At 46.7% G+C, this 60,606-nt stretch overlaps 1 protein-coding gene across 1 annotated transcript; it reads right to left on the bottom strand.

Annotated features, from left to right (window-relative positions):
* Positions 1-4,451: 4,451 nt before the first annotated feature.
* On the bottom strand, positions 4,452-31,627 carry IDUA (alpha-L-iduronidase). The gene is made up of 12 exons (XM_065406778.1): positions 31,545-31,627; positions 30,809-30,916; positions 29,343-29,438; positions 27,918-28,120; positions 26,615-26,794; positions 22,357-22,573; positions 20,916-21,128; positions 20,123-20,244; positions 10,226-10,351; positions 9,034-9,110; positions 7,937-8,037; positions 4,452-4,552 (listed from the first exon to the last, which is right to left on the bottom strand). Exons 1-12 carry the CDS (start codon positions 31,576-31,578, stop codon positions 4,452-4,454), a joined length of 1,578 nt encoding a protein of 525 aa, XP_065262850.1. The 5' UTR covers positions 31,579-31,627.
* Between the last annotated feature and the right edge of the window lie 28,979 nt (positions 31,628-60,606).

Genomic DNA, 60,606 nt, shown 5'->3' with positions numbered 1-60,606 from the left:
TACCAATGGTATTAGAATAAGAGACCCAAGGGGCACTGGAGAAACAACTGCAATTTATCACAAGTCCCTTTATTAACAAATCTGCTAAGCGGATAAACAATCCCGCCAACACTGAACGACCTCAGCAGACAGGGAAAGAGTACGGAGTGTTTAGCCCTGTGCCTGGCATTACTGACATCTCCCAGCTCCATGACAGCAACTGCGCCCCAACACTCGGCTGCACCGGCGAGAACTGCCTATCCGCTGTGCCCTGCAGACCCCCTATGCCAGGGGCCAGGACTTGAGGGCACCAGAGGCCCACTGCAGCCAGAAGCAAGGGCTGTCAGTGTCCCAGCAAGGGACACCCACCCTTCACATCCAGCTAAGCCTGTGGGAGGGGGGGAGCCTGTGCATTATTGTTAGTGGGCATGTTTCAGAGTGCAATGGGATGGGTCAGTTATTTGACATCCTGGAGCCAATTCCCTTTCTAGTCTTTTAATTTATCCCCATCCTTTACAAGAATCAAACATTGTTTATCCTTCTCTATTGTCTTTGATATCCCCTCACGATAAACCGGGATGTCCTAGAAATCACAGCGGTTGTCTGTCACAGGTGAAGGCACCGTGCACAAAGAACCTTGGACCCACTGTTCTTATGGTGAGTCACTGAAGCCCCGAGGAGGGAGGAATAAGGGTGCCACCATCCTGGGGGCTTAGGGCTTCCCCAGCAGGGGCCTAGATAATGAAAAGCATTATAGGAAGAGTGGGTAGCAATGCCTGTGGTGAAGTTTGCTGGACACTGCCCATTATAATAGCCTGTTTTCAGTGCTTTTAGATTTTATCCACTTGGGCTGAAATTTTCCATGCAGCAAAAGCTACACCAGTATGTTTGAAGTAGGGTAACCCCAAGCCTGAGCTTTCAGAGCTGCTAAGCGCCTGCTACTCCCATTCAGGGCTATGGATGCTCAGTGCTCCTGGAATCCCCCATGTCTATAAGCCAGGAAGCACTGGGGGAGGGGAAATTCAGTATAGCTCATAGCGGTGTATAGGAGGGAGGAAATACTAGAGTAACAGTTCAGGATAGAATTTCAAGGAGCGGGAGCCTGTGATGGATCCTTACGGGAACATCATAATAGTTTCATTACTACAGAACTTATAAAGAAAAAACCATCCTATGGAATTCACTGGCTAAGCCAGCCTTCCTATAAACACTGAACCAGCCTATGGCATTATACGCCTGCAGTGACATTTAGCTAAGGATTTGAAAGACACTTGCCCATTGAAGTAGAGTAGTCTGAGGAATGTTAGCTGCTCCATCTGTGGATTAGAGCCAAGCTCCTAGAATTCTATTTCTTGGTCAGCAGAGGCTGAGAGAGACGAGAGTGAACTGCCCTCTTTCCAAGTGCTACCATTTCATCATCAGGGACTTGCCAACCTGCCACCTCTCCCCCACCTCCCTCCAGGCAGATGTTGCTTTGCTCATGCTGAGAACAATGAATGGCCATTTGGAAAGTGGGCCTTTCTTCATGACAAACTTTCAGTTATGGAAAATAATGGCAACTTATCATTAAATACCTTTTCAAAAGCTTCTCATTGCACCAAAGCTCCTCAAGTGGTTATACAGGCAGGAGCGGGGTATTCGGGTGTAAGTATGTATAGCTAGAGGTGCAGGAGGGAGAGGGATTTGGGTTGTTCGCACACACAGGTGTATGGCAAGAAGGAAGAGGCAGGAGTATTTTAAGGTATGGAAGTACATAGTTAGGACAACCACTCAACTTTAATTTTGCCCTCTTAGACTCTTCTAACGTCTCATGGAGTTAAGTCACTGAACTCTTGGGCGTGAGCTACACTTGAGTATTTTGAGTGTCAGCTCCCCCCTATTCTTAACTTAAATTCTCCTTCAGCAGAAACCATGGCAAATACCTACCTTGATTAAGGTAGTGTAGTGCTTGGGGCCCCTGATTGGATAATTTCTTTTGAAAGCTAAAAGTTTCCCCCTCCGCAAGGTCTCACTTCAGGATGCAGAATTAAGGGGCCTTAACTCTGCATTTCTATGCATTAACATTGTTGGATGTCTTTTAAGTTTAACGGTAACTGTCTTTTCTGGTTTTGATGATCTGTATGGGAACACGTACAACATCCCTATAGCGTATTTTCCTCTGAATTACTGAGCTCTACAGCGATGAAATGCTTACACGGTATTATAATATTCAGCCACTAGGTGGTCTCATGCGTAACATACCTTACCTGAGCTGGGAACAGCCAGACCTGGCAGTGCATTGTATAGTTAAGAGAACACATCTCTGGTATCTCTCTCCACGGTGAAAGTGCTATAGCCAGTCCATATCTTGTACAGGCCTCTGACCCGCTAGTAGCAGCCCTGCAACCTACTGTGTACAAGGAGTACATGACCGCTGCTCTCAACCATCTTAACTCCATCTTAGTGGTTGTTACCTAGGCCTATCAATGAGGTAGCAGTACAAAACACATATCGGTGGTGATGGTGGTGGTGGGGGGATTGCTGATGGCAGACACACAATCCTGACACTCAAATGTGGAGGTGGACCAATCGCCTTTGAATCCACAATGCCAAATGCTTCCTCCATCTTACTGTACAGCTGATTTCATATTGCAATTCAAGTATGCATGCTTTGTTATACTGGTGAGGTATTTTATATCATCACAGAGAATATGTTCATAACAGAGGCTTGTTCCTCCATTGTAAAATAGCCTAGCTCTTTTCACTGCAGTGATCTTTCCCTCTCGGAGTACTTAAAAAAAAAACACAATACAAAGTGCTCCAATTATGAGGTACCAGATTAAATCCACAAAGCGCTTTGAGTTATAAAATAGTCATTAGCATGTGCACAGAGGTCTCACCTAGAACTGTGCAAAGTAGCAGATTTTTCAGTTTGGGGGCCACAATCTTTCAGATCAAGGTCAAACTACACTTTGTTTTGTTGGAGTTTTTACCTTTTGAAATAAAACTGAAGCAAAATTCAGAACAAAATTGTTTTGAATCCAAATCAAAATGTTTTGTTTTGAAACATGTTCCATTTGTTTGGGGTTTTTTGTTTTCTTTTCCGACCAAAACAATCTGGCAAATTTGACACGAACTCATGCGATGTTTTGTTCGACCCAAATACCCATTTTTGGTGAAAAAATTTAATCTGACAAATATTGCCCATCTCTACTGAACTCAATATTCATTACTCCTTTGTTTTGTCTGAGGCTATAATCTGCTGTAAAATAGTGCAAAATACACCATTCCCAAGTGTAGATTTTCTAGTTAAAACGTGTCCATTACCAGCCATCTGTCACATACAAAAGCATGTAATGCCCAAATCCGATAAACTTATAAAAGCCTCCAATGGGATCCTCTCTAACAAACATTTTGCTGGCCATGAGGGTAGCCATGGCCCAGGATTTCTGTCACAAGGCCTCGGTTAGTTTAAAGACAAGGCACACTGGGGGTTGTAGTCAGCAGCAGGAGCATGTGACTGGGAGGAAGCAAGGCCTGCTGGGAAGAGGGAAGTAGGATTTAAAAGTGTAGTGTAAAGGAAGGTGAGGTGAGAACAGTCGCTGTCTGGGAATACTCTCCAGAGACCCAGCTCTGAGCTGGCGCTATGGGGCTCCCTGCTGCGAGGGGCCGAAACGGGGCCTGAGAAGACCAGTGGGGGTGAACATCCAGCGAGGGAAAGTGGCTTGAACCTTCTGAGCAGACGGGAGAATGAAAGAGGCCAGCGTCGGTGCTGGTGAGGCCCTGCCGGGCGGGGGGAAGGTATCCGCAGACCCCCTGAGGCGGAAGGACTTTGCTCACGCAGGCGGGGGCCCAAGAGTGAGCAAATGGCTGCCTGGAAGCTGCTGCACAAAGGGGTGAGGAACGTTGTACTCCCTGCTATAGCGGGACAACAGACTGCTCTAAAGTCCCAGCATCCTCCGGGGAAAGGGACTGTACTAATCCGGGGAGACGGGGAGAAGAACTCCAGCCGCAGGAGGGCAGAAGAGGCTGTTCTGTTCACTCGTTGGACCCAGCAGCAGCCAGTATCCCACATCCAACCAGGACTGTCCCAGCCTCCCCTCCCCTCAGAGGAGAACACTGTCCTCTAGGCCCAGGGGCATGAGTTGTTGGCTCTGACTCCATACATCGACACCAGGCTCCTGTTACCCCAGTATTCGGGCGGACCAGCTCTATTGCAACCACTTCAGTTCCACCAGCATATAAGAGGCCAGGCCAAGGCACAGTTATTTCTTCTTCACTTTTAAACACTGTTTGGGACGACACTTGTCTTCAAGCTCCAAAGGGTTCGCAGCGAGAACAGGAGTGCAGTGTTGTAGGCTAACCCGCTAATTCCCTTACTAGTGAGGCTGGGGTTTCATCAGAGGGTTGTCGTTTGCAGCAGCATAACCCCACTCTGCTACGCGCTGGAGACAGATGCAGATTTCTCTTCTGGCGGTTGGATGGTTTTGCACTCATGCGAGAGCTTCAATGTACTGCACAGGAATGGAGAAGAGGCCTGGCTTGCTCCAGTAGTCGACGGCACGCACTCTGTAAAAGCCCGAGACCGTGGTTCCTGCCAACAAAAAAGTTAAGGCGCGGTCACTGCAAAAGACCAACATCTGCTGTGTGGGACCATCCCTATTCCTGTGAGAGACGCATTGGTGGGATGGAGGGGGATGTGACTGGGGGCTGGCTTCTAACAGGAGTTCTACATACTTGGTAAGTATGGCCCATTTGTTCCCAGCCCATGTACCTGGCCAGCTCTACGGCCAGCTGTAACTGATAATCCTGAGGAAGTTAAGCGTAGTACTCTCCCGAGTGGCTCCAAATATCTCCCCTATCCTAAGGCAGGATCCGATTTTACCTGGGATGAAGTGAATAGCTGTGGATTGTCTTTAAAAAACACGAGAAAAGGTAAATGCAAAAAGCTGGCAGTGATAAGCCAGGTAAGGCATAAGCCAACATTCCAGCAACATAAAAGGTAGCTAGGCTGCTCAGAGGGGAATTATTTCTGTCAAAATGCAGAGTTTACTGGATTAAGCTACACATCCTGTGGGTAACATTATATGCAACAGTTCATACTGCCCTTGGGGTCTTCACTAAGGCACTACCTTTCTTTGTGCTTATCTGTGCAACTTGAACTTGCATGAACACAGCCTTTTGAATTTGAAAAAGCACCTGATTTTAGTGTGTCATACTCAGGGGCGTGCCGTGACATTTTCAGCAAGGCATGCAATTCTACACTGGCATGCAAAGTGTGACCACTTGCATGGGTGTTCCGGGGGCCAGAGAAAATCGTCCCACAAGCACAGCTAGTCCTGTGGCACGCAGTGCATGCGTAGCATACACGGATGGCATGCCACTGGTTGTACTAGATGACGTTGTGCTGTTTCCAGTTGATGGCTCTGTATCTCATTAGAGCACGTCACTCAGAAGCCAAGTTCTCCTCTATTCCATACAAACCTGATCAGTTTTTATTAATGTAACTAAAAACATGCATTTGAGTCAAGAAACTTGGTCTGGAGCGCTCTGTATTATAGATACTCATCCCGCATTGTTTTCAGCTTCTTTCTCTGAGCCAGTCGCTGTAGCACTTATCCCTTACTTTGGCCAAATACTTGCTGACTTCAACAGCCGTGTTCCCTGATTCGCAGGGAGCAGCCCTGATGTTGTTAGGGCTGTCTACGGTCTCACGTTTAGCCATGGGAAGGCTGAGGCTATGTTGTGTTCAGCCCTCTGCCAGTCACTGGCAGCACACGTAGAACTGAGCCCACACCCAGTTTTCCAGCGGGTTGTTCAGACCCCTGGGGAGGGAAAAGCCTCAGCTAGATGTTTGGTGGAAGTGCAGAATCACGGAAGTAAGACACTTTTGTGAAAAAAATCACGGTGGGATTGCACCACTGACTGTCCAGGGTCAGAATCTGTCGCCTGTGCTGCTCCGGTCATGCCACCTGTGTGGCACAAAGGGAGGATGTTTGGCTGGGAGGACACCCCCAGCGTAAGTGGGTTGATAGCAGGTATAGAGCTGGCGTGGCTGGCTCCCATGCCCAGGGAGGGGCAGTGTGCTCTGGCTATCCCTCCAGGAGCCTTTGCCAGCTGGTGCAAATAAACAGCAGCTCTCAAGATGTTCTAACTTCAACCACAGCAGAAAATCAGGGACCCTGCTCCTGCAAGACCTCTTCCCCTTGCCCACGCTGTGGTTCACCTTGTGACCCTAAGAATCCCTCTCAGTGCCAACTGGCAAAGGGTCCACTAGTCTGTAACAGCCACTCCTCTCAGGCCTGACAAACTCACTACACCTGACACACTGCTTTCATAGTACTTACCCCAAAAGGCTTGTGTGAGGTGTCTAATGGAAGCTTACGTCACACTGAGCCTCATAGGCATTGGGTGGTGTACATACGGGTGACATTTAAGAAGTTGTGTGTATGTACTGAAAATAGGTGGATTTAGACTGTCTCCCAGGCACGCTTGGTAAGTTGGTTTTGCCAGACAAAAGGAAGGTGAAGTCACCCGCCCTCCGTTCAAATGTTAATCAAGCATTGCAAAGCCAGCACAAAGGACGTCCCATTTACACCTGCGAGGCAACAGGAAAAACAGGTGGACGGGGGATGGGAAAGAAAGAGTAGCTGGCACCCCTGGAAGGAAACCACAGGGCAGTCACCCTGAGCCTGGGGGCAGAAACAATGGACTTTGGGGTGTAAGAGGAAAGCACAAGGACCCCTCTTTTATCCTGCACTTGGGGGGTGACCGGGCAGTGCAGTTACACCACAAAAACAGGATCTCAGCCAACCTTGGTTGAAACGCTGCAAGACAGGGCTGAGGTGAGAAATCACTTTAGACAAGGTTAGCCTCTTGTTAACGTTAAATCTGAGTCTAGTGCAAGCGGGTGATGTTTCTGTGTTATTTGTAACCTGTTGTTGTGGTTACCCGTGGTCACATCTCATTTCCCTTGGTTAAGAAACAGATTTGTTTTCTCTATCAATAGATTACGGTGCTGTGTTGTTATGCTGCAGCTCATACTCAGCTGAATCAAACAAGTGTTTACTATTCCCTTGGGTGTAACGAACCTGGTCATGGCTGTGAGTGTCCAGCAACACGGGCTGCATGTTACAGGGGATGCTTTCAGAGTGGCTTGGGGGCCTATTAAGGAGGGGCTGGCAGAGCCCTGAGGAGAGTGCTTGAGTGGCTGGAGGGGTCCCGGAGCTGACATCCAGCTTCCACAAGCAAAACTCCCTCACACAGGAGGCGGGGGAAGCAGGTGACTCACAGGCCTGGGCATCCCAAGAGAGTATCACACACCTACACCTTGAACTCAAGCACAGCAGCTGATCTGGCCCCTGATGTCATCTGTGGGGCCTGTCTAAAATGGGAGTCTGCCCTGCTTCTGATGAAGTCACTGGCAAAACTCCCATTGCCAATAGCAGAGTCAGGATCAGCCCTGTGCTGGGTAAGCGCCCAGGGCAGGGACCATACCCTCCGGTGCTGTAAAGAACCACATACACACACGGCATGTAGTGATAGGAATATTACTGTGAAAAACTGTATTACTGTGAAAAACTGAGCTTTCCTTCCCTGTCCGTCCTGCCCGTGTGCTGTGGCAATGAAACACAGGGGCCAAGGATGGAGGTGTTTCTAGCATTCAAGCCACTGTTGACTTCAGTGGGAGTTTGCTTCAGTGAAAACTGAGCAAGGACCTCAGGATCGTATGCTTAGGGACAGATGGTGCAACCACTGTCCATGGTGACCAGGACTTACTCACAATAAGGGCGCATCCTCTAGCCCTAAGGGTATGATCCCCAGGAGAGGAACCTGGTCTCTTTTTTGGCAATGAAGCGCTTTGAACACATCTAGCTCTGTATTCCTTAAACTTAATGACAAATATAACGTAGTACACTTTCAACCAAGTGAGAATGCTGAGGGGACAGATTAAGCTGAGTGTGAGTGCTGGCTTTACCTGGACTGTACACCCAGAGCGTGAAGATCGTGTCTCTGGCATTAATCCGTCTGTATGCTTTTCCGTCCGATGAAAACTCAACTTCGAATGTTTTCAGACATCTAGGAAAGAAACCAAACACCTCAACTGGCTGCTGGTGACCACGGGATGGCCACATCTCCCCATCCCTGTCTCGTCTGTGCAGGAGGGTGAGGAAGAGAAATGCTTGACGTTGCACACAACTGACCAGGAAAGTCCTGTGCTGCAGCAGACCCTCCCAACACAAGGAGCAGGGGTCATGACTCGAAAAGGCCACAAAAGAGCACCAGAGCCTTTGTCAAACTGGTGAGCCCCTTCAGCTTCCCCAGACACCAAGGGGAGAGACAAGGCTAAGCACCTCAGTGGAGATATTCAACATCTCACAGGCGTAGGCCCAATATGCAGGAAAGCCAGCACTTACTGAGGTGCACTAACCAACCCCAAAGGATGCACTGAGTTGGCTGTCCTGTGTCCCCAGTCTGCACATTAGTCTATATCGGTTGGTTTCTGGGGTAGCATGTCTACAGACAGACGGCTACGTCTTCTGACCTGGACACAATCCTCCCCCTTTATCTCCGCATTCCTCATTACTCACATCTGGGCAACTTGGACAGGATTGGATAAAGCAGCATCTTTTAGTACAGGGGCTTTTGTGGCGCCTCCTATCGCCTCCAGGGGAGCAAGACACCCTGAATTGCCATCAAAACCAACGAGGAGTCCTTGTGGCACCTTAGAGACTAACAAATTTATTTGGGCATAAGCTTTCGTGGGCTAAAACCCGCTTCACAGATGAATTGCCATCGTGTGTTAGTGAGGCTGAAAGCTCGGCTCACGCTGAACGGGCAGGGTAGCCAAGAACCTGCTCAAGATTTCCTCCCGGGGAGATCGCACGTGGGTTCGAACAGTCGTTCTGGTGATTAAAGCTACTGTGCTTTGGAAAAAATTGACAAAGTGCCAGGGATAATGCCTATCACTTCGCTGAGAGAGTAAACATTGCTTAGCTATTTAATACCTAGGCCTGATAAGATTACATCTATGTCCTGGTCTTACCTCTATCTCCGTCTTAAAAACACACTTACTTCGAATCCACGCAGTCATCGTCCCAAAGTACTGCAACCTGCCCCTTTGTCAGAGGGATCAAGTGAACGCCTGTCACCTGAGAGCAGAGAGAGGCCCACATTAATATAGAGGGAAGAGGTGCGTTGCTACGATAACACACCGATGGTGCAGCAGCATCGGATCATATTTAACCCCTTTAATACGTAGTCTTGGCTTAACTATTTTGAAGTAAATGGGTAGCTGAAACTTCAGTGCCTCAATATGGACTTCAAATGAAGTAGCCTGGTTTTCCCAAGTAGTGAGCACCAAGGAGCTCCCTTTGATTTCAGGGGGAACCTTGGGGAAAAAAAATCATTCCACGTATTTTGATGCCTCAATCTGGACTTAAACTGAGTTTTAGATCCTTTTGCTCCAACTTCTTGGCCCCACAGTTCTGTAGCCCAATGCTCTCAACTCCCCATATGTCCCCTGGCAGTTAAGGCTACTCGGCACCTCACAGGACATGCTTACCAGGCTAACAGGCATCACAGCTATGACTGCGTCTTATGTGTGGTTATAAAACATCTGAACAGGCCCTTAGCTGAAATGTTATTTTTAACGCTTGGCTTTTAAGCCTTAAAGCATCCGACCCATCTTCAAGACTAGGAAATGCTGTACTTCCCATCATTTCCTTAATGATTTTTTCCAGGAATGGGTAGGTTTGACTTTTAGCTCAGTTGGTTGCCCACACCACCTGCTGTGGGGATGTTTATCCTGGAACGTGAGTCGTGGAATCGCTTTGTCACAGGAAAATTTGGCTCCTGGCTTAAATAATTCTCCTATGCTACCTTTTAACAATGAGCAGACTCAGGCATTGCTGCCTTCATTAACTAAAGTCTGATAGCCCAATAGGGTATGTCTATACTGCAATCACAGGCCTGCGGCTGCCAGCTGACTTGGGCTCTGGGGCTGTTTAATTGCAGTGTAGCTGTTCGGGCTTGGGCCGCAGCCCAAGGTCTGGGACCTTCCCCCCACGCAGGGTCCTAGAGCCCAGGCTCCAGCCTGAGCCCGAACGTCTACACTGCAGTTAAACAGCCCCTTTGCCTGAGCCCATAAGCTCAAGTCAGCTGGCACAGGCCAGACCCTGCAGTGTAGACATGCCCGTAGGATTCAACCAGGCTGTACGGGAACAGTTACAAACTCAGTCCCCTGACACTGAATCATGGTACCTACTTGATTGGGAACAGAGTGAGGTCTTGCACAGACATGGATGAGGAAGACCGATGGAAGTGGGAGTTCCTGTTTCAAGATCAGGCGGCCGTCCCCAGGAAATCGGAATGGTCCGGTCACCACCGGGTCCTGCAAAACCGAAGCCGAATGGAGGCGGTGCGTAAAGAAATCAATATTCACCATTCTTTCTACACTCATTTTATAGCTGCTGATTCCACAGTGTAACGTTGCTGCACCTCTAAGTTAGCACTGCCACTTTTAATGGCATTTAAAAAGTTTACAGCCTGCTAGATCATAACTTGCAGCATTTCTCAGTGAAACAGGAGACTAATATCTATCCCTCTCCTTTATCTAACTGTTCAGTGATTGTAGGGCCTGTTTGCCTGGCTAATTAGTTAGGACCCAAATGCCCAAAATGTGGGTTGTGACCTCAGGAGGGGGGGGGGGGTCAAAGAAGGTCATACAAGATGCCCAGGTTTGCAAATTTGGTAATGTTGAAAACAGGAAAAAAAGGACACACAAGAGCCTTGTAATGTGTTCCATATGGCCAGCACATGGCTGGGACCTCCGTTCAGTGTAGATTAGCGCAGGATGTGAGTGGGCGCAGCAGACAGCTAAGAGTATTAGACCTCTTCCAGTGTGTGTGTGTGCGCCTGATACAGGACAAGTCCCACGAACAGCCCTTAGGCCGACATGAAGTGCAAGACGCCATGCACGAACCCCACTGCAGGACTGGAGCAGCAGAGCAGTTGGCCAAGCCTGAGAGCACGGCTGAGCCTCGCAAGGACTGGCCATTGTTTGGTCTTCGCTGGAGCTCAGTTCTGGTTGAGGGACGACTGGTGGAAAGGGCAGCATCAGGCTATTCCTATGCCAATGTGGAAATGGGATGGACACGTATGATGTGTGGTTTATTAGTTTTGTGAGTGCCGTGTGCAGTTTGTTCCAAAGGGCTGCATCGGAGTCCGAAGCCTGCAGAGTCACTGTGATCTTTAGAAGCCAAACATCCATCGCTGAAAGGAGTCTGAGGTTTTAAGGAGGGAGCCTGAAAACCAAGGCCACTTGCATGCCAGTTTGAGTAATGACACAGAAACGCCTTTCTGATTAGCTATCTTTGCAAAGCTCGCCACAGTGCAAGGTGCACATGGTGTGCAAAAGAGGCACCTTCCCCCCGCAGTGGAAAAGACTGAATTATAGGAACAGCTACTCGCTTGAAACCAGCGTCAGCCCCTTTCGTGACAGTGAGGGCGTTTACAAGCTGCCGACTGGGCAGGGGAGGAATAGGTTAAGTGTCTGGCCTGCAGACAGAGCCTGTAGTTAGCTCTGCCCCTCAACATCTGCCAGGTAATTCAAGCCTGGGGGTGTCCTCTGCAGCTGGAGGGAATAAGTGGGAGAAAGCAGGTTTCAGAGAGCTGGTAGAGCAAGGATTTCATGGATGCCTGAGCGATAAGTAAAGCAGTCTGGTGGGAGGAGGCGGGAGAGTGCTGGATACCCAAACCAGGGGAAGTTCCTATCTACTTCGGACTGAGAAGGGGGAGTTGCATTGCCCCACATCACCCTTAACTTAGCCCCTAGGCCTGAGAGTACAGAAGGAAGCCAGCAGGCTTTCCCTGAGGGGAAGGAAAGTGCGGGCTACAGACTGTTCATTCACACAGTCAGTGGGCAGATGGGACCAGCTGTCCCCCAGCCCTCTGAATTTAAGGCACCAGCTCTTTAAATGCCCAGTGAATAAGGGCAACTCCAGACCCCCCTAAGGAAGAAGGGAAGGCTGGGAGAGACCTACAGATATGTTGATTTTTGTCTCTCTGGATCTAACCCCAGCTGTTGACATCCAGCACAAGATGCTGGTTTTGTTATGGAAGGGTTCTCTCTACCTCTCCGCGAGGGGCTTTTCTGTCTAGTTCCTACTGTGGCCGGTCAGCTCTCTTCCACTAGCTCCTTGGACATACAGAGTGCTTATTTGAGACTTTCCATGAAGCAGCTGCAGATCTCTGCTTTCCGTGCGAGTGGCGTATTGCAATCTGTGGGGACAGAGCCCAACTGATGACAGTTAAAAGCAACCTGATCATATGGATCCTAAACATCCGAGCTAGTGCCTCACACTTTCATACGCTGTGTGTCTGCAAACCTGCACCGGTCCTTCGTCAAGCTCTGAACTAGTGACCTGCCCAGAAAGCTGTCCAGTGAATGGAGCTTTTGCATTGCCCTAGTTTCCCACCACCAGTAGCTCCTCTCACACTAGCGAGGTGGCTTTCATGAGGCAAAGTTCCCGTTCTCCTCTTGATTTTAAGGACAGAGGTGCAGGTTTTCCTGCGTGATCAGCATTCTCCCCTTGCTGACGCCTTCGCCAATTCATCCTGGGTTTAATTTACTGATGTACATGGGCACTTCATTGAGCTTCACTCTTCTCTCCCTCCGGGAATATCGATGTTCTGTCCAGGCGTAACAAGGCAGACACACTCATTGTAGAAAACACCCGGAAGCTGATAATCAAGTGGAGTCGTTTCCTCTTGTTTCAGACTCTACTGAAGAAACTGAGCTGCTGATAGCTCAGCATTTGGAGGGAATTTCAGACCCAGCTGTACTTCCTGATCTCCCACACACAAAGAGGAGGCTCACCAAACACTTTGTCTCCCTTTTAAGCTGTTGCAGCACTTGGCAGCAAGCTTCATGCCAGGCCCTCAGCCAGCTTTGGATAGCGCTGAAGGAGGAGGCTGACTAAGGTGTAAGATCTCAACCCACTTTTCTCCTTGTAGTTCAGCCAGTCAAATTTCTAAGATGGTGGCGATAAGTGTAGAATTGTGTAGACTGTCAATCACAGTTCCTTAAGTCTGTTTAGCCAATCCAGTCGGCACTGTCTTCCAGCAGCCAGACAGGTTTCTCCATTGTGCCGAGTACAATGTTTCTCTTTCATGAATTTTGTATAATTAGTTAGAGCATGGTAGTTACACGCCTTTGGCCTGGTCATAGTTAGGGATCAGAAGACTTGAGGGAGGGTTTGCAGATATTCTTTAATCTGTAAATTATTATCAGCTCCAGAAACTTGAGAAACTCTGTAATAGGGCATTAAAAAACCACAAAGGTGAAATCCAGCCCGTATTAAAGCCAATGAGAGTTTTGCCACTGGCTCCAATGGTGCCACGATTTCTCCCAAAATGTCACGTTCACTTTCTGGTTTGGATTTATCTTCAGAGGAATGAGAGAGGAGATTACTTGCTTTAAACATCTGTTACTGCTTGATCAAGGCAGGGCAGTCGCTTCTTAAACGGCCGGACAATCGGTAAGGCAGGTTGGTGATCTGCATTCAGTCCTATTGGCTGAATGTTTAGTAAAAGCTGCTACAATGCCAAATGTGTTTGAATTGCCCATCTCTGGTGGCTGACGGGCTGCACATGCTAACTGACTTCCAGCCACCTGTCTGAGACTTGTCCTACATTTTATTTTTCCCCTGGTCAGTACTACTATGGACTTAGATTTAAAATATAATGTAAAAAGCAAAGAGCAGACACAAACAAGAGGGTTCCCACTGATCTCTGCAGTCCCTGAGCAGTCTTAAAGCAGCTGCCTGTCTAGGCTTATCATGGTAATCAAGGAGGAAAGAGGTGATAACCACATGACTCAGTCAATGCTAAACTTAGGCCTGGTCTACACTACGAGTTTAGGTCGACTTTAGCCGGGTTAAATCGAATTAAGCCTGGACACGTTCACACGACGAAGCCCTTTCTTTCGACTTAAAGGGCCCTTTAAAGCGGTTTCTTTACTCCACCTCCGATGAGGGGATTAGCGATAAAATCGGCCTTAGGGGGTCGGAATTGGGTTAGTGTGGACGGAATTCGACGTTATTGGCCTCCGGGAGCTATCCTACAGTGCTTCATTGTGACCGCTCTGGACAGCACTCTCAACTCAGATGCACTGGCCAGGTAGACAGGAAAAGCCCCGCGAATGTTTGAATTTCATTTCCTGTTTGCTGAGCGTGGAGAGCACAGGTGACCACGCAGAACTCATCAGCACAGGTAACCGTGATGGAGTCCCAGGATCGCAAAAGAGCTCCAGCATGGACAGAACGGGAGGTACGGGATCTGCTCGCCATATGGGGAGATGAATCAGTGCTGGCCGAACTCCGAAGCAGTAAACGAAATGGCAAAATATTAGAAAAGGTCTCCAAGGCCATGAAGGACAGAGGCCATAACAGGGACGCACAGCAGTGCTGCGTGAAAATTAAGGAGCTAAGGCAAGCCTACCACAAAGCCAGAGAAGCAAACGGAAGGTCCGGGGCTGAGCCGCAAACATGCCGCTTCTACGCGGAGCTGCATGCCATTCTAGGGGGTGCAGCCACCACTACCCCAACCGTGTGCTATGACTCCTTCACTGGAGAATCACGCAACAGGGAAGCGGGTTCGGGGTACGCGGAAGATGAGGATGAAGACAATGAAGATAGCTCACAGCAAGGAAGCGGAGAAACCGGTTTCCCCAACAGCCAGGATATGTTTATCACCCTGGACCTGGAACCAGTAACCCCCGAACTCACCCAAGACCCTGTGGGCACACAGGGGACCTCTGGTGAGTGTACCTTTGTAAATATTACACATGGTTTAAAAGCAAGCGTGTTTAATGATTAATGATTAATTTGCCCTGGCAATCGCGGCCAGTACAGCTACTGGAAAAGTCTGTTAACGTGTATGGGGATGGAGCGGAAATCCTCCAGGGACATCTCCAGAAAGCTCTCCTTCATGTACTCCCAAAGCCTTTGCAAAAGGTTTCTGGGGAGGGCTGCCTTATCCCGTCCGCCATGGTAGGACACTTTACCACGCCAGGCCAGTAGCACGTAGTCTGGAATCATTGCATAACAAAGCATGGCAGCGTATGGTCCCAGTGTTTGCTGGCATGCAGACAACATCCATTCCTTATCGCTCTTTGTTATCCTCAGGAGAGTGATATCATTCACGGTCACCTGGTTGAAATGGGGCAATTTTATTAAGGGGACATTCAGAGGTGCCCCTTCCTGCTCTGCTGAACAGAAATGTTCCCCGCTGTTAGCCACGCGGTGGGGGGGAGGGGTGAAGTGATCATCCCAGAGAATTGGGTGTGTGGGGGAGGGGAATTAGTTGGGTTTGTGCTGCACGTTAACCCTGAAACCGCAGCCCCTCCTTTTACATTGCAAACCCATTTTAAATGGCCAACCCAACGGGTGCTTGGTATGGTTAATGAGAGCAGTACTGTTTGAAACCATCCCCACATGTTAACAAGGTTAAAAAAGCCAAAAGACTGTGTCTTACCATGGCTGCCTGCAAGCCGAAATCTGTGGCCTGGCACTGCGTGAGTGATCTCTCACACCAAACCGGCAGGCCCTCAATATAAGAGGAAAAATGCGACCTTGTAACGAAAGCACATGTGCTGTGTGATGTGAACAGCAAAATTTAACGTGAAAGAGTGTACCCATTGTTCTCTAAAATGTATCTTTTTTAACCACCTCTCCCTTCTCCTCCACCAGCTGCAAATCTTTCTCCTTCACAGAGGCTAGTGAATATTCGAAAGCGGAAGCGAAGGACGCGTGATGAAATGTTTACAGAACTACAGACTGCCTCCCATGCTGACAGAGCACAGCAGAATGCGTGGAGGCAGTCAATGACTGATTATAGAAAAGCCCAATATGAGCGAGAGGAGAGGTGGCGTGCTGAATCGCGGGCTGAAGAGGAGAGGTGGCGTGCTGAAGATGAGAGGTGGCGTCAGCTTGCACACAGAAGGCAAGAGTCGATGCTCCGGCTGCTGGAGCATCAAACTGATATGCTCCAGCGTATGGTTGAGCTGCAGGAAAGGCAGCAGGAGCACAGACCGCCGCTACAGCCCCTGTGTAACCAACAGCCCTCCTCCCCAAGTCCCATTGCCTCCTCACCCAGACGCCCAAGAACACGGTGGGGGGGCCTCCGGCCACCCAGTCACTCCACCCCAGATGATTTCCCGAGCAATAAGTGTTAAAGTTTTAAAGTTTTAAACTGCAGTGTGTCCTTTTCCTTCCCTCCTCCCCCACCCATCCCGGGCTACCTTTGCAATTATCCCCCTAGTTGTGTGATGAATTAATAAAGAATGCATGAATGTGAAGTAACAATGACTTTATTGCCTCTGCAAGTGGTGCTCGAAGGGGGGAGGGTAGGGGAGGGTGGGGTGGTTGGTTTACGGGGAAGTAGAGTTAACCGGGTGTGGGGGGAGGGGCGGAGGGTTCATCAAGGAGAAACAAACAGAAGTTTCACACCGTAGCCTGGCCAGTCACAAAACTCATTTTCAAAGCTTCTCTGATGCGCACCGCGCCCTGCTGTGCTCCACTAACCGCCCTGGTGTCTGGCTGCGCGTAATCAGCGGCCAGGCGATTTGCCTCAACCTCCCACCCCGCCATAAATGTCTCCCCCTTACTCTCACAGATATTGTGGAGCGCACAGCAAGCAGCAATAACAATGGGGATATTCTTTTCGCTAAGGTCTGAGCGAGTCAGTAAGCTGCGCCAGCGCGCTTTTAAATGCCCAAATGCACATTCCACCACCATTCAGCACTTGCTCAGCCTGTAGTTGAACAGGTCCTGACTCCTGTCCAGGCTGCCTGTGTACGGCTTCATGAGCCATGGCATTAAGGGGTAGGCTGGGTCCCCAAGGATCACGATAGGCATTTCAACATCCCCAATGGTTATTTTCTGGTCCGGGAAGAAAGTCCCTTCCTCCAGCTTTCGAAACAGAACAGAGTGCCTGAAGACGCGAGCATCATATACCCTTCCCGGCCAGCCCACGTTGATGTTGGTGAAACGTCCCTTGTGATCCACCAGGGCTTGCAGCAGCATTGAGAAGTACCCCTTGCGGTTTATGTACTCGGTGGCTTGGTGCTCCGGTGCCAAGATAGGGATATGGGTTCCGTCTATCGCCCCACCACAGTTTGGGAATCCCATTGCAGCAAAGCCATCCACTATGGCCTGCACGTTTCCCAGAGTCACTACCCTTGATATCACCAGGTCTCTCATTGCCCTGGCAACTTGGATCACAGCAGCCCCCACAGTAGATTTGCCCACTCCAAATTGATTCCCGACTGACCGGTAGCTGTCTGGCGTTGCAAGCTTCCACAGGGCTATCGCCACTCGCTTCTCAACTGTGAGGGCTGCTCTCATCCTGGTATTCTGGCGCTTCAGGGCAGGGGAAAGCAAGTCACAAAGTTCCATGAAAGTGCCCTTACGCATGCGAAAGTTTCGCAGCCACTGGGAATCGTCCCACACCTGCAACACGATGCGGTCCCACCAGTCTGTGCTTGTTTCCCGGGCCCAGAATCGGCGTTCCACGGCATCAACCTGCCCCAGGAACACCATGATTTCCACATTGCTGGGGCCTGTGCCTTGTGAGAGGTCTAGGTCCATGTCCATTTCCTCATCACTCTCGTCACCGCGCTGCAATCGCCTCCTCGCCTGGTCCTGGTTTTGCTTTGGCATGTCCTGGCTCTGCATATACTCCAGGACAATGCGCGTGGTGTTCATAGTGCTCATAATTGCCGCGGTGATCTGAGCGGGCTCCATGATCCCAGTGCTAGCTATGGCGTCTGGTCTGAAAAAAGGCGCGAAACTAGTATCTGACGGACCAGGGGAAGGAGGGAGGGAGGGAGGGAGGGGCGAGTGACGACATGGCGTACAGGTACAGGGAATTAAAATCAAGAAAGGTGGCTTTGCATCAGGGAGAAACACAAACAACTGTCACACAGAATGGCCCCCCCCCAGAGATTTAACTCAAAAGCCTGGGTTTAGCAGGCCGTTGATTTGACGGAGGGAGGGGGGAAGGAAATGAATACAGAACAAATCTATTTTTCACATCTTAAGACGACGGTGCAGCATGACTGATAGCCCTCGGCATTTTCTGGGTGCTTGGCAGCAAATACTGGGCGCTTGGCAGTTAGCCTTCAGGCCTATTGCACGATCTGCTGCTCAGGGAAGACTCAGCTAACGTGCGATGAGCCAACAGGGCGCGTGGCAGAAAATGGCATACTACGACTGATAACCATCATCATCAAGACAGTTCCATAGGACTGAGCATGTCTGCCCAGGTGCCCATGATTGACAGCCACTGCTGTACGACGAGGACAGTTACCAGTCGTAATAAACCATCTACTGCCAAAAGGCAAAAGGCAAGGGGGCTGGTGCAATGCAGCCCCACGGCTGCCGGCACCCAGATCGCCAATGAAGGCTACCAGTCATGCTGCACCGTCTACCGCCAAAAGGCAGTTAGCTGCTGCTGCTGTGTAGCAATGCAGTCCCACGTCTGCCGGCACCCAGATGACATATGGTGACGGTGAGCTGAGCTGAGCGGGCTCCATGCTTGCCGTGGTATGTTGTCTGCACAGGTAACCCAGGTAAAAAGGCGCGAATCTATTGTCTGCCATTGCTCTGACGGAGGGGGAGGGGCCTGACGACATGTACCCAGAACCCCCCGCGACACTGTTTTGCATCATTCGGGCATTGGAATCTCAACCCAGAATTCCAATGGGCGGCGGAGACTGCGGGAACTGTGGGATAGCTACCCATAGTGCAATGCTCCGGAAGTCGACGCTAGCCTCGGTACTGTGGACGCGGTCCGCCGACTAGAGCACTTAGAGCATTTTATGTGGGGACACACACAATCGGCTGTATACAACCGATTTCTATAAAACCGGCTTCTATTAATTCGATCTAATTTCGTAGTGTAGACATACCCTTGGTATCTAAATAATCCTCCAGAAACATAATCCTTCTCAAACTTTAGCAACCCGAGGACCCACATTTTGATTAAAAAATTTTCAGGGACCCCTAAGCCCCCCTGATCAGCCCCAGGCCCCGCCCCCACTCCATCCATTCCCCCAAGTCCCCACCCCTACCCCTCCTCTTCCCGTCCTCCCCTCCCTCCGTCGCTCGCTCTCCCCCACCCTCACTCACTTTCACTGGGCTGGGGCAGGGGGTTGGGGTGTAGGAGGGGGTGCGGGCTCTGGGAGGGAGTTTGGGTGCGGGGTGCGGGTTCTGGGATGGGGCAGAGGGTTGGGGTGTAGGAGGGGGTGCGGGATCTGGGAGGGAGTTTGGGTGCAGGGTGCGGGTTCTGGGATGGGGCAAGGGGTTGGGGTGTAGGAGGGGGTGCGGGCTCTGGGAGGGAGTTTGGGTGCGGGGTGCGGGTTCTGTGATGGGGCAAGGGGTTGGGGTGTAGGAGGGGGTGCAGCTCTGGGAGGGAGTTTGGGTGCGGGGTGTGGGCTCTGGGAGGGAGTTTGGGTGCGGGTTCTGGGCTGGGGTAGGGGGTTGGGGTGTAGGAGGGGGTGCGGGCTCTGGGAGGGAATTTGGGTGTGGGTTCTGGGATGAGGCAGGGGGTTGAGGTGTAGGTTCCGGCCAGGTGGCGCTTACCTTGGACGGCTCCTGAAAGCAACAGCTCCTAGGCAGGGGAGAGGGGGGTCTCTGCGCGCTGCCCCTGCCCACAGGCACTGCCCCCACAGCTCCCATTGGCCACAGTTCCCGGCCAATGGGAGCTGTGGAATTAGCGCTCGGGGCAGGGGCAGCATGTGGAGACCCACTGCCACACCCCCCCACCCCCAGGGACCGCAGGGACATGCCAGCTGCTTCCAGGAGCAGTGTGGAGCCAGGGGAGGCAGGGAACCTGCCTTAGCCCCGCTGTGCTGCTGGACTTTTAGCGCCTACAATCTCTGGGCGTGCAGGAGGCGCTGGGAAGGAAGGGGAGGAGTTGAGGGAGGGCGGGGGAGGAGTTGATCAGCGGGGCCCACGGACCCCCTGGAATACCTTTGGGGACCCCCAGTTCCGCGGACCCCAGTTTGAGAAACGCTGCTCCAGAACATAAACCAGTCATCAGGTTCCTTAGCCATAATGTCACCAGTTCATGAACAATTTTTACCGCATACGCATCATACCTCGGCATCCCTTATTTGTTGGAATTGCTTTACAGAAGGGAAATCGGGGCTTCCTACTTTCTTCCACTCCAAATAGGGATTGGTTAGGTTGTTGTCCAGGAGGTATGTCACGTACACAAGCTCTTTGGAAACACAAAGGAAACATGTAAAGCTCCCGATCTGGGTTTAAAGACGAAGGGTAAAACTTTCAAAAGTGCTTAAATGACTTAGGAGCCAAAGTCCCATTTTCAAAAGTGACTTAAGAGCCTGAATCTCACTGAAAGTCAACGGGACTTGGGGTAAAATTTTCACAAGTGCCTAAGACTAAATATTTTCAAGCCTTGGTCCTTAATGTTATGCTCTTAAATTCCTATCTAGGCTCCTAACTAGAAGTGTCCTGACTTTCACAGGTGCTGAACCCTGTAGCAACTGTTGAAGACAACGCCAGCAAATCCTACACACCGTGCAATGTTCAATATCTAGATTACATTATGATCAATCCCAGAGGGAGCTCTTTGCTCAGTGAGACCTGGCTCAGAGGCAGCTGGGCTGAATAGTTTCTGAAAGCGTAGAATTCCCTGTATCCCTTCAAGGCCAGAGGCAGGCCCAACTCTGGGATCAGGGTCCACAATCTTTCCTACTCCAGTGCCCCTAGACCCCAGAAAATCTGGGGCTGCCAGGTAAGGAGAGATTTCTAGCTTGGTAATATACAAATTCTAGATGTGACCTCAGTTGTGAAATGAACCCTTTGGAAATGTTTGATGTGAACCTTTTCCTGGTTCAGTACCCAAATCCCCACACGCAGCCCATTTACCTGCATGCCTGGGGAAACGGGTAATGTTCACTGTCACAGCACTGATGTTAGAGGATGTCCGGTTGTCATCACTAGCGTAGATCAGTATGGTGGCCTGCCAGCTGTCTGACGGCTGTAGCTCCGCAGGAGCGTGCACGGTGGCTAGTACTCCAACAGTGTCGGTGTCGGCACTTTCGTCTTTGCTGATAATATCTGCAAAAACTTGGTTTTCCCCTGGAAGTAAAAATACATTTTTGACACATAAGGTAACTAGACCAGCGGTAGACCTGTGACGAGGTGAAACACAGAACTGTCTATATGCAGGGCTGAGCTATAGATTACTTGGTTATACCAGCATGAATTTGGAGGAGCACTGGTGAAGTCACTGGATTTACCCTGGCATATCTGAAACTGCCCATGGTGTTTCAGCTCTGGAAATACAGCCCAGGTTCTGCAAAGCACTTCTGCATGTGCATAAACCTCATTTACTATGTTTGTACAGCATCTGGCACAGTGGTCCGCCAACCTGTTTGGCCTTTAGGTACTACATGCCTAATAACAGTTTTAAGTCAATAAGACTTAAGCGTGTGTCTAAGAGAATCAGGGCCTAGATTAACACCTTGGCGGGAGCTCAGAAGAATTGAGAGGCCGGAGAGCTTATTAAAGAGAAATATAGCTTGAATGGACCTGGCCCGGGGGGATACCAGTCCACAAATATAAAAGGAAAGGTACTGACCGAGGTGGCATACGGGGGTATAAATAGAAGCAATAGGATCAATTTAGAGCAGGGGTGGCCAACCTGAGCCTGAGAAGGAGCCAGAATTTACCAATGTACATTGCCAAAGAGCCACAGTAATACATCAGCAGCCTCCCCCATTAGCTCCCCGCTCCCAGCGCCTCCCGCCCACTGGCTGCCCCACCGATCAGCGCCTCCCCCTCCCTTCCGATCAGCTGTTTCATGGCGTGCAGGAGGCTCTGGGGGGGAGGGGGAGGAGCGAGGGCACAGCAGGCTCAGGGAAGGGGGCGGGAAGGGGTGGAGGGGGGGCAGGGCCTGTCGCAGAGCCAGGGGTTGAGCAGTGAGCACCCCCGGCACATTGGAAAGTTGGCGCCTGTTGCTCCAGCCCCAGAGTCGGTGCCTATACAAGGAGCCACATATTAACTTCTGAAGAGCCGCATGTGGCTCCGGAGCCACAGGTTGGCCACCCCTGATTTAGAGGGATAACAGACTGTCAGGAAAACAGCCTGACACCAAGACTGTTAATCTCCCAGAGGGAGGGGTGGAAGAACCATTCCTTGTGACACATCCAACTGGACTGGACAAACTCCTAGTAAATGTGGAGGAGGGAATAACCCCGCGTTAGCAGGAAGATGGAGTAGATGACCTGTTGATAGATTTTAAGCATGTAACTTGCATGTGACTGGGGACTGGCATTTAGCGACTTAAAACAAACATTTACCATACCTAGCAGTGCCAGCAATCCCATTACGGTCAGCACAGGCTTCCTCACCATCTGGACATGAGGTGGCTTTGTGTTGTTCATCTGAAATCGGGCAGTCAGTGTTCTCTGGGTGAAGTAATGGGGATGGTAGTTCATGAAGGCATTGTCGTTACTCAGCAAAGTGTAGTTGATAGTGTTGTTGGCTTTGGAAATGAGCAGGTTTTGATGTTGGATGATTACCTGTAAAGTAACGGGGAAAACTGGCCATCATGCTGGGGAAAACACACTTCTTGCTGACACTCTAACAAATAGATTCCTATCTTAAAACCAACGGTCTTATTTTTGTTGAACTGCATATTCAGCCTACATGATCCTGCGGCAGTTCTACATGATGGGCTGCTTCTGCCTGGGGCCACTTTAACTCATTTCTGTGCCTTCGTTTACCCACTGAAAACAGTGGAGTAGAGCACCCTTGCTTCATTTGGATACTGTAGTGAAGCTACAGAACTAGTTTCATCCCTACGCTGCCACCCGTGTGTACAGGATGAAGAGCTGTACATGCAATGAAAGCAAAAGCATACAACATTTTGGCTTCAAAATTCATGAAGATCATCTCAGAGTGGCTTTAGTTCACATAAGCTCTCAGGTTGGCTAACATCACGGCATCAGTAGGATTGCGGCAGTGTGTTGACTCAGATGTGAAGGATTAACCCTACCCGTGAGAATGCACGGGGAGCAGCGGGCTCTCTGTGAGAATGCCAAGCGCTGCACAAAGGAAGAGTTCTAGACACGCTGTGTAAGCAGGCAGTGCAGGGGCTCAAGCCATGTTAGCTGGACACTGGGATTACAGTCAATGGAGATAGCTCTACTAGATTTCTGAAGAGAGTTCTGGAGCAGTCCTTTTGGAAAATCTGGAGACTTCACACCATCCCTGAGAAACTCTTTATTAATAGTGAAGGTTGACACACACTTCCTCAGGAAGTGAAGTCTTAAGTGTCCAGAGGATGGAATTATTAGCGTGGTTTTCATAGATTCATAGATTCTAGGACTGGAAGGGACCTTGAGAGGTCATCGAGTCCAGTCCCCTGCCCTCATGGCAGGACCAAATACTGTCTAGACCATCCCTGATAGACATTTATCTAACCTACTCTTAAATATCTCCAGAGATGGAGATTCCACAACCTCCCTAGGCAATTTATTCCAGTGTTTAACCATGCTGACAGTCAGGAACTTTTTCCTAATGTCCAACCTAGACCTCCCTTGCTGCAGTTTAAGCCCATTGCTTCTTGTTCTATCCTTAGAGGCTAAGGTGAACAAGTTTTCTCCCTTCTCCTTATGACACCCTTTTAGATACCTGAAAACTGCTATCATGTCCCCTCAGTCTTCTCTTTTCCAAACTAAACAAACCCAATTCTTTCAGCCTTCCTTCATAGGTCATGTTCTCAAGACCTTTAATCATTCTTGTTGCTCTTCTCTGGACCCTCTCCAATTTCTCCACATCTTTCTTGAAATGCGGTGTCCAGAACTGGACACAATACTCCAGCTGAGGCCCAACCAGCGCAGAGTAGAGCGGAAGAATGACTTCTCGTGTCTTGCTCACAACACACCTGTTAATACATCCCAGAATCATGTTTGCTTTTTTTGCAACAGCATCACACTGTTGACTCATATTTAGTTTGTGGTCCACTATAACCCCTAGATCCCTTTCTGCCGTACTCCTTCCTAGACAGTCTCTTCCCATTCTGTATGTATGAAACTGATTTTTTCTTCCTAAGTGGAGCACTTTGCATTTGTCTTTGTTAAACTGCATCCTGTTTACCTCAGACCATTTCTCCAATTTGTCCAGATCATTTTGAATTATGACCCTGTCCTCCAAAGCAGTTGCAATCCCTCCCAGTTTGGTATCATCTGCAAACTTAATAAGCATACTTTCTACGCCAATATCTAAGTCGTTAATGAAGATATTGAACAAAGCCGGTCCCAAAACAGACCCCTGTGGAACCCCACTCGTTATGCCTTTCCAGCAGGATTGGGAACCATTAATAACAACTCTCTGAGTACGGTTATCCAGCCAGTTATGCACCCACCTTATAGTAGCCCCATCTAAATTGTACTTGCCTAGTTTATCGATAAGAATATCATGCGAGACCGTATCAAATGCCTTACTAAAGTCTAGGTATACCACATCCACAGCTTCTCCCTTATCCACAAGACTCGTTATCCTATTAAAGAAAGCTATCAGATTGGTTTGACACGATTTGTTCTTTACAAATCCATGCTGGCTATTCCCTATCACCTTTAGTACTTATGTAAAGAGCTCTCATTAGAGATGTGATTTCCATCCACATTTTCTGTCGAAGTAATGTTTCATTAGTGACCTCATTGTACTTCATGTATAAGAACTTAGCAGCGTTTTGCCCTTACTGTTGCACCAATTATAATCATTGGGACATGATTAGGATCATTCATTAATGGACCATGTATGCTATTAATTGCAATACAAGAGGTAGCCTTATGGTCAAAGTATTGGACTAGCACTCTGGGCTTACACCCGAACAGTACTAAATAACTCCACTGACCCCGGTGGAGTTGCTTTGGATTTACACCGGTGTAACAAAGTGCAGGCTTTGGCCCCGGTTCCAATTCCTTACTGAGTGACCTTGGGCATGCCCCTTTTATTCCTCTGTAAAATGTCCAACAATGCAACAAGGAGACAGATCAAAAGCGTAGGCCAGAGCAGAAACGTGAAGGGTTCTGCAGGCAAAACCCCCAAATGTTTACACTTTTTGCGGGGCAATAATAAGGAGCCAGTGAAGGGCCTGAGAGGAGACTCGCTTTCTTTAAAGAGTCAGCTAAAAATGGTGTGACATAAGCAGTGATAAAGCTATCACAAGTATACAGTGTAGTCATAGCCATGTTGGTCCAGTATCTTTTTGTGGCCCAACTTCTGTTGGTGAGAGAGACAAGCTTTTGAGCTGACACAGAGCTCTTCTTCAGGTCTGGGCAAGGTACTCAGTGATGCTGCTAAATACAAGGTGGAACAGATTGAAACATGTGTTAACTACTTACGCTAAACAACCTTTCCCAGACCTGAAGAAGGGCTCTGTGTAAACCTGAAAGCTTGTCTCTGTCCATCACAAGTATACCACAGGGTACGTCTTCACTACCCGCCGTATCGGCGGGTAGCAATCGATTTATCCGGGATCGATATATCGCATCTCGTTAAGACGCGATATATCGATCCCCGAACGCACTCACCGTCGACTCCGGAACTCCACCAGAGCGAGCGGCGGTAGCGCAGTCGACGGGGGAGCCGCGGCTGTCGATCCCGTGCCATGTGGACCTCAGATAATTCGATCCAAGATACTTCGACTTCAGCTATGCTATTCGCGTAGCTGAAGTTGCATATCTTAGATCGATCCCCCCCACAGTGTAGACCAGCCCATAGACAGGAAGTATTTGAGAAATGAGATGCGCCAGCTCACACTTAGAGGTTTGTGCACACCCAACGTGCAAACCCAGTCGATTTTTCGGGTCAATACTCCCATGGGCTTTCCAGGGACTTAGAAAGATCCATCTAATTGCTCCCATCTCCTCTCCAAATGCAAGGGTACGGTTCAGCAGATACCACAGGGAACATTCACAAGTTGGTACAACTGGCATGCTCCCAGGAGGAGGGGCAGTCTCTTCCCCAGCATTGCAGTTGCCTCCTTGGTTACGTAGTTCTGCACTGCCCCAACTCAGGGCCATATGCCCATTGCATGGCCTGCCCCTTGGTGCAGGCAGTAATAATGAGGTCATGTCAGCCCTCTGTGCAGAGACCTCACCCAAAGCCCAAGAACTACTGCATTAAGCAGTCAAGGAGGACGGTAGTGGTGCTTAGGGCTTTCTGGGAAAGGGTGATTTTGTAGTTGTGGGTGTATAATGCACCACAAGAAGATAGTGGCGAGCCTATTACAGGGAATGAGGGAAAGTGAGTTTAGCCAATCATGCAGAAGGATTCACGGTAGGTGTCCCCAGCACATTCTCCAGTTCTCATAGGAGGAGGAGTTTTCACAGGGCTGTTTTCTACAGGGACACTCGGGAAAGGGAAGATGAATTAGCTAAAGCTGTGAAGTTAAAGCACCTGACACCCTGGTGTGAGAGCATTCAAACCTCAGGATTTGGCTTGTAATTTTTTCCTGAAGTCCATTCAGAAACCTAATAAAACATTCTTTTGGCAACACACTTGCTCTGCAGATTAGTTTATTAGGTGAGGACACTAAGTGAGCGTTGAGTTACCTTCACCACCATGGCTGCATAGGTCACATCAGCTCTCCACGTTTGTGGAACTGACCATCCAACGAGTGGGTCTGCTTCATCATTGTATACAGGAACCGAGGTGAAATTTGGGAACAACTTCTGAATTTGCTCCATTGCTTCTGTTTCTTGCTCTAAGATGTGAAGAGAACTTCCAGCTCCCTGTAACAACAGGAATCCCATTCATGCAAAGTGAGGAAGCAAAGTGTCACGTACGGTACTCTGAACAGTGGTTCTCAAACTTATTTGATTAGGCCTCCCATCTTTGTGTCTGTAGTAGTTTCTTGCCCCCCCCCTCCCCAAGTACATATATCGATTAAAAAAAATCAACATGCAACTCTCACTAAATATTAAAAACAGTGAAACATTGATTCAAACAGAGCCAACGATTCATTGTAATAAGAACAAAAGCAAAACTGCGATTGTGGTCGATTTGTTTACCATTAAATATGCCCACCGCGACATAGCAAACGGATTAACGTGCAGATGGCACCGACTTTGTATAATGCTAGGCAAGCTTAACAGAAATCCACCAAAATGCACAGCACCATCTAAGGACCTGGTATGGCTGGAGGAGTCAGCGTTGCTAATTATTCATGGCTGTGGGTAAAATGTGTGCAGTGAGGTTTTTTTCCCTAAAGCTTCTCACACTCCCTCTGCCCCTGAATACATTCTGTGCCCCCTCAGGAGGGCCCGGCCCCCAGTTTGAGAACCTCTGCAATGAAAGACAGAGCACAAGAACGTATGTCCCTGTCAGATTTGTGTGCGGTGTTGTAGCTGTGTCGGTCCCAGGCTATTAGAGAGACAAAGTGAGTGAGGTAATATCTTTTATTGGAACTGAAGAAGAGCTCTGCGTGGCTGAAAAGCTTGTCTCTCTCACCAACAGAAGTTGGTCCAATAAAAGATATCATCTTGCTCAACTTGCCTGTCAAATTTAACATTTCTACCCTATCTGCTCAGGCACTAGAACTGTTGACAAGCGGTCAAGACTATTGTTTTAAAGGGGAAAATTGTATATTTCCCCCCACTCTCCGCATGTGAAAGTGGCAGAAAAGTTGTTTTCAGGTGGAGACTAGATATGGAAGCATTCCGCTTGGAAGGAAGTTTGTCTGTTAGAACAACTTTAAAAGGCCCTCTGGAATTGTAATGGTTATGTACCCCAGTACAGGCAGAGCAGAATTCTGAAAGTAAACTTCATAAACAGTCAACCTTAGCAATAAATTGGATTAAGAAATACTCTCCTGTACACTTTTTTTTATTAAACAGCTAAAAGCCTTGAACTGACCTTCTTATGTAGGGCTATGTAGTCCAACCTGACACCAGTCGCTCCAGTGAAGAAGTTGGTTCCATTGTAGCAGTGATGTAGAAGACTCCAGCAGATGGGCGACTTTGGGAATGGATGGAAAGAATCTCCTGGGCCTCCAAATTTCAGTAAAGAACTAGCTTCTCTTAACCCTTCTGAGCATGCGTCGTAATAATTGAGAAACCCTAGAGTCAGAGCAATTACGTATACAGTAGATGGTTACAGCTTAAAATTATAATGATGTCTCGATTCAAGTTACCGAAGAGTACGGTCAGTCCTCATATTGCTGCAGCAGGCTGTGAGCAATTAGAAAGTATAAAATGTGTTTGAAGCCACCTTTTTCCACTTCCTCTCTCCATTATTGATCACAACAGGGGTCTCGAAGTCCCCTCCCTTGGGGTATGTCTACACCCAGCCGCTAATTCGGCGGCTGGGAATCGAAGTTCTGGGTTCGACTTATCGCGTCTTGTCTGGACGCGATAAGTCGAACCAGGAAGTGATCGCCGTCGACTGCGGTACTCCAGCTAGACGAGAGGAGTACCGCGGCGTCGACGGGGGAACCGCGGCGTCGACGGGGGAGCCTGCCTGCCGCGTGTGGACCGAGGTAAGTTCGAACTAAGGTACTTCGAACTTCAGCTACGTTATTCACGTAGCTGAAGTTGCGTACCTTAGTTCGAATTGGGGGGTAAGTTTAGACCAAGCCTTAGGCCAGGTCTACACTACCGCGGTAGTTCGACGGCTGGCAATCGAAGTTCCGGGTTCGATTTATCGCGTCTGGTCTGGACGCGATAAATCGATCCCGGAAGCGCTCGCCGTCGACTGCGGTACTCCAGCTCGGCGAGAGGAGTACCGCGGAGTCGACGGGGAGCCTGCCTGCCGCGTGTGGACTGTGTCTGAACCGCGGTAAGTTCGAACTAAGGTATGTCGACTTCAGCTACGTTATTCACGTAGCTGAAGTTGCGTACCTTAGTTCGAATTTGGGGGTTAGTGTAGACCAGGCCTCAGTTTCACACAGTCTCAGCAACAGGAAGCTCCTTTAAAGGATTTTGCCTGGGCAAGCTACCAAGGTACACAGCTATTAAAACACATGGCTTTAAAGCAGAAAAAAAACTGCATAGCACAACTTTACTTTATAACCAAACAGTGAAAAACATGATTGTATTGGCATCACCCTTACTCCCCATTCCCCACCCTCATTTCTGTTTTCTCTCATGTTAAAGTCTAACCTGAGACTTCATGAAATTCAGGGCAGGAATGCTATTAATGGAAGTTATGTGGATCACACCCAGGGCCAATCCCTTATAAAACAGAATATACCTGTATATACCCTATTATTTATCACCCACCTGCCCCTACCCTACTCCACCCCCACACGAATTAAATCAAGGTGAAAAGAAACAAACTTACCTTTGACACTCATTGACACATTATCGAAGTCATGATGATCTGGCTCGTTCCAAGTTTCAAAATTCCATTTGGCAACATGTTCCAATCCATATCTATCTGCAGATGAAACTACCTTTCATTACTGCCCGGTACGCTTCCATGTGGTAATGAATAATTCATCACTTCAGGGATAGAGCTCAGGACCAACCTGCAGCCTTCCAAACATAGTGGATTAAATTCTGCCCTTTGAGGTGCCTGTGCAGCTCCCATGGATTTCAATGGCCGTGGTATGCCTGGCTCAAATGGCTGAATTTGAGCCTCTGTGACTAAAAAGTAGCTTCTCTTTCACTCATTCTCTGTGGCTATCAACACCAGCTTTCTTCCTGTCCACCACTGTTGTCTATCTTGCCCTTTACACAACCAGCGTAAGGCCATGGTGGAATCCAAATGATCATGTTCATTACATATGTACGACATGCAATGCCTACCTACCTATAAACACATGGCTGCCCTGGCACAGCTCTGGTAGCTCCCAAAGCAAAGACAGAGAGGGCTGCTAAAGGCCTTGAATTATTCAAAGGCTTGCTATCTAATTGCTATATACTACAGCCACACTTGCAGCCTTGTTCTCTTTGATGCCCCTCTTCTTCTCTCCTGACCAGGACTTTGCTAAATCATGTCACTTTTTGGTCAGTCTTCAAAATCCATCCCTTCTTCAATTCTCATTCCTGACATTGTCAGTGACTTCCGGTGTGACCCTGGGCATGTCACTTAACTTGTCAGTACCTCAGTTTACCCATCTGGAAAATGGGGGTAATGGTATTTATTTTATCTATTTCCCAGGGATGTGAGAGACTTAAGAGGTTCATTATTTGTACGGGGCTTTTAGCTGTGGTTGAACAGCACTGTGGAAGTGCTAATCCTCATAGACTCATAGAATATCAGGGTTGGAAGGGACCTCAGGAGGTCATCTAGTCCAACCCCCTGCTCAAAGCAGGACCAATCCCCAACTAAATCATCCCAGCTTTGTCAAGCCTGACCTTAAAAACCTCTAAGGAGATTCCACCACCTCCCTCATGATTTCAGCCTACATAGTTTGGCTTAGCCTAATTTTTTATTGGGCTACACACTGTATTTGTTGTTTTGAGTGTTGTATTGTCTAATGTTGAGTGGTGAAAATGAAACTAAAAAAAGACAAGAAGTGGAACTGGGCAGATAATTCTCAGCCTCAGTTAGAACTCCTCACTCAATGGGCAAGAAACTTAAATGTACTGAGCTCCATGACTTGTTTCAAGTGGTTTCAGTCTCTCACCCTTCTAGGAAGCTTTTCCAAAATTGAGTTCAAGAATTAGTATTGCTTAAATAAACCCATTCAAACCTCTCCCATTCACCCAATTGCTGCTATGCATCCTGAAATCAAGTATAAACCACAGAACTTTGGAAGAATAAAGGACTGATGATTAAACAATGATTATTTAATAACTCACCTATGTATCTCTTGGCCAGAAGTGCAATTAGGCTCCTCCATCTTATAACCTGTTTTTTGTCTTCAAAATCTGTAAAGTATCCTGAAGGGCTTCCCATCAATTCAAATCCTTAAATAAACACAAGAAGTCTAACTCCCCATGTTCATGAACTGGTATACTTTTGATTAGCTAAGGAAGTCATTGAGTCTTATTGACACTTAAGAATCTGAAACTACATAAGACACAGGAAATTAGTTACATTAAATGGGCTACCTTTCCTGATGCCACACACTAATTCCACACAAATAGTTACTTTGGTCTTGAGGTCGTTCAAACTCATTGCTTGTCAATGAAATCAACAGTATTAGGAGTTACCACCTCAGCTTATGAACTGGAGTGTGACTTAGAGGTATTGGAGGTGTGTATAGTTGTATATGGGTAGTGAAAGCAAGATGAGTTTAGGAACGTGTCCTCTTTGGTCCCTTCTTGAGCGTATTTCAGCGAGGAGAGTTGATCACAGCTTCCAGTTCAGAGTCTCAGATTAATGCCAAAGCACGTACAAGTAAAGCACTAATGTGCTGCTTTACATTATTCCCAGTGTTCTGTGTGCAGAATTTCCATTTACATTAATGGGAGTCAAATGTAAGTAGAAGCGAACTAATTTTGGACCAAAAACTGCTCTGGCAACAGCTGTTTAGTCTTATGATTGTACATTTGATCCAACATGTTTAACTGACCAGGAAAAAGCTGTCCTTACCTGGAATGAGTTTGTTTTTCCAGAGAAGATCCATCAAGTTATCCAGACTGGTAAAGTTGTAGTGAAGTTTTCCATTTGTCACTCTAAAGAATATAGGCAATTGAAAGATACAAACCAAAGAAAATAGCTAAAGTAAGCAAGAGAGACTGAAATATTAACATGACAAAGCAGGTCCCTAACTAAATTTTGATCGTAAGTTCGGGATAGCTCAGTGGTTTGAGCATTGGCCTACTAAACCCAGGGTTGTGAATTCAATCCTTGAGGGGGCCACTTAGTGATCTGGGGCAAAATCAGTACTTGGTCCTGCTAGTGAAGGCAGGGGGCTGGACTCGATGACCTTTCAAGGTCCCTTCCAGTTCTAGGAGATGGGATATCTCCATTAATCATTATTATTATTTCTGGCCAGCAACTGTATTACTGTTCATAGAGCATGTGACACAATGGTGCAGGGCCCCGTTTTTGGTTGACCCCCTAGGTGCTACTGTAAAACAAATAATAGCATTTGTTAAATAATGAAACTGTATCGCTTGTATACTTAATATAAACGAAACCTTTGTCTCAAATAGATCAACTGCTTTAGTTATATAATTCACAGCAACGTTTCAGTTGTTTAGAAATACATACGTTACTCTTTATTCTCATTTTAAAACAGTTTTGCCATAAGGTGATTATTCTAACAAAGCCAGCATGCGGCTCCAGTAGAAAGAAGGCTGCATTACGTCTGGGTAAGATGCCCATTCTCTTCTGGCACACAGGACCAGTATGGTACTTCTAAAGGATTTACATATGAGATTGTTTTCTTTTAAAGTGACAGATGTCTATAGCATCTAAGCACAGGCTTTTCCTTGCCCAGCCCATGGCATTTTCATCTCCCAGAGGCAGGAACATAAGCAACGTAACAGATCTGATGAGAGAGCAGGGGCTTTTTACCCATGCTTTCATTTGGACCCTGTGTTATTTGAATCTCCAATTTCTTACCCATGTACAAAGCAGCTTTACTAAGATTTTCTCCACTCCATTTGCTTTCTTGCGGCCACCAACTGGTTGCTTAGTACACCCCTGGTCCAAAATGAAAATATGCCTGACTGTTTAATTCTCATGATTTTGATTCTTACTCTGGTTGTTTAGCTGGATTCTTCATTGCTTTTGGCACAGCTGAGGATTAATAAATATATTTGCTGGGTAAGTGAGAAGGTCGTTCCTGCACCGGTGGAAGCACACACCTACAGTAACTGTGTTCAAATTTTAACAGCCTTTAATATTTTCCATATATAGTGTGGGTGTAAGACTGCCATAAAAGCCATTCCCGGCTTACATCTAGGGCCAAATTTTTGGATGAGTCTCCTTCTAACCTCCTGTAGCGAGGGGGTGTGGCCTCTCTCGGAGACAAACGGAGGGACAGCCGCGAGCCCCCCCTGGTGGGCAGAGCCAGGACACCAACGCCCGCACCGCCAGAAGCAGAGGGGCGGGACAGGAACCAGAAATATAAAAGGCCAGCCCTCCAGCTCAGTTAGAGAGGAGCCGTCGGCAGAGAAGGACATCTCTCACCCACTGCTGGGGTTGCCATTAGCCATTTATCCCAGTGAGATGGACGACGACCCCGGGACCCATGTACCACCGCTCAAACAGGAGTGTAGGAAGTAGCCACGGGGAGCTGAATATAGTTCGGCTGTGTTACTGACTGACAGCCAGCCAGCGTGTTGCAGCTGGATTTCCCTGCTGACCTGGACTGGGAGGCAGTGGAGTTGGGTGGGCCCGCATCCCCCTAACCCCTGCCACCCCACCCCTGGAGTGGCAGCCTCCCCACCACAGGCCAAGAAGTCTGCATTTGTCAGTGTTCCACCAGAGCTAGGACCCCGGACTGTTTGCTGCCCCACCCTGTTTGAGGGCCTGGGCTTAGAGACTCATTATTGCTTGGTCCTGAGTACAAGCCCAAGCATCCTGACTTTGCTGCCCGCCCCGTTTGAAGGCCTGGGCGAATAGACTGGTTACTGCGCTGTCCCGAGTACAGGCCTCGGCTTCCTGACTTTGCTGCCTGCCCTGTTCGAGGGCCTGGGCTAACAGATTCCTTAGCTGCTCTGTCCTGAATACCGGCCAGGGCCGCCTAATTGCTTGCTGCTTCGCCCTGCCAGAGGCCCGGGGCTTGTGGACACTCCTGCTCTGCCCTGACTGTATGCTAGAGCCCCCTAACCGTTTGGTGCCCTGTCCAGTTGGAGGACCAGGGCCCCTAGACTCAGCACTGGATTACCCCGCCGAGTGGCAGAGAACCCCATGCTAATTCCCCCCTGAATTGTGCTTGTCCAGAGGACTTGCAGTGAGGAGCCATGGCCTCCCTCCCAGATGGATGGAGGGATAGCCATGACCGCCTTACACCTCCTTATATGTGCATAACACTCGGCAAGCATTGGCAGGTCCAGACCTGTGCCAGAACCCCAATCTGAACACTTGCACATAAGGATTATAATTTGCCCCACAAAATCCATTTGTCCTAATTAATTTTGCAGGTGTACATTAACACTCGCTAACAGCATTTTTCATGTTCATCTGCAAAATGTGCCCAGGCGTATGTGTGCATTGGTTATTTTTTGTTTTGTTTTGCCTACAGGCTGAATATTTGGTCCTGAAATTTGTCTTTGGTAAATTTGAAACTTGATTTTTAAATTCATGGAGGGTTTTAATAACAATATCTCCACTTGGTTGTTCTGGCACATACCTATTGTCCAGAAAAAGAATAACTATAATCCTATGTAACAATCTTCTGAAAATGTAATTTATTGTTGCCTTGGCATAAAACCTGTGCGTGTGTAAAAATTGATTCACACCATATTCAGAGTAACTAGTTAATTAACCATTTAGGGATTGATCATAGTGCAAGAGATGAGCGTAGTGCATAGAAATGCAAGGCAAAAAGTGGTAAACATGATAGGGAATCCAATATTGGACACTTTAAATCATGTAGCAGGGGAAATTGAGAGACGGAACTTCTGCCTCTTTTCTTTAACTTTATGGGGCAGATTTGAATGGAGAGCCTGGAAGTTTAGTGATCCTGGAGCAGTGCATGAACTAGGAGGATTTATAAAACTACCTAGAGAAGATGTTGGTGACCTGACGAGGAACCAGGACTGTCAGGATAGAATCTAGCGCTAGATGAGACCTAGTCCATTCCCCCACGCTGAGGCAGGACCACGTATAGCTGGCCCATCCCTGACAGATGTTTGTGTAAGCTGTTCTTAAACCCCCCCAGTGACAGGAATTCCCCAACCTCCTTTGGAAGCCTATTCCTGTACTTAACGATCCTTGCTGTTAGAAAGTTTTTCCTAATATCTAACCTAAATCTTGCTGCAGATTAAGCCCTTTACTACTTATCCTACCTTCAGTGGACATGGAGAACAATTGATTATTGTCCTCTTTATTACAGCTGTTAACATATTTGAAGACTGTTGTCAGGTCCCCTGTCAAATTGGTGGAAACTATAGTAAAGAACAGAATTATCAGACACACATAAACACGATTGGTTGGGAAAGAGTCAACGCGCCTCTTGTAAAGGGAAGTCCTGCCTCACCAATCTATTAGAGTTCTTTGAGGGAGCCAACAAGCATGCAGACAAGGGGGATCCAGTGGATATAGTGTACCTGGATTTTCAGAAAGCCTTTGACAAGGTCCCTCACCAAAGGCTCTTATGCAAAGTAAGCAGTCATGGGATCATAGAATCATAGAAGATTAGAGTTGAAAGAGACCTCAGGAGGTCATCTAGTCCAATCTCCTGCTCAAAGCAGGACCAACCCCAACTAAATCATCCCAGCCAGGGCTTTGTCAAGCCTGACCTTAAAAATCTCTAAGGACGGAGATTCCACCACCTCCCTAGGGAACCCATTCCAGTGCTTCACCACCCTCCTAGTCAAAAAGTTTTTCCTAATATCCAACCTAGACTTCCCCCACTGCAACTTGAGACCATTGCTCCTTGTTCTGTCATCTGCCATCACTGAGAACAGCTGAGCTCCATCCTCTTTGGAACCCCCCCCTTCAAGTAGTTGAAGGCTGCTATCAAATCCCCCCTCACTCTTCTCTTCTGCAGCCTAAATAAGTCCAGTTCCCTCAGCCTCTCCTCATAAGTCATGTGCTCCAGCCCCCTAATAATTTTCATTGCCCTCCGCTGGACTCTCTCCAATTTGTCCACATTGGGATAAGAGGGAAGGTCCTCTCACAGATCAGTAACTAGTTGAAAGATAGGAATAAATGGTCAGCTTTCCTAATGGAGAGAAATGAACAGTGCCCCCCGCCCCCCCAGGATCTATACCTGAACCTGTGCCGTTCAACATATTCATTAATGATCTGGAAAAGGGGGTGAACAGGGAAGTGGCAAAGTTTGCAGACGATACAAAATTATTCAAGATAGTTAAGTCCAAAGCTGACTGCGAGTAGTTACAGGGGAACTTTCTAAAACTGGGTGACTCAGCAACAAAATGGCAGGTGAACTTCAACGGTGATAAGTGTAAAATAATGCACATTGGAAAAAAATAATCCCAACTATACATATACAGTAGTTGGTTCCAAATTAGCTATTACCACACAAGAAAGAGATCCTGGAGTCAGCATGGATACTTCTTTGAAAACTTCATCTCGGATGCACAGCAGTGGTCAAAAAGACTAACAAAATGTTAGGAACCATTAGGAAAGGGATAGAAAATAAAACAGAAAATATCATAATGCCACTATGTAAATCCATGATATGCCCACACCTTGTATATTGTGTCCCGTTCTGGTAACCCCATCTCAAAAAGGACATAGTGGAACTGGAAAAGTTTCAGAGAAGGGCAACATAGATCATCAAAGGTATGGCACGGCTTCCATATGAGGAGAGACTAAAAAGATTAGGGCTGTTCAGCTTAGAAAAGAGATGAATAAGAGGTGACATGACAGAGGTCTATAAAATCATGAATGGTGTGGAAAAAAGTGAAAACAGATGTTTTATTTTCTCTTTAACGCAATACAAAAAACTGGGGGTCACCTGATGAAATTAATAGCAGGTTTAATATAAACAAGAGGAAGTACTTTTTCATACAACCCCAAGTTAACCTGTGGAACTCATTGCCATGGAATCTTGTGACAGCCAAGAGCATAACTGGGTTCAAAAATGAACTGGACAAATTCCTGGAAGATCAGTCTATCAATGGCTATTGGCCAAGATGGGCAGGGACACAACCCCATGCTCGGGGCGACCCTAAACCTCTGACTGCTGGGGGGAAACACTACATACTCGCCCTGTTCTGTACACTCCCCCTGAAGCTTTGGCATGGGCCACTGCTGGAGACAGGATACTGAGCAAGATGGACCATTATGACCCAGTATGGCAGCTCTTATGTTCTTATATTATCAGTCTTCTTTTCTCAAGACTAAGCATACCCAGTTTTTTTAAACCTTTCCTCCTAGGTCAGGTTTTCCAAACCTTTTATCATTTTTGTTGCTCCCCTCTAGACTCTCTCCAGTTTGTCCACATCTCCTAATGTGTGGTGCCCAAAACCAGACACCGTACTCCCGCTGAGGCCTCACCAGTGCAGGATCACCTTTGACTTGCATTCAGGTAAAAAAAAAAATTAAGTCTGACAGCCAAGGTCCAAAGCTGAATTCGATTGTTGCAAAGAGCAGTTCTGCTCACTCAGATTCATTAATGATATTTCCAATTTCACCTTGCGTCCTACTGAAATATTTGCTTACACGCAGTCAGCAAGTATAACAATGATTAACTTTACTTTCATGCAAAAAACATGAAAACACAGTTCAAACAATAAAACAGAAGTGTGTCCTTCTGACTTCAGGGGTCTAATTCAAACAATATACATTGTAAAAAAAATAAGGCCCTTGTCTTCCCTCTTAAGCAGATTGCGTGCTGCCATCCACTAGAGAAGTGGCTGCATTTCAGTGATGCTGCATGCATATAGATAGAAGCCTTTCTGTATTTATTTCTGCCGGTAAACCGCATTAACAGAACCTTGACTTACTTGGAGGCAGATTAGGGCAACCCACTCCCATTAATAAGCAGTTAGTTGTCAGTGAGAGTACTTCATCCTCACAATCTGGCCCTTTAAGTGTCAACACTTGTTGTGTGGTTGTGCAGAAACAACACCTGCTTCTCACCTTTTTTGTCCCATTTATCATGGTACTATGGCCTGAGCTGTATCTTCCTCACCCTCAATGAAATAACACTACTGTCCTCAAACCCGGGGACACTTTGCAATGGCTGCAGTTTTGATAAAACATTAATATGTAGATTAATAAATGCTCTGTCACAGAATGGTCTTGAAGAACATCATTGTAGCTACAAAAACAACAAGGAGTCCGGTGGCACCTTAAAGACTAACAGATTTATTTGGGCATAAGCTTGAAGTGAGGTTTTTTACCCACGAAAGCTTATGCCCAAATAAATCTGTTAGTCTTTAAGGTGCCACCGGACTCCTTGTTGTTTTTGTGGATACAGACTAACACAGCTACCCCCTGATACTTGACATCATTGTAGCTGGCATCCCAAGGAATTGATCGGTTCTTTGTCAAGTCATGATGCTTTTGTGGAAACTGCAGGAATCCCAAACAGTGTCTATTCCACTGGGAGTGAGACACCTAATATTATATCTCCAAACAACCCGGAGACTAGCAGAAGGTAACAGGTTATGAGTCTGCGTCTTTGCAGAATTGTTGGAGCGGGTGCTTCTTGGAGTGCTCACTGAAAGGATTTGAGAGCATAATATCCCATTCCCGCTCAACCTCTTCTGCTGCTGAGTTTGCCAGTCTCGGTCACCTGAGCAGAGAAAGCACATTATCCAAGTCTGGAGGGAGTTACCAGAGGCATGTGGGATAGGAAAACCCTGGGTGCTCTGCCTGCTGAATTGTAGGAGGAAGGCTAAGAGCTCTGCAGAGACTGAGTTAATAGTTTATTTTTTCCATGAGGGCTGCTGATTGCCTTCCAAGTCCCGAACTCTATTTTTGGTTGCTATGAGGCGTGAACTTGGGCAGGGTTCAAGTTCAGGCTGTTACTAATCTCTTGTTGGCTCCAAGAGGGCCCAGTTCTGCTGAGCACTCAAAGCTCCCGTTGACGGTAAATCCCAAGGAACGCCGTGCCTTGGGGAACTGGTCCCCAGAGCCTGGAATGGGCGCAGCATCTTATCAACGCCCACTCTTTAGAGGGCTGTTTCTTCAGCCCTTGCTGGGCGGGTTTTGTTCCATGTGCCTTGTAAGGCGACAACTCCTTCAGCTCTAGGTGGGCACGGAAAACTGCTGCAGAGTAGATTTAAGGAAGGGATGGTATTAATGAGTAACAGTATGCAATGAAAGGGGCAAAGGGTTTATTTAATGGGTAAAGGATTCCATTCTGAACTGCTGACCTCAAGTGCAGCTCATCCGAACTCAAAGGAGTTGCACGCACTGACACCAGGATGGCTGCACATGTTGCTTGTCATCTCTGCTGCTACATGCAGTACAGCTAGTTATTCTGGGCACCAGCTGACACTGTTTGAGCAGTAGCAGACCCACAGGCCTTGCCCCTCCTCCAAAATCCCCATGAATCAGGGCACCTGGGATTGCCTGTGGAGCAGTGCAGAGCCCCTGTGTGGGCTCCTGAGTCCTGACCCTTCCTCAACGCACAGAGGAACTTTTGTAAAGGGATCCCTCAGTGCAACAAAAATAACACTCTCCTCAGATTCCCAGGCCAGAAGGGACCGCGGTGACCACCTCCTGTACTTCCTCAAAGTCATTCCTAGAGCAGATTTTTTAGAAAAACACCCAATCTTGATTTTAAAATTGTCAGTGATGAAGAATTTACCGCAACCCTTGGTAAACTGTTCCAGTGGTTAACTACTCGCATTGTTAAAAATGCACATCTTATTTCCAGACTGAACTTGTCTAGCTTCAACTTCCAGCCATATGGGTCATGTTATACCTGTCTCTGCTACACTGAAGAGCCCATTGTTACATGCCATATTTGTTCCCCATGTAGATTCTTATGTACTCTGATCAAGTCACCACTTAACCTTCTCTTTGTTAAGCTAAATAGATTGAACTCTTTTGAGTCTATCACTACAAGGCATGTTTTGTACTTCTTTAATCATTCCTGTGACATTTCTCTGAGCCCCGTCCACTTTATCAACTCACAGGACTGCAGGCTGGGAACTTCCTGCTTTATCTAGCCACATCACAAAGTAAGTGTGTGTGTGTGTGTGTGTGTGTGTGTGTGTGTGTGTGTGTGTGTGTGTGTGTGTGCGCGTGCGTGTGTAGGCGGGGAGGGGGTAGAAATGCCCCCTGACAAAATCTGAAATAGGGAGGGGTAAGAGCATGGGTCCATCCCCTAGTACTCTGGGTAACTCAGTTAACCCCATGATGACCACTTGGCTACAGGAATTGCACAGTTTGTGCTGTTTCTCGGTTCTTCTGCAGATAGGATTTTCCCTTAACCTGTAGTCTTAAATATAATCGCAAGCCTACGTAGTACTGTACTTGTACTGAAAACAACCCAACCCCAGTAAATCATCTTCTGATTTTTTTCCATTAACACTAAGTATGGATCAGACTCTGAGGAAGTTGTAATTTCAGTTGTCAACTGAAGACTTAACACCTTCATTCACCTGAATTTGGAAGAAAAAGTTAGATGTTTAACACCCAGCAGAACTTTTGGTGCTCAGATACACAGGCACCCTGCCACAGACGTCAGTGGGAGCTGTGCCTGTATCAGAGGGCAGAATGGGGCCTTGGCTGCGTATAAGTAGGCCCCGTTACTGACAGAATGAGCTAACGCAGCAATGAAAAAGGGACATGATGCGGATGGTAGGTGCAAGACATGCTATACGGTGATCCCATGTTCAGCCTCCCTGTTGCGATGGCTTGTCACAGTTCATCTATCCACACAAATGACCAGCATGATACGTGTGAAACAAAGGAGCAGAACAAATCTTTTGCATTTTAGAAACAAGTGAGGGTGCCCCTTAAAAAAGCAGAACTACTACTCCTTCTTCAAAGCTCCTGCCTTTTCCATAAACCATCTGAAAGTTGGGCATTGAGCCAAGGTCTTTCTTAATAAGCTAAAGCTGAAGCCAACGTTCATTAACATATCGCATGTCACACAGTTTATTCTCCTTTGAAATCAGCATTACTGACCTTTACTATGTCCCTCAAGTCATAAATCACCATGATATGGGTACATTTAGCAGGATACAGGAGAGATACAGAAATGTGAGCAAACAATGCAAGCTTTCAAGCAGATAAGATACGGCCTATGATTCACCACTTTTCACTCAGCCTGCTTCCGTCTCCTCCGTCCTTCCCTCGGCAATGGTGCGCTGTGGTGGGAGGGAGGCAGAGACAAAGCATCAGTAGCTCCTTATGCTGAGGTGAGTTTCTTTGCCAGGAAAATGTTGTTAGTCATTTTTTACAGAGAGCGTACAAAGCAAATTCAAGATTTGGAAGGGGAAACAGGCTAAGAAAAGAAGCAGTTTAGTCTACCGTATAAGGTCTTTTAATAACCGGATACATTCACATTTCAAATCAGGCCATTTAAGCACAGATCATTTGGATACAAGCATGTCACAAAGAGAGTCATGATTCCACCCCTCTTTTACAAAGATATATTATCATATGATAGGAGGAGCGATTTCACGGCAACAAATGCTTCTGACAGTTTTTCACTACAAATCTAGGGTAGCATTTCAAGCTATGCACATTCACTGTCCTCTCGCTGCATTTACTGAGCTGACACTTTTCTAGTATCAGATTTGATTTAGGGAATACGATGCCTAACTACATCTCTACAATGCATGATTACAAGAAAATGCTAAATGTGATTTTTATGCTAACCTTGCCAACAACATTCTGATGTAACATATGCTTTCTGCATGAATACACTCCCTGGAAAACAATACATCCCTGACAAAAGACTAAGAGGGAGATTTTTTTCAAAGTCACAAATGGTAGCTAGGGTGCCCAACTACGGCTGTCAGACTGAGTTGGATGTCTAACTGCCTTTGTGCTATTGAACTTCTCCGTTTAGCTCGGCATTTTTAAACATGCCCGTGAAAATGGTTATTGAAATTCCCTTTTAAAGTGGCTACTGAACTGAGTATGCAGCATTAAATGAAACAGCCTAGAATCTCATTTTCTGAGTAATGGACTCTGAATGGTACTGTATAAACTTAATTTTTTTTGTTTTATTAACGCATGAGATTATGTAGTATTGCATTTAATAACTTCTATATGTTTCATATAATTTTTTCCTTTGGTAAGTGATAGTTTTATAATATTTGACTTGTCAATTTTAGCTGAAATCAATGTATAATTCCAAAACGTATGTTTTGTTGAAAAGCTTACTAACTGTTGTACCTCAAGTAGTTAGAAACCTAGAGATCTTTAAAAGGTGTTTTTGCCATATGCAGTGTAACGGCCTAATCCTGCAAACATCTGCTTAGGCAGATCCTCACATCCAACAGGACTTCAGATGGCTGTAAGGTTTTTCTCCTGTAGAACCCTTTGAAAGATCGGATCTTAAGTTTTTCATTAATTCACTGATTGTTTCATTTTTAATTTGAGATTATTAACTACTTTGCATCTTATTTTTTCAAAGTGTACGGAGAAACATACAAACTTCTCAGTGAGAAACATACTTAGGAATCTCTCCAGGGACAACTGACAATCTAACAATACTATGAAATATTAACAGCCTAGCTCACAAGTGAATGAGTAAAGATTTATGGAAACGTGGCTAAGTTTTCCAGCTCTACTGTTTCCACAATGCCTACTTTGCATATATCGATCTACTTGACTTTCCTGCACCTGTCTGGAGTCTGTTTTATACCTTCAACTTTTTCCTTTTACCGTGACCTGTACAGGTAACCTTTACATGGCCTCTCACATTTGAGTTGCCAATTTGTACCCTGTTAGAAAAAACAAAAATTATACAACAGAACCTCACTAATTCACATTAATGCCTGAGGTCTACTGCAACTTACTGAAGTTTGGCAATTAGCAGTAACAAAAAGGTAAACAATAAATGCTCTAGGGTAATTTGTAAAGTGTATGCCCTAGTGATATGGCAGCTCAGTATAGCCTCTTAGTTGAGAGGTGAGGGGACTGTTTTTGTGCAGATTATGAAGTGTTTAGTGAGGTTCTACTATGAATGTAAAAACAGCGGAAGCCTCTTAAAAATCAGAGCTATAATACAAATCTGCTGCATTACGTTCCACATTCTATAAAACACAGATTTGAAGTGAGAGGACTTCACTTCAAACCAAACTTTCAACCATTGTCAGAGAGTCATTATTTTCATTCTGAATCCATTCTTGGCATTTCTGTCCTGCAGATTCGGCTAGTGACTCTGTCATTACAGTGGAGATAGCACTTTCACTCCAAACTTTTGGTTCCCATGTAGTATTTCACAGCAGCTACCCTTGGTGCTGAAAAGGGCCCCAATTCTTCATTTCATATATCTATCTATATAATTTACCTTTTTCAATTACTAAGATCCCGAGAAAACTAATTGATTAGCTGATGAACAAAATATTTAGATAACTTGCACTCAGCTCAAAAATGGGTTTCAGTTGTTCCAACTTATGTGTGTGTATCACAGAGAGGAACGGGTGCTTCGCTACATTTTTAAAAGGCTGAACTTTTTATATATATATATATATAAGTAAAAAGTTCAGATTCCTGTGCATTCACTAATATCTTAGTAATCGAAGAATACAGCACTATTGCTAATGCTACACGTGCACGTTGTGCAGCTCTTGCCGAAGGCAATGAGAGTAGGCTCACACCAAGCTACGTCTGTTAGGGAGGATGTCAGGCCAACTAGCTTATGCTCTCTCAGCCCTTATGAGCCTCGTAAAAAACTCATCTTAAAACAACCTAATTCAAGTGTTTAGATACTTTAATCTCTGTGCCAGTTCATTTACCTGACAAGTACCCCATACAGTTTTCAATTGAACGTAGCTTGCAAATGGAGCAGGGGTCCTGTACAGTAAATAGTATGTCATCACGTAGCTGAGCGTATGCACAAGGAGAGAAAATTAAGATTGCAGGACAACCTTAATTGCAGGAGTTTGGCCAGAGGGTTTTTTAATTGGTCAATTTAATGTTTTCAGATGTTTACATCTGAAATTTCACAGTGTTCTAACTGTGGGGGTCCCTTTTCTGGCAGCCGGGACTCGCAGCTAGGAGCCCCCCAGCTGGGTCGTTCCCAGCAGCAGGGGGAGATCTGATGCATGTCCACAAGCCTCCTCCAGCTGCAGGAACCTTCGGAGCCAACTTTCACGCGGTAAATAAGCTCCCCGACTTTCACAATAAGGCAAAAATCAAGCTAATCCCATTTCAAAACAAGGCTAAAACAAGCCAATCCCTAAGAACCCCATCACTCTCTGTGACTAGACCCCCCCCCCCCCCGGCGTGCAGTCTGGGACTGTGATAGGCCCACTGTGCATCCCAACTCTCTCCCCACCTTGACCCTGCTTGCCGGGAGCCGATAAAAAAAAAAGAAGCAACAAGCTACAAGCCAAAAACTAGCCAACAAGCAACTCACAAGCCAATTAAGCCAAAACCAAGCCCAATTTCTGCATTTTTTCCCACAGGTTTGGCATGTCTGCTTCGGAGCTTCCTGCAGCAGGGAGGCACTCAGAGGTGGGTCTGATCTCCCCCCCCTCCCCCAAGCTGCCATGCAAGGGAAGGACAAGTCCTGTCCCTGCCGGGAATTGCAGCTAGGAGCCTCCCCCGCTGGGGTGCTCCCAGCAGCAGGGGGAGATCAGACCCACATCCACAAGCCTTCTCCCGCTGCACAAACCGTCCGCACCAGAGCTTCCTGTAGCAAGGGGAGGCACCCGGAGGTGGGTCTGATCTTTCCCTCCCCCTGTCCCTCTCCAGCCCAGCGGGGACTCACAGCTAACAGCAGCAAGGGGGAGATTGGATTTCACTGGGAAGGGCTTATTTAACGGTCTGTGACACGTTTTTCATGGCTGTGACATTGGTAGAGCCCTATGTATGGGATTTACATTTCTTGTCATCACCCTGAAACTCTGTCCTCTATCTTTCCTTGTTGAGCCTTGCTTCATGGCCTCAACAATGTCTCCCTGCCAGTGTCTCACTCAATCACCTCTATGCCTTCAATTCAGCCCTCCTTTGCTCTGCGCAACCGAAGGTTTCATCCCTGTCCACTTTAAGTCCTTCTTTAAAGGCCCACTGATGCTGTGCTGCTTAGTTTTTCTAGCCGGCTTGTATATCGGTGTTGTCGTTTGTTTCCCTTCATCTAACTGCTTTCTACCGGGCTCCCCTCAATTTTCAGCTCTTTGGACTGTCCCTTCTTGGATATCTGGAAAACACCTAGCATAGCGTGGGTGCCACCATAAACAGATACTGAAGTTCTACCTGGAGCTCGAGACTTCAGATTCTGTGAGACTGTTTGGCTCAGTTGTTGTCTAGAGCCTTTACCCGTGAGATGCTCAGGAAAGACCACTCTTGCCACAGTGACTCTGGCAGTGCGGAGAAGTAGGTGGTTTAATCACTTTTCACAGTGCACTTTAGCTTCTCTTGATTTGATGGACCCTACTGACACCGAAGCAGGAAAGTGGTGCATTTTTGGAGGCTGTGCTCGGTAAGGGAAAAATACTTTCAGAAGAACTGCCTCTGACCGTTAACAAGGAGCAGGCCTTTCCATCTAGGACCCCAGACTGGAGAACATTTCATATATGAACTTTAATTAGGGGAGTCAATATTTCAGGTGGCTTGGATACACTTACATAAGTACTTGTAGGCTACTTAAAGCCGTCACAGCTGAATCTTTGAGACATTTAACTGAAGGAAGCTGATACTAAACCATATGTTTCCTTGTGCATGAGAGGCAGAGACGGAGTGAACAAGGAAAGTCATTAAAGTTATGTACAGTTGAGTATCATCAACATAAATATTATAGTTAATAACTAGTGCGTGTAATATGTTTGCTTGAATGTGAAATGTGATTTAAATAGAGGTTAATGTGTTTATATGAATGCCTGACTGCTCCACTTCACATTTCAATAATTCAATGCACTTGAATGTTCCAGGTATGGAGTTTACAGGTGCATATATCAGAGCACTGTATCTTTGTATACTGTAAACACTATATTGACAAGTAGTGTATTGCCCACAAACTGTAAGCTTGTAATTCCCCTTTGTGCAGAGGCTAATGCACTTCTGAAGTCCTGCTTGCTCTGTCACAGATGTGCCTAAAGCAGTGCCTGCCCTAGACCTCTGCTAGCCTTCTGCACAAGGGGAAATCTTGCCTCAAGTGACTATTGAGCACCTTGGTTATTGTTCAGTTTAAGCATTTAACATTTCAGCCAGGTCTCTGAAGGCTGCATGCTCACCAAGTTAGAACTGTTAAAAATTAAGCAGGTTTTGAAATACCTGATGGTCAAGAAAAAGTTGGAGCAATTTTCGGTGCATAGGAAACCCTTTATTCATGCTCTGATAGTTTAGATATGGATGAACTGACTTCTCCCCTCCACTCCCCAATAGTAAGAAATACCATTTGGGGCTTGGAAGAATGAGAAATTTCAGAACAGTGTAAGCTTCTGAGAACGGGGTCTTGGAATGAAACCCTGATGTTTCAACTTAATAGCACTCAGGTGAAACCACTCATCTTGGAACTGGATTTTCCCAGTTTGAGTTGTTTTTCTTTGGCCCCCTTCAGCTCCCCTCTTCCATACTTTCATGTTGTAGAGACCTGGAGCCACTTGGCATCCCTTCCCGTTCCCCAGATATGATTCCTCCGCAGCACTTCCAAACCCTGCTACCCTAGTGAATGAGGACTTGAGTTAGTCTCAGACGGCACATGGATGACTACATAAGAATTTTGATCACGTTCATCTAACTTTCAAAATCCAAAGCCATCCTCGCCCAAAGCAGCCGACAGCTCAAATTCAAATTGGGAAAGTGATTTTAAATTCAACAATATTCTGACTTAGCTCAATATAATTTTGGGGTTGCCAGCAGTTAATGTTTAGCCATTATTTATACCAAGATCATACTGAAATATAGCAGGCAAGAATGTCTATGATCAAGGTTATCTAATACTTTCCATCATCAGACTGTTTTCAATGGCTAACTTTTCCAAACTTTAACCATTTGGGATGAACTTTTCCCTGCTTGCCCTTTGCCTCAGGCTGAATTTTGGCATATTTCAGCAAAAACAGTCAAGCTGTTTCCAAGAAAGAGGCTCCATCACGCACATGTCGGGTGCTGCGGTGCCCTCACGAGGCTGAAGCCTGAAGCCTGGAGTCACAGGGCTGAAAGCCAGAGGCCACAAGCCCTGGTGCCCCTGCAGGGCAGAAGCCACAAGCCCCCCGTCATGTGGGACTAAAGCCAGGAGCCCTGAGCCCCGGCACTCTGCAAGGCAGAAGCCCTGAGCCCGGTGGCTGAAGCCCCAAGGCCGCCCCCCCACCCGGCCTGGTGGCTGAAGTCCGGAGCCCCAAGCTCCCCACTCCGTGGCTGAAGCCCCGAGCCCCAGCCTCACAGGGCCCTGGAGCGTTTATAGCATGTTGGAAGTGCCTCAAAGAAAAGGGTTGAGAACCCGTGATTTATACCACAATAAAACAGTCCTCAGATAAGTACATTTGGTTAGCAGTTATTGGTCAAATAGGCCTGTCTCGATGGACTTGAAAAAGTACTGCTGAGTTAAATGCGTATTGTTAGTAAAAGCTGGGAAGAACTTAGGCTGCCATGATGGTGAGAAGTTTATTACCTACTATAAACAGAAATCGGAATACAGTGAAGAATGTAAATCCATCAGGTAAAGTACTCCCACTCCCGAGCTGCACAAGTGCCCTTATCAGAGTAAAACTAAGTGATAGTTCAGAACATACGGGCATTAGCACAGCAATAAATCAGTACTATAAAAGTCAAGCGATGATGTAAGCATACGGTCATATGCAGTTTAAGACTGAAATCAATATTTGCAATGAACGTTTGAGAGAGCCATGCAGTTTTACTAGAAACAGTTCAAAGACGTTCCACTTGCGGATTAAAATGTTCTGTTTCAGGTTAGTCCACACTAACTGGATGTGAGATAGCTGACCCGGTACTGAGGATGGCTTCTACATGGCAGAAGTGCCCGAAGGACTGTGCCCAAAGGCATGCCATCAACTGAAGCAAAGGTATTTATATGATCATGCCTTGTGCACACTGGAGACCCAGCACAGGCTCAGTTCTGTAGCACTCATCCAGTGTACCTTTCCACCTCTCCACTACTCACCTGGTGGCAGAGGATCTTACTAAATAACCCAGACCAGACCACTGTTGGACAGTGGTGGCCATTTGCTATGTAGGCTCCCTGTACGCATGTTTGAATCCATTTAGCCAGAATAATTTTCTGAGTTCTAAACCCCTCCTTGCCACTTATGCAAACCAGATGAAGAGTTTTTCCCCCACTGTCAAGTCTGTGTTAAACTAACATTTTAATAGTTAATATTCTGAACTTCGGTAGTACATCCAAGGATCTTGAAGGACTTTACAAACAAGCCTCCAAACACCCCTGTGATATAGGTGGCATTCCCATTTTATAGGTGGGGAAACTGACAGAGAAAGGCCAATTGACTTGCTCAGTGTTGTACCAAGTCAGCAGGACAGCCATTAACTCTTTTGGATTTGTCCAGATTTCAAGTAGTGGTGCCTAGTCTCTGAGCCATTAAGGCCTTTCCTCTACAAACACCATGCCCAGCAAGGAGAACAGATCAGATGGGCATAAAATATGATGTATGCAGGATATAGCTTCCTAAGATAGCCAGAACTTCAAGGATGGCCTAGCTGAGTTCTCAGCCATAGATAGTTTGATTTCTAACAGCAGAGCATGAGGCTGATGAGCCTATATCCACCAAGGCCTCAGATGGCTGCTAGAGCTGGCTGCATTGCACACATCCCAGGCTGAACATCCCACTGCCTTTTTCTAATTTGTGTCACCTTGCTGAAAAACGAGACCCTACAGTATTATTGGCCAGATAGTCAAGAGACATCTGCTTCCACTTAGACATTTATGCGGCCAGATTTTCAAAATGGGGCTCAGCACATTGTGTCCAAAGCCCTTTTGAGAATCCAGCCTTAGTGTCACAACTGGAGTTTCTGGGTGCTGGACACTTGAAAAATCTGGCCTCCCTCAGCATAAGAACATAAGAACGGCCGTACCGGGTCAGACCAAAGGTCCATCTAGCCCAGAGTCCTGTCTACCGACAGTGGCCAATGCCCGGTGCCCCAGAGGGAGTGAACCTAACAGGCAATGATCAAGTGATCTCTCTCCTGCCATCCATCTCCACCCTCTGACAGACAGAGGCTAGGGACACCATTCCTTACCCGTCCTGGCTAATAGCCATTAATGGACTTAACCACCATGAATTTATCCAGTTCTCTTTTAAACTCTGTTATAGTCCTAGCCTTCACAACCTCCTCAGGTAAGGAGTTCCACAAGTTGACTGTGCGCTGCGTGAAGAAGAACTTCCTTTTATTTGTTTTAAACCTGCTGCCTATTAATTTCATTTGGTGACCCCTAGTTCTTGTATTATGGGAATAAGTAAATAACTTTTCCTTATCCACTTTCTCCACATCACTCATGTTTTTATATACCTCTATCATATCCCCCCCTTAGTCTCCTCTTTTCCAAGCTGAAGAGTCCTAGCCTCTTTAATCTCTCCTCATATGGGACCCGTTCCAAACCCCTAATCATTTTAGATTTTAGCAGTTCTCCAGCTGTTAGTCCATGGAGTGGCTGGGGGTGGCTTGCAGAGAGCTGTCTGTCTGCAGTGCTGGCTCTCCTCTGTGTTTCTGTCACATGGTGGCTGGCTCTTTTTAAGGGGACGTGGGCCTAACCCCAACGGTGTCTAATCAGCTGCCTCCACTGAGGCTGTGAGGCTAGGGACCAAGTGATAACATGAAGATCACCTGGTCCTCATAACAGCCAGCAAGTAGCTCAGTTGTGTGGAGAGCTGCAGAAAGCAGACAGGCCCCTTGAGGAAGCCCTGAGGCAAGGGAAAGAAGTTCATACGAGACTGCCAGGCAGATGCCTGCAGAGTGTCATCCTGCGGAAGCAGATAAGACCCTAGAGCAGAGGTCTTGTGTTGAACAGTTTTATTTTGAAGAAATAAAACCAAAAGGCCTAAAGAAAAGGACTGAAATCCTGTGGCTGGAGAGCATGCTTCTTTGGTGCATGGGCTAGTGAGAGAACCCACCTGCTTACAGTTTCCAACTGGCAAAAAAGCATTAAAGAGCAGCTAATGTATCAATACTTTTCTATTATTCAGATAATCAATGGCTGTCGTTACCTCAGGAATACTGGGATGGCAAGTGGGCGAGAAGATGACCTAGTCAATGTTATTAACATGTAGTCCACACTGTGAGCTAGTCCAAGGGGTTGGAGAACTCTAGCTTGGCCTTAATAAGCCTGTTCTAGAGGAAAAGAGCAGGAGAAATGGTATTATTCCAACGTCGACAAGTCCATTAACGTTTGGACTGAAAATGAGAATGAGAAATGTCACAAGGGGTAATTATCAAGTGCCTGGTAATAGCTGAATGGTTTTACTGACAGAATCCATGTATCTCCGCTCCACATCCTCATTCACGTAAAAAACCCAAACCCTTCTTGACCTGGGCTGTCTGAGGAGAGCCGGACTTGGCTGCATTTAGTGCTCACTAATGTTACTTCCATCCCCCAGTGATTCTGCAGGCCTAGGAAGGGAGGCACCACCTTTGACTAGGCAATGAGATGGCTTTTTAGTCTTACTGCTCTGTACCTACCAGCTGAGATCCTTCTTGCAAGGCATAAACATTCAAAACCAAATATCGCCTCGCTGTGATGGGGTGTACAAATCCCACACTGTGAAGGAATGGGTTAAAGAGCTGCTCTAGGTCCCACACACCTGCACAACAGGCAGGGGCTAGAGAAGGAGCTTAAAAAGGGAGCAGAAGAACTGGCAGACAGTGGAGGTGAAGGCACCTACACTCTGAACTCCTGAGCCCCGGCAATAGCAGCTTGGTCAAGCCAACCAAGGAGAGACTTGCGACAAACCTTTATCTCTGGGTGCAGTTATTTACTGACTTTATCCGCTGGGAAGCGAGGGGACAGATAGGAAGTGATCCAGGGAGGCAGCATTATAGCATTTAGGGGTGCAGGACATAGCTGCTTACCCCCAGGCCCTGGATTGGAATTCTGTGCAGAGGGTGGGTCCGGGTTCCCCTGCCAACCCCTGGGGAATGCTGAAGACAGCACACTACACTGGTGTGGGGAATCCGGTTGAGGGAAGGCCTAGAAGACAGAAAGGTCCACACCATGAGGCCCCAACCCAAGGGGAAACCCACAGCCCCTCGCCTAATCCAGAGGGCTACCTCTTTGCTGGATTCTTCATGTACCCCAAAAGGGGCAGACAAATCGAGTGACCTGGCTGGAGAGCCGAGTCATGACAGAGACAGACCACTGTAGGGTAAGCAAACTCCTTCACACACTCCCATTAGTAAAAAGCAACAGAGAGTCCTGTGGCACCTTAAAGACTAACAGATGTATTGGAGCATAAGCTTTCGTGGGTGAATACCCACTTCATCATGCGTCTGACGAAGTGGGTATTCACCCACGAAAGCTTATGCTCCAATACATCTGTTAGTCTTTAAGGTGCCACAGGACTCTTTGTTGCTTTTTACAGATCCAGACTAACACGGCTACCCCTCTGATACTTCCCATTAGTAAATTAGTCTTATTATTTGATCTGTGTTAGCATTGAGGAGCCCAGTCATGGACCAGAACTCCACTGTGCTAGGCTCTGCACACACAGAACAAAGAGGCAGCCCCCGCCCCAAAGAGCCTGCAATCGAAGTCTTACTATCCTCATGTTATAAATGAGGCGATTGAGGCAATGTACATCACACACAGGCAGTCTATGGCAAAGCCACTAATGGAACCCAGACCTCCTTGAATCCCATCCTGCACCTTAATCAGCAAGTCATCCCTACTCCCCTTCTAAAGGCTAACAAGATGTATCTGCTCTTGGACTAGCCTCGCACTTCATTCCCATTCATCCAATATACAAAATCAAAAGCCATCCTTCAGCCAATCAGAAAAAATCTGAACTAGGAAGAGGGAGCAAAGTTCATTGATATTCTGACTGATGGTCAGCATAATTCTCAGATCACCAGCAGTTAATCAATAATCTTAGCCATTATTTAAACTCCGCTGCTTTGAGCGCACAGCACTTATTCCTAAACTTTCATTAAGGCATACAGGACTCTTTCTAGCCTGAATGACGAGAGATTTATGATTCACGAATGCATAGTTATGACATTTAATCACTAGGCACATAGAGTAAAGCTCTGCTAAAGACTTTACTGAAGGTACAAGTTTTAAGCAGTGCGCTGAAAATGCTCCTCATGATACAATGCAGGTAAGAGTTAATTTTTTCTGAATGAAATGTTTCATGGCGTGGTTTTCAAGGCAGCAGTTCTGCTCCCATCAACTGCTATGGAAGCAGGGGGTTTTGTTACTTTTGAAAAAACAGGTCATTCATCTGGGTAACTTTATATGCTACATAAACGTTCCTTATACTCGTCAATAAAGCATGGCTGGAAACTGGGCAACAGTCGTGGTAAAATATTGTCAATGCGCTGGGATCTATAGATAAGCCATCTGCACCGCAAAACCCAGTCCTTGAATTAAGATGTTGGCTGGTAGATATTGTTTAAAAGTATCCTGTAGCAATAGGTTACCTAGGGAGGTGGTGGAATCTCCTGCCTTAGAGGTTTTTAAGGTCAGGCTTGACAAAGCCCTGGCTGGGATGATTTAGTTGGGAATTGGTCCTGCTTTGAGCAGGGGGTTGGACTAGATGACTTCCTGAGGTCCCTTCCAACCCTGATATTCTATGATTCTATGATTCTATGAATAGACCTGTGATATTCACACTAGGCTTATGAGCCACAAGTGGCTTTTTCATGTGTCTCCTGCGGCTCTTGGCAGCACATGATTTAAAACACCGTGTGATTTAATTATTAACCAATCTAAGCTAATAACCAATCAGGATGCTTTTACTATGCTATTAACCAATTAAGTTATAAATTTGCACTAAGTTATTAACTTATTTATATATATAAATTAAAATATTTCCCATCACAGTGTTTAAACATTAATAGCACTGTAGTAAATGAAACAATGAATTCATACTACTGTGGCTCTTTTGGGTAATGTTGATCACTGATTTGGCTCCTGGACCACTGAGGTCTGACTATCACTGCAGTAGACTCACCTGACTCTCAAATGTGTCACATTAAAGCTGGGTGTTTGATTCAGTGATGTGCTGACACTATTTATAAGATCTCCTTAAAAATATTCCTCACAGTCATTTTTGGAGTGCCTGTTTTCAATGAGAAGAGGGGGAATGGAAAATCTACTTTGTTTTCTCCACAACTATTTAAGGAGGCAGCACAACTATGCAAACAAACACCTAATACGAGCACGTACTAGGAAACTATCCACAGCACATTGTTTAGTTTGTGAGACTGGGTATGAAGACCCTGTAAGGGTGTCAACCTTTGGGATTTTTTTTCAAATACCTAATATTTGGGACAACCTGGTCTTTTGCTCTTAGGAATGTTTTTATGAGCACAATAGAGACCTCTTTGGCCGGGTTGGTTTAAGCAGTATCCTGAGAGGACTGGATATCCAAAGCACAGAAGGCATCCCAACCTTGCCTTCAGTTGCATGGCAAACTTTTGACAGGCGATTCCTGGGAGCTTTCTGTAATAACTGTCTGCCTCTTTTTAGTACTGCAGAACCATCCTGACTATTCACAGCACTTCCAAGGGACCTCAGATAGAAACAGAAATTCAGACTGGAAATAAGGTGCAAATTCTCCACAGTGAGAATTCTCCGTCACTGGAAATGTTTAAATCAAGATTGGATGTTTCTCTAAAATATATGCTCTAATCAAACAAATTAATTCAGGCAAGTCCTGTCTCTGGCCTGTGTTATACAGATCAGACTAGGTGATCACAGAGCTTCCTTCTGGCCTTAAAAATCTATGAATACTATGGTAATGGGCATGAGAAAATAATCATAACAGCTAACGGAAGAGTTAACCGGATTCTTTTCTGGCTCACCCATCATCTCTGTAGCTGTTAAGGAACTACCAATGCAGAATCTGCACCCTGAAGTGTACGCTTTAACTAGACTAACTACACTTTTAGTAAGACATCAGCAGAGTCATGGCTACTGGTGATGACATGCGTGCCAGAAAGATCCAACTTGACTTCCACGTCCCAGGCTAAGTTTTTAGAGTCCGCATTAGTAAAGAGAAAAAGTGTTTTACTTGTAAACATTTTAATTAGAATGAAACATAGATAACGGCAATCTCGCTTTACTCTGAAAATGACTCTGGACTAATAATGTGTGGTTTTAGTTTGTAGGGGATTTTACCAACCTTGGTCCATGTAGGCTTATGACTTACGAGTTTCACGTTGACTTAAAATTCAAATTATCCTGAAGCTCAAAGTGAAATTCATTGAAGCTACCATGTTTTGCTTAAATAGGAATAAAAAACAAGCGAACGTATGGTTTCCAACCAAAAAAACCAAGGCAGCACAGGTTCATTCAAAACTCTGCCTGCGCTCATTCAAAACTTTGCTCAGTCAGTGTTCTGATAAATGGGTTTGGTCACAAAAATTTTACTCAACTCTAGTACCAAGTGCATTTAGATCCTGAGGGCCTGGAGCTGACCACACAATACTGTTTGCAAGGTACATACGGTCACTAAGTTAAGAGATTTAAGGAATGGTGTCCCTAGCCTCTGTTTGTCAGAGGGTGGAGATGGACGGCAGGAGAGAGATCACTTGATCATTACCTGTTAGGGTCACTCCCTCCGGGGCACCTGGCACTGGCCACTGTCGGAAGACAGGATACTGGGCTGGATGGACCTTTGGTCTGACCCAGTACGGCCGTTCTTATGTTGTTTCTGACAGATGCTTCCAAAACCCCATGGAGAACAGAGGAGCGCTGCTACATTGAGATAGCAAGAGCAAAGCTGAAAGATAGTTCATGTGATAGAACAACTAACGGCCACGATTCAGCAAAGCACTTAAACGTGTGCTTAAAATTAAGGACCTGCTTACCTGCTTTGCTGAACTGGAGCGAGGATCGCTGCTGTGTCTCTTGCTCTTTACCGAACAAAAATATAAAGAAACCACATGGTCATAGTTTGGGTCCCAAGTCACAGCATGTACTAAATATACTCACACATGCCAGGTCTAGCTACACACTGCTGCTCTGGCAGCTTTCTGGCAGCTCCTAAAACAGAACAGAGTGGGCACCACTAGAGAGCTCGATGTATTTACAGTAAAAGGATTCTACCCTCTTCCTGTCCACTCCAATCACCAAATCGCAATAAGGATTCTGTAGGCCGAATTCAGAGGCTGGTGCAGAGAGGTGTAAATTGTCTGTCTATCAGCACAACCATAGCACGGACAGAGAGGAGATTGTGGTTGCTTTGCACAGCCACAGCCCCCCTCCCCCCCCTCCGCCCGCCCCATTCCCATCACAGGGATTGTCTGTCAGGATTTCAGTCAGTGGAAACCCAGCTGAACGTGGCCTTGTGAATGTCTCCCCTTTTCCAAAGTGTTTTTGTCAATTCAGTGGCTTGGTAAAGAGACAGGAAGGAAGGTCAGATTGAGGCCACTTAGAAAGTGGGCCGGCTTGTTGGCCTGAATGGTCTTGTCTTGCTACCTAAGTTCCTAGCCATTTCCTTATCCCACAACATAAACTAGCGTAGTCACTGCAATTAAAAGGAGAAATGAGCAATGTAAGGGTAAAAGTGCAGCAGTGTCACCAACTCTCCCGGTATTTGGAGCCTTCCCTAAAATAACTGCTTCTGGAATCACGAGAATCTCAACTGTTATTTTAAAAATTAAGTTTCTTGCCCTCCTGACTATGGAGAAAAGTTCTAAAAATCAGAACCCAAGTTATTTATCATTGTTAATGATATGTATAATAGATTACACATCTATTAATGCTAATGTATATTTGTATAAATGTTGGTTTTTTAGGTAATTGTAATTTTGGGCTTGACATTTTTAAATACTTGGGATGAATGCAGCAGCAGGGTCCAAATATCTTGGTTAGAATATTCAAGCAGGAAATACAGTATACCATATTCTGATCTTTTCTGTATTGGTTTAAGTCTGGAGTGACTCTAATGCAATCAGCTGCTTCACTGTGCATTTACACCAGTGTAACTGAGATCAGCATTTGGACGCTAAGCATGTAAGTAGAAACTTATAAGGGCATCAGAGTTACATGTTGCCTTTAACAATGGTTGCTTCAGCTGTGTGCCCTCTCTACAAAATGTCTCTTTAAGTAAGAGACCTGAAGCCTTCCCTTGAATAAAAGGCAGATCTTACTTCCAGGGAAACCTGTGAAAAAATATCCAGTGACTTAAATGGGAGCAGGATTGAGCCATAATACACAATATCAGCAGAGCAGTACTTTATGTTTCAGACGTAACTTTTAGAGCAGATAGCAAAGATGGGACTCCTTTTATTATAGGTTACATGATCAGAGTGATATTCTGCTGGGGATTTAGCACATCTGTTATTTGGACTGGGTTTGTTACATCCTAAAAACAATAATTCAATCCTTAAAGTGATCAGAAATATTTTGATTATACAGCATGTAAGTGATGCCTAGTACCAACTGAAACCACTAGCTCCAAACATCACAGCAAGTGAATTACAACCAGCATATTTACTTTACACGACTCTTCAAGATGTATCAAGTCTAGCAGAAATTATGGGAGATTTTATTTTTTATAAACAGTAACTAATAGTCAATAATGAAGTAAATTGAACAAAGTGATCTAATCACCACATGCCTCAATTTTATACAATACAATGGCCTCATTCCTCCAATTTAAATACAAAGCCACTGATTGTTAGTGATACTATGTTAAACCAGCACTGTTTATTGTTTATTCAGTTATTGCTGCTTTTTGCAAATAGCGACACCTCCAATTTTCCAACAACAATACTAAGTCACTATCTATACTCAAGAGAGCTTAATAGATTCTCAGATAAATTAACTTCCAACAGCCATACCAACTGCCAACACTGTAATTATCCTTCAGTCTGATAATTGTACATACTGCACTTAGGTGATCATCACCCATTTTATTTTTTGGGGGAAATGTAACATTTTAAAGTAAACAGCTGGATTGTTAGCTTAGATGAAGACTAGCAATAACAGTGCACTGACATTTCAGTCTACTTTACGGATCTCAGTTCAGTCTTTCTAAGTAAGCTTATCAAAAGTGTCAGTTTGATAACGGAACTGCCCGCTCGTTTGTGATTAAAGCCATGGTGCTCCTTGTTGCCTGGCTGCCTGCGCTCACTGGGCTGTGAGAAGTCAGTGGAATTCTAATGGGACTTGCATTCTTTGGGTACAATCCTTGCATTTTCAGAACTCGTTCAGGTAAGAAGGCATACGAAAGTATTCCTTTTCCTCCGTGTTTAAAAACTGAACTTTGCTAGTAGTCAACTACTTTGTTTGTTTCATTCTTTCCTTATTGGTAAACTTTGATCATATGATCTTAAATATGAAATTGGTATTATTTTGTTCTCATTCTTCCATTCAAATGTATCTTTGTACTGGTTTACTCCAAGGAATTTCTGACCAGAGACATTTTGCTTAGTGTACACAGCTCAGGAGGTTGCAGCCCAGATTTAGGACTGGTAGTACTATAAGCAAAAATAAACATCGGCTTGCTAAATTACATCATCTTGCACAATAAAGATTACTCAGAAGCATCTACAGCAGAGGTGGGCAAACTACGGCCCGCGGGCCAAATCCGGACCCGTGGGACCGTCCTGCCCAGCCCTTGAGCTCCCAGCTGGGGAGAGTAGCCCCCGTCCCCTCCCCTGCTGTCCCCCCTCCCCCGCAGCCTCAGCTCGCCGTGCCGCCAGCGCTCTGGGCGGCGGGGCTGCGAGCTCCTGCCGGGCAGCGCAGCGGCGGGGTTGGCTCCAGCCAGGCGGCACGGCTGCCAGTCCTGGTGCTCTGAGCGGCATGGTAAGGGGGCGGGGAGCGGGGGGTTGGATAAGGGGCAGGAGGTCCTGGGGGGCAGTCAGGGGACAGGGAACAGGGGCGGATGGGGCGGAGCTGTCGGGGACAGGGAGCGGAGGCGGGTTGGATAGGCGTGGGAGTCCCAGGGGGCCTGTCAGGGGGCAGGGGTGTGGATAGGGGTTGGGGCAGTCAGGGGACAGGGAGCAGGGGGGGTTGGATAGGAGGTGGGGTCCTGGGGGGGCAGTTAGGGGCGGGGGATCCCAGGAGGGGGAGGTCAGGAGACAAGGAGCGAGGGGGGTTGGATGGGTCGGGGGTTCTGATGGGGGTAGTCGGGGGGGGGGAAATGGGAGGGGGCGGATAGGGGGTGGGGGCCAGGCTGTTTGGGGAGGCACAGCCTTCCCTACCCGGCCCTCCATACAGTTTTGCAACCCCGATGTGGCCCTCAGGCCAAAAAGTTTGCCCACCCCGATCTACAGAGTTATATTTGTAGAAGTTAACGATTATTCAATACAACCAATTTACGCTCTCCCTAGGCTGCAACAGTGCCAGACATCATGCCTTCAAACACGGTAGTTTCCATCTTTAACAAGTGTTATGAGGATTTTTTTTCAATTGTGCTTTGCTGACTGAACTGAGTTGACAATTGAATAACATACCCTGTTTGGCCCATCAAGGCATGGCCTTGAAGAGGGAATGCCCATGTTAGAACTAGGGCTATCAATTAATCGCAGTTAACGCAAGTGATTGATGCAAAACAACTTAACTAGATTAAAAAATAGTTGTGATTAATGGCAGTTTTAGTCGCACTGTTAAAAATAACAGAATACCAATTTAAATGTATTATAAATATTTTTGGATGTTTTTCTACATTTTCAAATATATTGATTTCAGTTACAACACAGGATACAAAATATTTGCACTGTAAAAAAGATAAACAAAATAGTCCTACTTCTTGTTCAGCCAAGTTTGTTTACATTTGCAGGAGATAATGCTACCGGCTTCTTATTTATAATGTCGCCTGAAAGTGAGAACAGGCGTTCGCATGGGACTGTTGTAGCCAGTGTTGCAAGGTATTTATGTGCCAGATAGGCTAAACATTTGTATGCCCCTTCATGCTTTGAGCTGTAGGCTCTGAAGTTTTAGTGCAGTTATGTTAAAAAAATAATTCTACATTTGTAAGTTGCACTTTCAGGATAAAGAGATTGCACTACAGTGCTTGTAGGAGGTTGTGATGGGGGCATCTGCCCCACACTGGTCCATAAGGGGTTTATAGAGCCTTAGGGAGGCAGCCAATTAAAGAGGGGCTACAAGGAGCAGCCAGTCAGTGCTGGGCTGGCCCATATAAGATGGGCTGCGGAATAGAGCAGTTTCAGTCACCCCCTGGAGCTTGAGGAGGGAGGACAGGCTGAAGGCAGCAAGCACAGCGGACAGAGCAGTGCTGCAAGCAGAGACCCAGGGAGCTGAAGGCAGCTCCTGGCTGGCTGCAGGGATCTGTAGGCTGAGGCTCTGAGGCACAAGCAAAGAGGGTGCTGGGGCTGCGGGGAAATGGCCCAGGAAGATCTACAGAGGAGTCGGAGGGGGATCTGCAAGCAGCAGCCATCTACAGGGTCGCTGGGCCGGGAGTCAGAGTAGTGGGCGGGCCCGGGTTCCACTGAGGAAGTGGCTGGACCGTCGGACTGCAACATTCCCTCAGAAGGGGGGAGCACACAGTGCGGCACGGCCAGAGGGCTGTGTCACTGAGAGGACGCCGCGGTCCTGGGAGTGACATGGGTCCCAGAGCAGAAGTGATGGTGGCGAGGCACCACCAGAAGAAGGTGTACTGGCGAGCAGAGCTAATTCCCATGACAGCCAGCAGGAGGCACCAGAGTGGTGAGTCCCACCCCGTCACAGAGGTGAATTGAAAAATGCTATTTCTTTTGTTTAGCCTTTTTTACAGTGCAAATATTTGTAATAAAAATAATAATATAAAGTGAGCACTGTACACTTTGTATTCTGTGTTGTAATTGAAATCAATATATTTGAAAATGTAGAAAAACATCCAAAAATATTTGTAATAAATGTCCATTGGTTTTCTATGATTGTTTAACAGTGAAATTAAAACTGTGATTAAGAATGACTATTTTTGTTAATCTTGCGATTAATTGCGATTATTATTTTTTATCGTTGGAACGTTAGCAAGCCCTAAAGTACTGCAGAGATCTTAGCCTGCGTCTTGTGATGCTGGTGAAGAGCTAGACTCAGAAAATCCTTTGCAGTGTGCAGCAACACTACTGAACCTGCCGACTTATGAACAACCTATTCTTGAGGCCCATAGCTCGTACACGTAAAGAGCACCAGCTGCACACACAGATAGATAGATATATTGCTTTTCATATGATTCTCTTCCTTACTATCCCTTGCCAATGTATGCAGAAGAGGACAGGATTTGCCATTACTCTGCAAACATAGCTTGGCTCAGACTGGAATGGAACTTGGCATAAATTGCTTGGTATTTTCCGCCCTCCTCATCCTTTTTTTGACTGTCCATCTGTCTTGATATCTGCAGGGCCGGCTCTGTTTTTGCCGCCCCAAGCAGCGCGCCAAACTGCCACTGCGGATGGCAGGGGCAGTCCGTGTGCTGTTAGGGCGGCATACGCGTTTCCGCAGCGGCGGCAATTCGGCGGCAGCTTCTGTCTTCAGCCGGAAGACAGAAGCCGCCGAATTGCCCCCGTGGGCAGCTGAACATAGAAGCTGCCGCCGAATTGCCACCGCCGCGGAAACGCGCGTGCCGCCCTAATGGCACACGGACTGCTCCTGCCATCCGCAGCGGCAATTCGGCACGCTGCTTGGAGCAGCAAAAACACACGGACTGCCGCCCCTTGCTGATTGCTGCCCCAAGCACCTGCTTGGAATGCTGGTGCCTGGAGCCGGCCCTGGATATCTGCACTTTGCAGCATAGCCGAGGCTGGGGAGACTACAGGTTCTAAACTTAAAAAGTTTAAGACTTCAGAACTC

The sequence above is a fragment of the Emys orbicularis genome, chromosome 6 (genome assembly GCF_028017835.1).
Source record: "Emys orbicularis isolate rEmyOrb1 chromosome 6, rEmyOrb1.hap1, whole genome shotgun sequence".
Classification (NCBI taxonomy): Eukaryota; Metazoa; Chordata; order Testudines; family Emydidae; genus Emys; species Emys orbicularis.
Note: the sequence above shows the minus strand (reverse complement) of the source record. Positions and strands in the feature narration are given on the sequence as shown.

Bases quoted from the DNA above. Each gene is read 5' to 3' on its own strand.
- IDUA (XM_065406778.1), bottom strand. From the start codon at position 31,578: ATGGATCTTCTCTGGAAAAACAAACTCATTCCAG. The intron at 30,917-31,544 runs GTAAGGACAGCT...TGTTTATTTAAG, and splicing joins GAAAAACAAACTCATTCCAG to GATTTGAATTGATGGGAAGC. The intron at 20,245-20,915 runs GTAAATGGGCTG...GTGTTTCCAAAG, and splicing joins CCGTTTCCCCAGGCATGCAG to AGCTTGTGTACGTGACATAC.